Below are 67,701 nucleotides of genomic sequence, written 5' to 3'. Positions count from 1 at the left end.
AAAGATTCGTTCAAAATTCAATACAAAGGATCAAAAGTTATTGCATCACCTTACAAAGAAACTAAAAATACAAATAATGAGTTCGATCAAATTATCAGTTAAATAATTATACCAATCAAATGTTGCAATCTTTGGCAAGTCAAAATACAAGAATGGAAAATCTTATAGAAGAATGATTAGAAAATAAAACCAAAAGTATTTACGAAAAAGGAGAATCAAGTAAAATTATTAAGCAACTATCGTTAATCAAACCTTTTTCAATACCAGACTTAGATTTCAAATTTGACAATAAAGAAGAGAAAATTATGGGAAAGATTGAAGAGATGTTTAAAAAATGTAATCTGAACGTCATAAATAAAGAAGAAACTATTCATAATTTAGAAAATAATTTTAAGGAAGAAAATTATGAAGTAAACAACAGGAAATCATTAGAAGAATAGAAGCCAAAGAACTTATTATAAAAAGCCAACCTTTCCAAGTTTATTATTTGAAGATGAACCTATAAAAGAAGAAAGAAGTTTTAGTGGAGGATCTCTTTATGAATGGAATCTGGATGGTTTTATAGAATATCAAGTTATTAAAATTGTCCAACAAATGACATTAATAGCAGCAGCGTATAAATACAGTGATAAGAAAACCTCAGACAATTCTAGATTTATTAGTTCAAGGATTTAATGGATCTTTAAGATCATGGTGGGATAATTATCTTACTCATTATGAGAAAGCAACATTTATGGAGCAATCAAGATTAAAGAAGAAAATGGTCAACAAACTCCAGTTAGTGATGTTGTTTTAGCATTACTATGGACAATATTAAAAGCTTTCGTAGGAGAACCAAATGAAGTAATTGAAAAGAATAGTGTTATTCTTGTCAATCTTACTTGTCCAAAATTATCAGATTTCTCTTGGTACAAAGATATCTTTTTAGCAAAAGTTCTAGATAGACCAGATGGAAGAAGTGGTTTTTTGAAAGAAAAGTTTATACGAGGATTACCAAAATTATTCGCTTAAAGGGTTCGAGATAGAATGAAAGATACTTTAGGCACAGATTATGAAAGAATCACTTATGGACAAATTATAAGTGTTATTAATCATGAAGGTCTAAAGCTTTGTAATGAATTAAAAATACAATCTCAAATGAAAAGTGAGTTTAAAAGAAATAAGGGAGAATTAGGAGATTTTTGTACCCAATACGGATATTAGAAAATTCAAGCTCCTTCAAAAGGACATAAGTATCATAAAAAATATTATAGAAAATTAGCTAAAAGAAACCATAAGAATTACGAGAAGGAATATTATAAAAAGAGAAAAAAGAAATATTCAAACCCCTCTAAACATTATAAAGGAAAGCAAAAACCTAGAGATAAAAAAGATGTGACTTGTTTCAAATGTGGAAAGAAAGGTCATTATTCAAAAGATTGTAAAGTTAAACAAGAAATAAAAGAATTAAATTGTGGAGAAGATCTTAAAAAGAAAATGATTTCTTTAATTAAAAGTAGTTCATCAGAATCTGAATCATTTGAATCTTCATCTGATTCAGAAGAAATTATTTTTAATATTCAAGAAACCTCAACAGACTATTCACAATCCTCATCAAAATAAGAAATTTGCAATGAAGAAGTTGGATTTTGTTACTGCGATAAATGTACAAATAAAATAAATGTTATTTCAAAAGAAAGTGAAGATATGCTTGAAATGATCGAGCATATAGAAGATCCAAAAATAAGAAGTAAATATATAACAAGATTAAAAGAAAGGTTAACAAAATCTAAATTACCAAAAATTGAAGAAGGTTATAACTTAGCAAAAATAATCAAAAGGTATAGTGAAAAGGAAGTAAAAGAAAATAAAAATAATCAACCCACAATACAAGACTTACAAAGAGAGGTAAATTTTACCAAAGATGAAATTAACAAAATTCAAACAGAAATGCAGTCACAGTTTAAAGTTAGATCCTTAGAAAAAGGAAAAGCAAAAATTGAAGTAGTTGAATCTGAAGATGAAGAAGATTATACGCAGGTAGATAAAGATAGAGAAATCTACTTGGGATACTTGTCAAAAGTCAATATACATAAATGGTATACAGAAGTTAAAATTGTTATCAATAAGACATTTGTATTAGTTGCCCATGCACTCTTAGACACTAGAGCTGATATGAATTGTATTCAAGAAGATTTAATACCAACAACATATTACGAAAAGACTAATACTCAATTATATGGTGCTAATAACTCAAAATTACGGATAGACTACAAAATTACAAATGTTCATATATGTAATAAAGAAATATGTCTCAAGACGACTTTTATGCTTGTCAAAAATATCGAACAAGAAATTATTTTAGGAACACCATTCTTTACGTTAATATACCCATTTCAAGTAGATGAAAAGGGAATTCATACATAAATAGGAGGTCAAGAGATTACGTTTGAATTTTCAGGAAAAATGCAGGAAAAAAAAGTCAATACTTTAAAAGACTTAGCAAACCAATGAGTTAATTTAATCAAACGAAAGAGAAAACATATTAAGCAATTATCAAAAGAAATATATCATAAAAAAATTGAAGAAAGAATTCTAACTCCTAAAGTCAAAAGCAAAATTGAACAATTTAAAGAAAAGCTAGAAAAGGAAGTTTGTTCAAATTTACCAAATGCTTTTTGGTCAAGAAAGAAACATATGGTACGATTACCATATGTAAAGGATTTTACTGAAGATAAAATACCTACAAAAGCAAGACCAATACAAATGAATCGTGAGTTGTTGGAATATTGTAAGAAAGAAATCAAAGATTTATTAGACAAAAAATTGATAAGAAAGAGTAAATCTCCTTGGAGTTGCTCTGCATTTTACGTACAAAATCAAGCTGAAATCGAGAGAGGAGCCCCTCGTCTCGTCATAAATTACAAGCCACTTAACAAAGCTCTACAATGGATTAGGTACCCAATACCTAATAAGAAAGATTTGTTCAATAGACTTTGTACGACAGTAATTTACTCAAAATTTGACATGAAGTCAGGATTTTGGCAAATACAAATAGCTAAAGAAGATAAATACAAGACAACCTTTACGGTTCCGTTTGGACATTACGAATGGAATGTAATGCCCTTCGAATTAAAAAATGCCCCGTCAGAATTTCAAAATATTATGAATGAAATTTTCAATCCTTATACAAAATTCACAATAGTATACATTGACGATGTCCTTATATACTTAGAATCCTTAGAGCAACATTTCAAACATTTGAACATATTTTATGAAGTCATTAAGAAAAATGGATTGGTTGTATCAAAACCAAAAATCAATCTATTCCAAGTTAACGTAAGATTTCTTGGTCATAACATTTATCAAAATACCATCACTCCAATACAAAGATCATTAGAATTTGCTAATAAGTTCCCAAATGAGATTAAAGACAAAAATCAGTTACAAAGATTTCTAGGATGTTTAAATTACGTAGCAGACTTTATTCCTAATATAAGAATTTTATTAGAACCTTTATTTAAGAGATTAAAAAAGGATCCACCTGCGTGGACTGAAGAACACACCCAAATAGTTATCAAGGTAAAAAATTTAGTCAAAAGTCTTCCTTGCCTTAGCCTACCCGATCCAAAAGCCTTTATGATTGTAGAAACCGACGCCTCTGATGTTGGATTTGGAGGTATCCTTAAGCAAAGAATTTAGTCAAAAGAAACCCTGGCTAGGTTTCACTAAGGCGTCTGGTCAGGTCCACAGACCAATTATTCAATGGTTAAAAAATAAATTTCATCCATTGTTTTATGCATACAAAAATTTCAAGATGATTTGTTTAACAAATAATTTTTATTAAGAATTGACTACAAAATTGCAAAAGATATTTTAGAAAAAGATGTTAAGAATTTAGTTTCAAAACAAATCTTTGCTCGGTGGCAAGCTATTCTTTCTGTTTTTGATTTTGAAATAGAATTTATCAAATGATCAACAAACTCAATACCAGATTTTTTAACAAGAGATTTTATTCAGGGAAAAGATGACTAGATGACAGAAAGCCAGCGACTATTACTTAAAAGAAGCCACCTCCTCAAAAGCCACCAAACCCTCAAAAGTTATTCCTTCTTACAATAGGTACTCGCCACTCATAAGGCCACCTGTAACTCAAGCTCCATCTTATAGAGAAATTATGGAAAGACAAATTCCTTCACCACAACAGTCACCCTCTCAAAAATTTTCAAAAAGGTTACTTTATTAAGAATTCCTTCGAAGATCTTTTTCCTATTGAACTTGAGTGGGAAGCACCTTCTCCCTTCGAAGTTATTAAAAGGAGATTCGTTCAAGATTGTCATTTTGGTACTCCTGACACCTTGAATGATAGATTTTTTTATGAATTAATTTTAGTATAAAAAAATTCTATTATCATAGATCACACCTATGATATTCAGGATGCTTCAAAAATAAATTTTTCAAAAATCAAAATTTTAAAGATCATTTCTCCTTTTGAGTGGGATCAACACCCACGAGTTTCAAAAAATTTTAAAGGAGTTTTCGTTCCTCAAAAGTATGATTATCAAGATTACATGAGAGCATGGTTCTTCGCCATGTATGTTAGGAACTATACTCATTCCTGGTTTGTTCACTTTGACCAGAAAATTATCAAAAGTTTTCCGAGATGGTTCTTCACCTGGTTCGGTTTCTTTGGACTAGATCCAGAAATCTTCCCAGAAGCCATTCAAAAGGATTTTGAATTATTTCAAAAGAATTTCAAGTTCCCACCTAGTTATTCAAAAGATTCTTCAAGCCTTTTATTTTTATGTTCAATTTTCATGATTACATGGATTTCTTGTTGGGACTATATTGTAGTTCCTCCAGAAGAAAGTTCATTCCTTTACTAAAAAACTTTACAAAGAATTTTCAAAGTTAGATGGTGGGACAAGTTCACCATGCCTGAAGGAAAAGTAAGGGCTTGGTTGGCTTAGTCTCTTACTCCAGAAGCTCCAACATCAAAAGATAAAAAGAAGGTTTACGAAGAAGATGACACTATGTCCACAGTATTATCCAGGAAGTCAAAATCCTCTACAAAAGAAAAATTACTCAAGATGACTGCACAACTTGAATCAGATGACTCTGATTCATCAAAAGATCAAGATTCGCCAAAGGCCGTTGATTTCAATTACCTTGGGTCAGACATTGATGCTTGGTATAGATTTATTGAAAAAGATAAAGAGAAAACTTCCTCGAAGAAGCCTGTTTCAAGAAAGTGACTTCTCGCCAAACTTATCAAAAGAAGACAAACCACTTTACTCATTTGTCAAAAGTTTCGGCCACTTTATCAAAAGACTTGTTCTAGCTATCCTTTTTATTCAAAAGTGTTTGAAGACTTTTTCGTCTACCCACCATTTGGGGTCAAGATTGTATATTTTATTATTTTCTGTTGAGTCTTTCCTTTGTGTCTAAGTTAAAGATGGTAAGTCCCCACACAAATGCAGCCATGTGCTGTCACCTTTGCAAGTGGTGGGTCCTTGCACAAATGCAGCCGTCCATGTGCTATCACCTTTATTTAAAATCTTTTATTTTTTATGTTGACTCACTTGTCCTGTAAGAATCCCGTGATGACTTTAGTGGTCGATGGGGCCCAAAGAACACCCGCACTAACTCACCCCGGATTCCAAATTGTTTGAAGTCCGAGCCATTAAGTCTATAAATAAGAAGTTCCATTTCAGTTGTAAGGCGCACCAAGTTGAGGGTTTAATTTCCTTAGGAAAGCTTGAGCTCCGAGCTCCACCCAACTCTCTCTTCTCCCTCTCCTCTCTCTAATCTTTCGTCCTTAGGTTTCTGTCTTGTAAAGAAATTATTCAAGTTAATCAAAAGTAAGCTTTAAATTTTATTCAAGCAATTTTGTTTTAATCTTATTTTATAAGTATGCTATGCAGTTGCATCCTTGAGCCGATCTTCTGCATCAGAAATTTCTGTCAAATATTTGTTTTATATTTTGTCAATTGAATGATTGTTTCGTTTGAAAATTATTAAATTGTTCTATATTTTATCTTTTGAAATAGACGATCAAGGGAAATTGGTATCAGAGCCAGTCTTATTCAAAATCTTTTCAATTTTTTCTAAAATTGCATGTTTTGGTTTCACTAAGCATTGGTCAGCCAATGAAAATCCGATGGTCACCCCGCCAAGCTAGGAAAGCATTTAGGGTGGTCCCGGTGGTGGTTCCGATTAGGAAAACATAACCTACTACAATAAGAAAAATTTAAAAGATAATGGATAAGCTAGTTTAAAATATCAGAAGAACCGGAAAGTTTTTGAAAGAAGGAAAAATAGAACAAATATTAAAACATAAACATTCAAATTTATCTACAAAAATTATTAATTTATTTAAAAATCATAAAATACAAACGTGGACATGAGATACTATTATATACTATATAAATAAAATTTAAAAAATATAAGATATGATTTGAAAAAAAATACTTTAATTAAAAATATGAAAAACATTTATTTTTAATATTTACATAATTTTATAGATAAAATTAATAATCATATTTTAATTATTTTGTATTCTATAAAAATCTTAGCATATGACTTCTTCTTGTAAAAATATCAATAACTTTATTACAACTTCTAACTTATAATTCACTACCTAAAATCTTAATTATTATTATTATACTTTTGGCAACCTATTACCAAAATACTTTATAGTCAAAATTAGTAGTTGTGGATTAAGGGATAGTTTGGACCACCTATAGAAAATTATTATTTTTTAAAAAGAAGTATTTATATGAAAAAATACTTATTTAAAAATAGTTTGAAATTACTTATTATAAATATCTTTTCAGATAAAATCATTTTTCAGAAAATTTTTTTTTAGAAAATACTTATTTTATTTAAAAAATAAATAATTTGAAAAAATATTATTTAAAATAAGTTATTATTGACATTGCTTCTTGATAGAAGTACTTACAAAAAATATTTTTTAAAAAAGTACTTATTTAAAAAATAGTTTAACTATCTTTAAATTGTTGTACAATAATTTTTTTTGTACTCTTGAAGAGTGAGTTTTGAAGTATAATAATGAAGTAAAATAACTATAATATTTTTAAATATTTTTTAATAGTTTAAAAATAATTATTTGATTAAAGACAAAAATAAGCATTTATTGAATAAAAAATTTAATTTATTTAATTTTTAAAAATTTAAGGAAGCTGTTATTTTCTTTTTCGATTTTTAATTTTTATTTATGATATTTATTTTCATAAGCTGTTGGCGCTTGACAGTACACATAAATTTTTGACACACAGCGGCCAAAACATTCGTCTGTGTATTTAAGGATATTTGATCCCGCGGCCGTAGCTGTTAAAGTTGATCCCGTCGCCGGAGCTTTCTGGCCGACGGTGAGAAAATCCCCGAACGAATCTAGTACGCATGGGTTTCAACTTCGTGGTTGGCGTTCTTGGAGTGTTGATTCTCGCTCATGCCGCCTATTCAACCATCCAACGTAATTTCATCATCTACGAACACCTTAGGGTTTGAAATCTTGAATTAGATTCTAGATTTTAGTTGGGATTCGGATATTGACTTTGATCGTATTGCAGATAGAGGTTTGTTGAAGATCATGGAAGAAGAGTTTTCAGGACTTCCAATGAATGCAAGTATTACAGTTTTTCTATTGATATTGGTCTGGTGTGTTGTGTGGGCTTGTCGTGTTTATGCATATGGGATTTTACGCAGGTGGTGGCTGAGTTGCTTCTGGGTTTAGCTTTTTGTATGTGGGCAGCGTTGACTGTGCCGGGGAAGTTTCTTTCGATACATCCTGACTCTGAGGAGAACAGGTACGTTTTTTCTCAGTTAATTTGTGAATTTCATTTTTCTTGTGAAGTAAAATAGATGTGGAAGAAATGAGAAGTCTCTATTAAGGAGGCAAAGTAAATTTGGGCCGAAGTGTGGTACAATTTGTTGTTTATGACTGCAGCATGCAGTTCACATTGATATGCCCTTAGTTCGGGATGCCTTGCCCACATAGGTTGTCGCATGTCATATCATTGATAACAAATTGCTGATTAACTTGCATATGAATGTGTAAATTATGAACTTTTACACTATGTGCTTTGCAACATTGTTCCTGTGAAAGGGTGATTTAGTTGATGTTAAGATTGTAGGAGTTGGAGGCACAGACCTAGAATAACTTAGGTTGAGTTAGCAACAAAGGATTTGGAAGCTCTCTTAACTGCTTGAGGATATTCGTGCTGAATGGCAAAAAAACATTCATATAGATTATAGATGATGCCACTTTGTGAGACTCGAGGCTTGGTTCTCATTGTGTGTGAACTCTGCAAAAAGGTTTTGGTGTAAGGATTGAAAATTTCAATTAGAAACTTCAATCACTCCTACCGAACTCATTTGCATCATGCCAATTTTCTACTGCCACAGCCTTTCTGTCACAGATTTGTTAGTGTGTGTGTGTGAGAGGGAGAGAGAGAGAGAGAGAGAGAGAGAGAGAGAGAGAGAGATAATTGATACTAAACTCAGTTGTTTATGTTTACAATATGGTATACTTGATGAATGACCAGAGGATGATTTATACTACTTATGTGTTCATGTTTACATGGTAAACTTGATGAATGACCAAAGAGATGATTTATACTGCTTTGGTGCTCATGTTTATGATATGCTAAACTTGATTTATCGGGCTTTGGATCAATAATGAGGTTTCTCCTTTATGACTGATTAGTCATGGGTTCGAGGCCAAGGAAACAACTTCTTTGCACAAAAGTAGGGGTAAGGTTCCATACATTGCGACGATCCTCTCCCTACCCTCGCAACGCATGGAGCCTTGTAGTCCAAGGACGCCCCCCTCCCCCCCCTTTTTTTTTAAAAAAAACTTGATGAATTACCAAGAAGTTATAAAGTTGATATATTTGTTAAACTTGATCAACCAGAGTGTGAATTAAATTTGATTTTAGTTTCTTTGTTTGTACCTACAATTGCCCATTGTAGCGAGATCGACTCAAATTTTCTATCCCCCAACATATAGTTTTTGTATACCCAAAGTTATCATTTTCCAAGTTGGGAGATGGTTTATGACATTTTTTAGGGTCTAAATTTAATCAAACAAACGTTTACACGAGTCTAAATTATGCCACACAAGAAGCTGGCCTATATTATTACTTAAATGGTTTACAAGACTCATGGTGAGATGCCTATCTCCACTCTAGGATTTAAAGCAAAATTGAGCACCATAGTACCAATTTCGAGTTGGACACCTTTATCAATAAGGGTAATAGGGTATTGACACTGTAAATGATCCCTCAAAGTTCACCGTCATGATAAAGAGTCCACGTGCTTGTCAATTATCCATTGGCGTATGCTTGTATGTAGTTATATTCACCCCATTTGATAGGTTTTCTTAGGGGGGAAATTATTAATATCTTTTTATTTATTTATTTATTGAACTTTACTAATTGAGATAAAAGCCTTCATACTTAGTCAAAATGTTCTTCCTAGAGTCTAACAAAATCTTTAGAAAAGCATACACTATTCTACTGACTAGGTATGCTTGCATTCGTCATTCTTTCCTACTATAGATATTCTTCGGTATGTATTTGTTTTAGTTTGTTTTTCCTTTTACTTTTGTAAAGTGAAGATTTCTCATCCTCTTTGTACACTCCTCTTCTCTTTTAATAATTTTTTTCTTTTTTCTAAATAAAAAAGGTTCGCCTGTCCATTTGTAGCTTACACTAAGATAGAAAATCTTGGAAGTTAGAAGAAGGTGACGTTGCAAGATATTTATTGTCAAAGGTGATTTTCCCTCCCTTTGAGAGCCATCTATTCTTCAAGAAGATGGACAATCCTTCGCAACATTCCGCCATTGGATCCTATGGTGAAAATGGCTTTTGCTTTACTGAGTGCAGGCGTGGCATAGGGCCCAACAAAGAAGAAAGTAAATATTAGGGTTAATATAGCCACCATTCCTAAGTTAAACAATTCAAGTGATAATAACCTTAAAATCGTTCATTGCCTCTAACTTATCTAATTTAAATGATTGGAACTTAATTGAACTGCTATATAACTATTTCTAGTTAACATATGCCAAAATGATAGGAATCCTAATCACTTTGATATTGGAAGTCTTAGGATCCTGGGAGGGATGGGAAGGGGTAAGGGATGAGAGATGGGATAACTTCCATCTAGGAAGCACTGATATTGACACCAGACACAAATAGGACATGATACCAACACAGTGAGGCTAGAGGCCGAGGTTAATGCTGTTCGGGCATGGATGAGCTATTAATCTGTGCTCATTGCCCAATACTGTAATGCTGCTTAGGAAAAGATGGCGAAGTGATTGGAGATCTAGAATCACATTGTGGATTCGAGATGTAATAGCTTTGGGGTGAAGATGACAATGGTCAATCATGAGGAGTCCGCTCAATAGCCACAAGATTCGTCTACCCTCGCCCAACTGCTAGTAGAATGAGATTAGGTTTCCGTTTTTTTTTTTTATGTTGTAATTCTCTGGCTAAGTCTCAAACATTGGCCGAATTCGAATAGTTTGATAAAATATTGGTCATACTTTTTTTTGTAACCTCATTTGACCGACTAAGTCGATTGGCCTTGCCTTATTAAACGGTTGGCTTAGGCGATGCTCATCATGCGTTTTGCTGGGACGATCATGGTGTAACCCTCCAGGTGAGTACTGAGATTGGGCAATTATGACTTCATTCCAAGAGAGCTACTCTATTTAATAACACTTATCATTTGTAAATTAGTAACCATAATGCTTATTTATTTATTTATTTTTAAATTTTCGGCCCAAAGTATGTGTTACCTTTATTGTCTTCCAAGGCCAAATGGTTTCATGATCGGTCAACTTATTTATAAACAATGCCCCCTCAAGGATGTTGGACTCAAAAGTATTTTGACTAATCAAAAGTGGGGATTTGTAGTTGATTACTTGATACTAGACTTAGGCTAGGCTAGGCTAAAGGATGTTCCTCGCCTGACTCGAGGAGATGGTAATTGACTTGCTGATGCCAATCAGACTTACTAATGCTGATTTTGCGACAATTTGGTAACAATTTGCCGAAGCAAGTTTTCATGCAATAGTTCACACCTCTCATGAGGTAACAATCACAATGAAGACAATTGTGAGCAATTTGAATTGTGAGATGAGATCTTGGATGGAGAACATGTGGAAAGACATGTTTGGTTGTTTAGAACTCACAACAGAAACACCCATGAAAACATCCACGACAGCTTGTCCGCAATCCTTCTATGGGAGTGGTTGAACCATCGCCTATAATTATTGTGATGGACTTAGCCAACTTACTCGTTTGTAGGTGGATGCTGGGGGGGCAAGTGTCATTTGGCCCACCATCTCGTCTTGGCTGAGCCATCACTTCTGATGATTTCAGCCAAGCTCAATAGCATTGGAGGCAAATAACTCTTGTTATAGAGAGCATCAACTATAAAGATCATGAGAATAGTCCAGAGGTCAATTATATAGAAAAGGATGAAGAGGCCAAGCTCCAAAATTATGAGAACTTCTCCTTAGTAGCCGAACATAATATGGAGAATGAGGATTTTGACTCGAAGAATGCAAAATCTTTTTTTCAATCAAACTCTAAATTTATGAATACTCTTTGGTGACCAATTACATTGAGGACAAAGATTTTGACTCGACTGGACATGAAGAGTACAAGAAGCCGTCTCTGGCCGAAGATTTAAAACTTGCCGATCACAAAGGCCAAAGCGATCTTGAGAATGAAAATTGTTAGATTGCTACTTTACCTAAAAACTTAAGTTATTAGGTTGTGGGCCAACAATGTATAGCAAGCTTTAATAGTCCCCCGCATGTGCAAGCTGACAACGCGTGGAGAGATAAAAACATGATAGGTGACTCCTATTACAGGGAATACAATAATTTTTTTAAACACGACACAAAATAAACACGAGCAATTAGACTAGAACCTAGGACCTCCAAGTAACTTGCTCTGATACTACTCTACCTAAAAGCTTAACCGTTGTGGGCCAACAATGCATATCAAACTTTAACAAAAATAATTTTAAGACTGATCTAGAAGTTGGCTATCGACAATGATCTTGAGTCAAGCGAGGAACATCTTTAGCCTGGCCTAAGTCTAGAGGCGGGTGATCAACTACTATTTTGCACTCTTGATTGGACAAATTGATAAGAATCCAACATGCTTGGGGGGCATTGTTTATAAATAAGTTGACCGATCATGAAACCATTCAACCTTGGAAACAACGAAGGTAACACATACTTTAGGTCGAAATTTTTTTAAAAAAGTATTATGGCTACTCATTTACAAATAATAAGAGCCATTAAATGGAGCAACTCTCTTGGAATGAAGTCATAATTGCCCAATATCAGTATTCGCTTGGAGGGTTTCATGATGATAGTCCAAGCGAAGCATTTGATGAGCATCACCTACGCTAACCTTGCCTGGGCATGAGACAGATTATTTTGAGGCAACGTGAATCATTCGCAGAAAGGTCATTGAAGATAAAGCACTCAGGGTGACGATCTAGTTAAGGTGGAGAATGATTTGAGGTGAAAACTGCTTTAACAAAGCTGATCGACTTAGTTGGCTAGATGAGGTTATGAAGAGAAGTATAACCAAGATTTAATTTTATTTAGTCTATTCGAAATTGTCCGACACTTGGGACTCGGGCAAAGAATTACAACATGAAAGAAAAATTCTCCCAACATTTGGGTGAGGGTAGATGGATCTTGTAGCCATTGAGTAGAGTCCTCATGATCAGCCATTGTCATCTTCGCCCCAAAACTATTGCGACTTGAAGCCTTGAGGTGATTTTGGATCACCAATCGCTTAGCCGTCATTGCCTGTGTAGCATTATAGTATTGGGCGATGGCATTAACCTTAGCCTCCAACCTTGCTAGATCCAGAAGGAATTCCAAATTGTATCTTAAAGATGCATCTTTGGTGAGATTTCACTCCTTTGGCTAGGATCTCATGGCAAGCATCATGCTCCCAAGGAACCTTACGAAGGAATGTTAGGAGTTTGCCGATCCACTTGCTAATCAAAGGAAATTTGGTGGACATTGCTTCAATACCAACAACCTTAGTGAGGAGGGATTCTACTCTTGCCTCATCAAACATAATTGAAACCCCATTGGAGAGCGATGAAGATAATCCTCATATTGCCTATACCAATGTTGCCTTTGGAGAAGTAGCCGGTGGTGGAGGAAGACCTTTTCCCTTTGAATGAGGGAATAAAAAAATGCTTATAGAGAATTCCTAGCTTACATGTTGGCGATCGTGAATGAATCTGGATAAAAGACTGAGAATAAAGGAAAATTGTTTCCCTACTAGGGAAGTGAGGAGTAGAGCTTCAGAATGGAAGCAGAAAAGAGACTAAAGCTATGAAAAGATAAAAGAAGAGGGAGTCTTAAATAAAGCACAGCCAAATGGAAAATCCTAGGAAATTAACCTTCGTATTGTGAAGAATTCATCATGCAATCATGCTAGATAGTAGGCAGTTAAAGGGAAGGGATGGCGGCCAAGGGACAATGCTCGTGTAAGCGATTAAGTGACAAAGATCGCCTTGTTACTTGAGAAATCACCTAGTCGTTCTAGTTATTAATTAAGTGGAAGGTCGCCCAAGTGAGACACGAATCTAACATCGCCTTGGTTGGGAGAGACTAAATTCAAGCTTTGGATGGTTAAAAGGAAATCGCCATAATGGGGTGTGGTATTCACCTAGGCGAATACCACCTCTTTAGGCTACTAAGGACTAAACATTTTTAGGCCTTTTTAAGCGCATGATGCATTGCCTCACAATGGATGACACTGAGAATTGACCAAGAATATTCCAAGTAAGGATTACTCGAGAAAGGAAAGACGCAATGATTTGTGAGGGCCAAAACATAGGTCGTGATTTATGACTGCTCATTTATAAGCATTATAACTAGCCAAATGGAGCAACGTGGGGGGCACTGTTTGTGCCATCTTTATGCCCCTCCTTGGGATATCCTTATAATCACCTTGCTATGACAATCACTTAGGCACGTGGCAAATAAGGTGGATAAGTTACTGCGACATCCATTTAAGAATTACAATTGCGTAGAGTTTAACTAACTCAAATATAGCCTTATCATACGGGAGGTCGCTTAGTCACTAGGCGTGGTGATAACTCATTGCCAAGCCCAAAGGAGTTATAAATAGAGGTTGCTCAGTCACCAAGAAACAAGACAAGCAATCATCGGGCTTGGCATGTGAGAGTCAACTATAATAATTGGACTATTAATGCTTAGAAACGGTCCCAATTTATAATTATGCATTTAATGATTTGAACTTATGATTTGTAGTCGTAGCTATGTTTTGGGCACTATTTGGGGTAAATTGTAACTCCAAGTCGCCATCACCCATCTCATCGTCATCAATCCATGTCACCATCAACACAAGATATCCCCTATTTTCCAATCACCCTCTTAAATCATTTTATCTTTAAATTTTAGTATACTTCCTCTTTTAGACTCCACCACCTAATTCTCTTGCATCGATTTATGTTTCTCTTTTTCTTCCACGTACAAATTTCTAATACTATGTTGTAAAGTCAAACTAGTTATTGTTAATGGTACTAGAAGAGGGAGGGATAGACCTAAAGTAATTTGGAATGAGGAGTAAGGAAGGATTTAACAGCTCTTAAGTTAGAAGAAAATGCGCTTGATCTAGTGAATATGGGAAAAAAGATTCCTATAGCTGATCCCATACCGGGACATAAGGCTTGTTATTGTTGGCATGTTGCATTTTAAAAAAACTGAGGACATGTATGGAATAGAAAAAAATTGTTGGAAAAAAGGCTGTTTTTTAAAGCTTTGAAAAGCTTCAAATCCGTAAATTTTAGAAATTGCCCAAAGCTAATGGCTAGCTTTTTAAAAAATGATTCTGTTTATCAAACATGTCATACCTTGCTTTTACTTTTTAAAAGAAGTTCAGCGGGAAAAAGGGGAACCAAACTGGCCCTCAGTTGAGCAAATTGGAGGATTACAATCCATGATAATCCAAAATTTTAACAAAACCACAACATTAACATAAAATATGCAAAGGTGTTTTGGACATGAGCCTGCACTTGGAATGAAGCTCAAGCTGCTTTCTCATCCCTTTCTCCAATGGGTAATTAAATGAGTAGTAGTTCCCTTAGAGGAGCAAGCCAAAAACACGCAAAAAACACAACCAAAAAAGCCTGCCATGCATTCACATATTCAATTCAAGCAATCAACTTATTATAAGTGAATGGCAAAGAGTTTGTACCCAGCTTACAATCAATAAAAATATTCCTATTTATGCTTCTTAACAATACAAACAAAAATTCCTCAATACTGTTCCCAATTATGTAAAAGAGAATTGATGGGGAAACAAGGGTTGCACTCTGCTAGTTTTTTGTGTTTACCATAGGCATGGACATAATTTAGGGCTTTGTTTCCTTATTAGTTTTTAGAAATGAAGGAAAAGCCTTATAGTTCATCCTGAAGAGAAGCATATATAAAGGGTCCATCAACATTTGATGTGGCATACATTAGAATTAAGAACCTTGATTGTCTTTTTGCCTAGTTTTCCCTTTTTCATTAATTTTCTCATTATTTTCCATTTAATTTCACTCTATTTTCCATTTAATTTTCTCATTATTGTCTATTTTCCATTTACTATGTTCTCCTAAGCCACTTGATCCTGTATCAATGGTATCAGAGCTTCAATTCGATCCTCACTACTGCGTCATCAAACCAATATCACTTGTGCCCTGGCCATCATCACGCATACCCTTTCCCTACCCAAGCATCACCACCATCACATTGATCTCCAACCATGATGGTCTGTACACTGTTCTTCCCATACCAGTTGAACCCTATTCATACAGCCTATAATCACGTGACCTATCAGCAATCGACTTCAGCTAACCATACCTTCTCATTCACCTCAACTGTAACCTGATACACCATCCAAACCCTAGCCTTTTCTCACATCTCATCCATTAACGAAACAAAACCCTAATCCATTTTCTCCCTTTCAGCCAATCCACAAGCTACAGAGCCCCCTTTGATTTGGATCAAAAAGTGCAGCTGTCAGTTATAGAGAGAAGGAAACTGCTGAAAAAAAGGAGAAATTTAGGGCCATTTAGTTGTGGAAAACATTTTCCATTTTTCCTAAAAATTATAAAAATTTCAAGTTATTTTTTAAATTTCCAGTATTTGTATTAAAGAGACACAAGATAAAGAGTTTGTTTAGTTGTGCAAAGTAATTTTTTATTTGTAGACTTCGAAATAATTACAAAAATCACCACTTGTTTTCCAATTTTCCCAAAAAATTATACAAAGATAGCATGTGGAATCATGGATTTTGGGGCTTGCATTTGAATTTTTTTGTGGATTTGGAAGAAACTCAATACATAAACCATACAAATCAAAGTCCAAGATCTAAATTACTTGCTCCCATACGCATAAGAGTTAGAAATCAAGAAAATTATATAAATATTGAAAATTGGAAAATAAGGTGGCGTTTTCATTATGATTTGCAAAATTAGGAATGGAAACTAAAACTATTTCCACAAGCAAATGATGCCAAAACCTTTTATTATTGTTCATTTATTTCATACAAATGCTGAAAATTAAATAAGTAGCTAACTTTTTTCTTTTTGTAATTCTTTTGGAAAACTAAAATAGAAAATGAAAATTGTTTTCCACAGCTAAACAGACCCTAGTGTTGCTGCAAAGAGAAGTGAAGAAAAAAATAATGGAGGGCCACTGCTGCTGCATGTGATATAAAGAACACATAGCTGGAGTGCTGGAGGCAGTTGATTCTTTTTCTTCTTCTTCTTCTTCTTATATATATATATATATTAATATTAAAAGGAAAGAATGGATGCTGCTGCCAATTGAAGGAGATACTAACACTGCAGTTCTCATTGTTGGGTAAGGTGGTCGACTCAGATCTTCACTTCTACAGACAGAGGCATCCCAGTTTTTTCTCTGAAATCTGATCAGCTTGGCACCCTTTCTTCCAATTGCAGGCCATTTCCAGTCAACTTTCTGGACCAAGTTGCTGCTGTGTTGGCTCTTTGATTGACAGCCATTGCTTCCCGCCCCTATTGTAGTCTTCTGCCCTTTTTTTCCCCTTTCCAATGTACAACTATCTTGAGAGTTGAGACTCTAAACCCTCCTTTTCCCTTTTAGCTCAATTCATTCCTCTAATTAAACAATAGCCCTAGCTCCAAAACCCAAACTCAGACACATAACCAACATCCTAGAACCAGACCCAACCTCCTTTATTCGTAATCCAGTTCCCTTTTATGAACCCAAGCCCAACCTCTTGTCTTGGCCCCAGTCAGGATCATCCTATGTTTGCAGTAACTAGAGTCCTTGGTCCCGGTCAGTTTCCAATGCAAAAAGAAAGAGCTAAAACTGTGGAAAAAATAGTAAAAAATATCTGAACTTTCTTTGTTCAGAAACTGTTATCTCATATTGCCAATTTATTGGTTTGTGTACTTTGCTATCTTCTTGGCGAGCTTATCTGCAACTTTGTATCATAGCTGTCAACTTGAGATTTGAATTGTGCATTGAAATCTCATTTTCAGGAATGTTGAACATAATTGAATCATAAGATTCAGTACAAATTTCCAAAATTGATTCAAAATAACATGCCTGCACTAAAATGTGAGTTACATACAAAATAGTAGAACAAATTTAAATTTTGACAATAAAAAAAATCATATTTCATGTGTTTGCTTTCCTTAAACAATAAAAAGGGAAGGAGTCAAGAAAAATTAATAAAAAAAAAATAAACTTTGAGGGAAGGAATCAAGAAAAAACAATAAAAAGTGAACTTTTGGTAAAAAATCATATTTCGTGCATATGCTTTCTCTAGTTAAAAAGCAAAAGAAGAAGAAGAAGAAGAAGAAGAAGGGAAAAGTTGATCAATAATTGAACGAACTACCCAAAAAAAAAGAACACACCCTTGAATCTGAAACAAAACAATGGAATGTGAATACCACCTTAGCGGATGAGTGTTCTGTCCTCCCTTCCCAATAGCGGAACATTATAATCCTCAAGAGTGAAGAATGGTAGCCAGTGAATTAATGGACTCTAATCAATTCATTAGATTCAGGGGGTTGAGTGATAGATTTGGTAAAAGTTAAGTTGTTTTTGATTCTTTAGTAAGATTTGAATTGATTTGGTATGGAATTGATATGAAGTGAATTGTGATCTCGACTCAGTGCTCAAATTCAATTTCAAGAAAAGGGTATGTCCTTGCTTGAGAAATTGGGCAATTATGCCTCCTCTTCAAGTTGGTAAATTTTGCAAAAGGTCCGTCTGATCATTTTGCATGCTTATGTTGACCTTTTCATTAGTTATTCCACAATATATGCACTTACATTTAGTTGACCATGGACATTATAGAGAATGTGCACACCTCCCTGATGATACTCATAATCTTGCTAATTGCATCTTACCCAATTCAAATGGATATTTCTTGGAAGAAAACTGATAATTTTCATACATTGCATGGTGTGCGGATGAAACTTGTAAAAATATCACTCATGTTTGGAGCGCAATAAATGCCATCTCTAACATTCCCTTTATGGGTCAAAATTACAACCTAAATCTCATTTGAATCCCTATAAGAGTGTTTGGGTAGGCAATACTATATTACTACACATAACATTCTTTGATTACTATCCAAAGGAGTAATTATTCGAGTTGCTTTGATGGAGCCTGCTGTGATGAAAAGGGAAGGGGAAGAAGAAGAGACAGGGATAGGGAAAAATGCACACTCTATTCAATTCATTAATCTCCAGCCTGCCTAAACCTAGTTACATCATGATTATTTATAGAAAAGTAAGAAATACAAAAATTATGGCTAAACCCTTGCAATTAAAATCCCTAAAGTATTGTTTGGGAGCATGGATTTTTAGGCCTTGGATTTGTATTTGTGCGGACTTGGAAGAAACACAATATGATTTTATACTACGTTTTGCCCAAACCCACACAAATCCAAATCCAAAGTCGACCTCCATTGTCCAAATATAGGCTATGTCTACGATTAAAAGCTCAAGTTTGATTGGGTGTGCGCCACGTTAAAAGAAAAATAAGTTGAAATATGGTACTAAGAAGTGTTCGGGAATATCAAGAGTAAAAAAAATAATATTATTTTTGAGTTTGCTAGGTTGGATAGGTTGGAGGAGTGCGAGCTATTGTGTGAGGAGGATAGAGCTTGGAGGGTCCACTTTTGTAATGTTTTGGAGGTGCTTTTGTTGGGGGAAGAGTGGAGTTGTCAACAAAAATTGAGGTTAAAATGGTTGAAGGAAGGGGATTGTAACTATGGCTTTTTTAAGTTTTACTCAAATGATTGTAAGCATAAATTGGTGTTGGAGGGACTTGATTGGAGTCCCATAGGGGTGGCTAATGCTAGTTGGTTAGAGCAGCTCTTTGAAGTAGAGGTAGTTAAGAGGGCAGTGTTTTAAGTGGATAAGGATAAAGCTCCCTCATGGCTTTATTGTGTCATTTTTTCTAGATAATTGAGAGGTGTTGCAAGAAGACATCATGAGTTTTTTGGGGAGTTTCATGGTAATGGGTTGGTGAGAAATAGTGATTGAACCTTATTACCCTTATTCTTTGGATGGAGAGGTTGAGGAGGGTGAAGGATTTTAGGCCTATAAGTTGATAAGTATTTACAAGGTTTTAACTAAGGTCTTGCTCAAGAGACTCAGAGAGGTTGTGTGGGATACTGTGGCTTCTATTAAAGATAGGCAAATTTTAGATGTAGTTATGGTGGCAAATGAGGTGGTTGAGGATGTGAGGAGTGGGGTGAGAAGGTTGTGGTTTTTAAATCTTATGACATGGTGCATTGGGGCTTCCTAGATAATGTGATGTGTAAGACGGGGTTCTGGGGTGGAGTGGAGGAATTGAATAAAAGGGTGACTTCATTCAACAAATATGTCAATGATTGTACATGGACATCCTAGGGATTTGTTTCGTAAGGTGCATATTTTTTTGGAATATTTTAGAAGATTTCAGGGTTAAAGATTAACTTGTCTAAAAATGAGTGGCTGGAATTGATTTGGATAATATTACCGAAGAGGGTTTGAAGACTCTAGTTGGTAGCAGTTCATTGGCTTGGCCTTTATTGCATTTAGTTCTTCCTTTAGGGGGTAAGAATATTTCTGATGCTTTTTGGGATTGAGTTGTTGAGAGAGTGGGGAGGAAACTAGAAGGCTCTTTTGAGATAGAGGGGAGGAGACCAGAAGGGTGGTCTGAGAGTTTATTTGTTGTTAGGGGATTGTATTACTCTTATATCTCTTTCTAACATCCCCATTTACTTTTTATCCCTTTTTAGAGTTCCTGAGAGTGTGGCAGGGGTTTTGGAGAGGATTTTGAGAGACTTTCATTGGACAGGAAGGAGAATGAGAGGGATCATCTAGTTATTGGGATGTTGTTTGGTAGCTTGTGTCCGAGGGGTGTCTGGTGCTTTGGATTCAGTTTTGGGAGGATATTTGGGTGGCAGAGGTTTTGTTGGAGCTGTTGGTGCCTATTCTTTTTAAAGTATCTATTGTTCATAATGTGTCAATTCAACTTTTTTCTCTTCAGAAATGGTGCTCTTTCATGAGCTTGCCTCTTTACTGAGTGTGTTGGACCCCTTTTTTTTTTCAACTAGAAAGGGGGATGCTCAGATTTTTCTAGAGTTTTCTTCAGGGTCCTTGTCTCCCAAGTTCTTTTTCATTCATCCTTTGAAACCTTCAGTCAAGTTGTTTTCAAGGCAAAGGTTTCTTTTAAGATTCAGGCTTTCATTTGGACTCGTAACTCTTAACAGGATTGACATGAATGGCCCTTTTTTTTTTCCAGATAATAAAAGAAAATCTATTAGATTGAGAAAGAGAAGTTACAATGTAATGGGACAAGAAATCTGCCCCAAGAAAATAAAACAGAAAATACAAAAAAGAAAGAAACAATAAAACAAATAAAACAATAAAGCAAAAAGTGCATTTAACTGAGAAAACCCCTTTTCAATCCATTTCCATCATAATTCACAAGCAGTTAAGATTTGCTAGCTCCCTCTGACCCTTCTTCACTTTGTACTTACCCCCAACAAGACACACTTCTGTTTCTCCAGCATCACACATTTTTAAATCCATTCTATTCAATATCTCTTGGGCTTCTAAAATTCTTCCTTGGAATCATCTCTGGTGTAGGAAAACTTCCATCATTGCACTGCAAGTTATTACCCAATCCATTGTTTTCAAAAATAGAAACCCTCTCCAATCCTTCTAGCAGGGCTGGATGAACATGTGATTGGTCCCCAAGATCATCGCAGAAAATCAGAAGCATTACCATATTGTTCTTGAATCTCATCCAACAACAAACCCCCATCACACTTAAAACTCACTTGAGTCATCACTATCATTATTAGAAAAATTTCGCCATTTCTTAACCTCCTTTCCTTTACAAACTCCTTTACTTCCTGTATGCTTCCTTTTATCTAGTACATATTCCACAATACTCAACTCCCTGCAGAATCTCTCCTAATACACTTTGGCTTTGTTTCACCAATTTGCTCCCTCTTCTCTTCATATAATTTCTTCATTTCTTCACCCATCAGAGCAGCCTGCCAATGAATGTAAACCTTAGGGCCCTTAGATTTTTCAGAATTAAAATCTGAAACATCAGATTTTGTACCCAATCCATCGTTTGTTTTTCTACTTCTCCTGGATATACCCTAAGGCCCTTAGCCTAATATCTGTATGTTGTATCGTGAGTCCAATGAGACTAATGTGCAGGTTTTTTTTTCCCCATTACTGGGTAACAAGACATCTTTGGATGCTCTTTTCTCATATTTGGGTAAAGCTTGGGTGGCTCTGCAAAATGTGCATGACATCTTGCTTGTGAGATTTGAAGTTTTTGGGAAGTAGAAGAGGGACAGCTTTATGGATTTGTGTAGTATATGCCATTTTCCGGACTCTGCCTTGAGAGAATGCAAAAATCTTCCAAGGCGACTGCTACTCTTTGCTTTGGGAGAGTTAATGTTCTTGCTTCTTTTTGGGCAATCTTTTGGGATTTTTGGTGCAATGCCTCTGTCCAATTTTTGAAGGGATTGGAAGGCAGCATTATTGTAGTTAGTTGATTTATGGAAGGTTTCTGATCCTTCATCTTTTCTACATTTATTTAGTCTTTAATGGATTTTTTTGTTATCTAAAGCAAATTTAAACATCCCATAAACTAAGAATTAAAATTCTAATTAAAATCCAATGGGCTTAGCTCAAGTCTGCTTCTTTGAATTAGGCCTCTAAATAGGCTCAAATGTCTCTAACCAAATAGTTGCCATTTGTCCTACACCAATTCCCACCTGCTGGTAGAAAATTTAGCCTTGGCTTTTGATCACAGAAGTATAAAAACTGCAAATGCCAGATGCCTGCTGAGACCACGAAACATGTCCTTGTGGCAGGGAAAGAAACAAGCAAGCTTATAGTGTTGGTGGCAATAGGAATGTTTGCAGAAAGTACTCTGATCAAGTCAGATGTATCAGCACTGTGAACCATTGTGTCAGTATAGTCTTTAAGCCATTCTTCTTTCATATCATCCACATGGTCTGTCTGGACCCCTACAAATAAGCAGAGAAGGGAAAAGGAAGGAGGCCCTGGCAAACCATCAAGAAATTGCATGCCCCCACTTTCATTCCTTATTGCGTCTTTTGACTTCATGGCCCAAATGCTTTTGCTCTCAACTTGCTACTCCTTACCAAGGCGTATTTGAGCCGCCCTATGGACATGTAGATGTCCCTCATGTACAATTCCCCCTTCCCATTCCCATTCCCATTCTTCTGTCTCTCATACCACCATCCACAAATTGTGCAAGTATCTTAGAGGACGAACATGTTGCATATATCGTGGTGTCATGGAAGGAGCCTCTACATTTGATTTCATGCGGGCTGTGGAAGTTGAGATTATTGCCTTAATGCATATATCTTGGGGTAGTACATCTATCGTTCCTTTATAGAGGCAAGCTTCCCCTCTCATGGTGGTTAAAATTGCAATCAGAGATCATTCAATCATACAATTCTGCCGTCCTACTTCATTATTAAAATGATCTTGATACTATGTATAATTGCGATTGGGGCAAAATTGTTAGGATTGTGGTGGGATCGTAAATTCCTGCAATTCATTACTTTTAATTTTTTACCAAATTACTTGCACTATAGGTTTGGTTTTTTTTTTTTCCCCGTATAATGTTAATTGTGGACTCAACATTTGTTTTAGATCAACATTCATTAAGTGGTTAAAACTTCAAACGTCAATATATAGGTTCAGGATATTAATTAATATCTAATTCACTAATGCATTTGATGATAATAATGATGATGGTGGTGATGATTTTAATGATGAGCTGGATGAAGTCTCCAATAATGATATTGGTGATACTAATGTACCAAATAGTGGTTTGAATGTTAACACAAATGTTTATGATCTAGCTTGATCTTTTGGATTTTTTTGTTTGCTTGCTTTTTTAAATAAAGTAATAAATAATGTATATTTTATGTTCATCTTGTATAGGTTTTTATTGCCTAATTTTGCTAAAATTATGTTTTCTTTCCCCCTTTGTCCTGCAAGTATGTGTTCCTTTTTCATTATAAACTGCTTTGATTTAGGAATGCAACAATTTAAATGCTTGATCTCATTGCTTGTTATTTTCCTTGTCTTGAACATTTACTAGTTGAATACTCACTAGACAATTTTTTAGATTTATAATATTTCATAAAATATTAGTAGAATGTTGCGATCCGTAATCTGATGCTACAATCCAAACCATCCAGCAAATTTCATGTAGGATCCAAATTTAACAAAATTTTCCCTACTCGGGATAAAAGATGGGGATTGCACTCAATCAACAGGATTTTATTGAATGGATTTTATTCTATATTTTTTAGTTTTTGGAGATTTGATATTGTTGGATTTCTTTATTTAATTTTTAGAATAGAATCCTATATAAATGCTGCCCATATTTGGGATAGCTTGTATTATTGAAATTGACAGCCCTAATTGTGTTTTTGCTTAGTTTTCCCTTTCCCTTTGCTCTTTCCTTTGTTTTCCATTAATTTCTCTTTCTTTTATTTTCTTTCTTTTTACCTCCACTATTTTCTATCAAGCCAACTGGTCCTGCATCAAGAATCCTTGAAATAATAGAGAAAGCTTCAACCAAATAGAACTCCATGAGTTTGTAGGGCTGTCCTTGCAGTGATTTTGACAGATTGGTTTACTAATATGCTCTTCCACACACACTCATGCCCCCAAAAGAAGCACCATAGGATATAGTGCCTTGGGGTTGGCTTTTTCCTTGGTGGGCAATGAGGCCATCCATGGGTCTAGAACTGCCCAAAAACTCATCTGTTGTTGAAAACTGGGACATCTTCAACATCAGGTGTCGTTCTAGACACAAGGAGTGAAAAGACACAAAAAAAATGTTTGGTGGGGGGGGGGGGGGGTTGGAATTTGGATCCGGTGGCAATTTTCTGGGTATTTTTTAAATTTATTTTTATTTTAAAATTTTATTATTATTTTTTTTGGTTTCCAATTTTGCTATAGGATTTCCAAAAATTTTCACCTTTCCTATGCAGGGCAACCCAAAATATAGGTTTTTACTTGCCCGTTTATTTGTTCAATGTCCGAAATACCCTTGTAAAGATCAATTCAATTGAAAAAACAAGCTTTTTAATGGATTTGTTTTCAACAATGGGCAACTTGAGTAGTGGACTTGCAATTTTGAATGTTCATGGGCTTGATGGGTTCCATGAAAATAGGATTGATAAAGTGAGGGCCAGAAGGAGGTGTCTACAATAAGTGGTAGAGTACAATGATAAGAATGGCAACCTAACTCCAAGGCCAAATTGTGCACATTAGACACCCTCTGTTAGAGCACCTCAATGTTACCTAGATTGTAGAATGTTCCGATTCCTAGAATGGGAATGGGATGGTGGTAGGGGAACCTAAGATGTTCCTATAATGGGAATTGGATGATGGTAGGGCATATACTCTGAAATGCAGTATTTTTATGAAAGAAATGGAACTTTAAAAAGAGATGGAAGAATATACAAGGAAGACAAGAAATCACAAAAAGAAAACTTGATAAAGTACAAAAAATAATACTAACACAGCCAACTAAAGATGCTGAAAATCAGAAACCAAAATCAGTAAATAACCAAAAGGGAATACTGCACTGATGCAAGAAATTTAATTTCCGTTAAGGGCAGAAGGAACTTGCCAAAACAATTCTCTTTAAGTTGGATCAGCAAAGACTTCTTCAATCTCCAGTGTCGAAGCCGAGAGGAAGGCCTAACACTGAGTGAGCTCCAGAAAGCATCTAGGGCAGCCAGGTGCCATTCAGTTTCACCCATGCCAGGAAAGATGGAGAATCGCCTACCTTTGAGATTTTCAGTAACCTTGAGTAGGCTGACATTCTCCCATCCAGAGCAAGGTCGAAAGACTTCCTTTCAATGAAGATGGCCTACTTGCCATCGTGTTGCCTGTTGGAGAGAAAGGAGCTGAAGGAGGCTATGAGACAAGGAGAGAAGTTCAAGGTTGTGCTCTGATTGCCAATGAGGTTGTTGATGCCAGCATGAAGGGTGGGAAAAGAGGAGTGGCGTGCAAGCTGGATATGGAGAAGGCTTTTGACCATGTTAACTGGAGCTTTCTGCTGTACATTCTCAAAAGAATTGGTTTTGGGGAATTGTGGTGCAGATGGATCTGTTAGTGTATCTCAACTTCATCTTTTTCAATTCTGGTAATGGCTGCCCTTCTAGTTTCTTCAGATTGTCTCGTGGTCTAAGACAAGGGGACCCCCTTTCCCTCTTATCTATCATGGTCATGGAAGTGCTGAGTCTTGTGATAACTAATGCAAATGAAGGTGGTCTTCTTAAGGGACTTAGCATTGGAAGGCCCAATGACTCTGGAAATCACCCACCTGTTTTTGCAGATGATACTATAATCTTTTGTGAGGATGAGTCGGAGAAAATTCTTAACTTAAGATGCATACTCGTTGGTTTTGAAGTGGATTGAGGCTTAAAAGTCATTTGGGCAGAAGTGAAATAATTCAAATGGGTACTTGTGATAGTGTTCTTTTACTTGCGTGTATCCTTGGCTGTAAGCTCAGAGCCTTCCCCATTTCCTATCTTGGTCTCCCTTAGGAACCAAGTTTAAGGATAAGGGCATTTGGGAAGCTACTTACCATGGACAATCTTCATAAAAAAGGTTTCTCTCGTCATTAGATGCTTTTTATGCTTGCAGCAGGAAGAATCAGTTGGTCACATCCTTCTGCATTGTTCATGGACAAAGAGATTATGGAACTTAGCCATCTCCATCGTAAATCAGAAGTTGGTCACTACCAGCTAGAGTGGAAGATGAGTGGGGGCTTGGAAAAAGACCAGATCAAATAAGGAAGGAAGATCTCTTCCCCTCACCCTCCTTACTATATTTTTTGGTGGTGTGGAGGGAAAGGAACAGAAGAGCCTTTGAAGGAACTACTTCTCTTATTCAGTCCGTCATGGACTAGTGGATCGCTATGATCTCTAGCTGGCATTATGGCCTGGTTGGAAGGGACCCCTTTGTAATCGTTGATTTTCTTGACACCTTTCAGTGAGGAATGCTTCTCTTTGTTGTTTCCCTTTGTACATAGGTGCCTGACATTACTTTTTAATATAATTTCTTTTTGCTGATAAAAAAAAAGAAGAGGTAATCTTGTGCCAAATCAAGTAGTGATCATGAAAAATGCTGCATTTTTCTCTACCGTACCCCAACCTTCCAACACACACCCCCCCCCCCCCAAAACCAAAAAAAACTATATTCTCCTCACTTTGTGTGCCACCAAAACCTTTCATCAACAAAAAGGCCTTCGAGAAGGCAAGGAATGCTTGCCCTCATTGAATTGAATTCTGTAAACTTTAGGCTCCGTTTGGAACTCATAAAATATTGAGGGAAGGAAAGGAAATGAAAGGAAAATATCAAGGAATCAACATTTTCATATTTGGTTATCGAGTAAAGTGAGAAAAAAAAAAAATATAACAAATCTATAAACAAAATTTTGATGTTGTACATTATTAATGTTCAGTTTTTCTTAATTTTTAATCATATTAAAAAAAACTTTCATTTTTGATAATATTTAATAGAGAAGGAAAATACAAGGGAAAATGAGTTTCTCTTTTATTTTCCTTTCCTTTTCTTTCCTCAAGCAAAATCCTTGATCCAAATGGACCCTTAAACTATTGGTAGTTTTGAAGTGGATGAATCTGAGGCTCACTAGTAGCAACAAATTATATGTACATTTTAGGAGTCATTTATAGAAGATCTTCTAATCTGCAAAAGATTGTTGGTGTTAACTCAGTTACGAATGGCCATCCACTCAAAAATCCTTATGGAATCTTAGGGTTTGTTTAGTTTTAAAAAATAATTTTCATTTTCTACTCTGTAATTACATAAAATGCCACCTTATCATGTGGTTTTCCAACATTTGTATAAGAAAGTTGTAAAACATTTTTTTTTTTTTTCATCCTTTTCAAAGTTTTCCACTTGTGTTTTAGAAGGCAATTGAGTATGGCAAAGGAAGGTGTAAGCCTCAAGGCATTGGGGCATAAGGTTTTTTGAGTTGAATTTAATTTAAATATATAAAAAAAACAAATTTTATATATTATGAATAATATTAAATAAATCATGAAACAAGCTATGAAAAATTCCAACACTTCAAATTCACCTTACTCCAGCTGTCTTTGCCCATGATTTGTAAAGCTACAGTCACGTGTCTATTCAAGGAAAGAGTTGCCTGTCCAGCCAGTAGAAATAGAATAAAACACACGTGGGTTGAGGAATTTTGAAGGGTTCCCCACACACGGTTCCTGAAAGTCATAATCCAGACTACAGTTTTCTTGCCAACTTGACTCTCTCCTGCTATTATATGCACATCATCTTAGTGAATTGATGCGAAATTGCAAAGGGTTCATTGAGATCTGTGGTAAGCCGTCGTCTCTCTCAGTTGTTTTTTCAAATCAAATACCATCTTATGTTGGGGATTGAAGAAGTTGGCTGAAGAAAAAGGAAGGCTGAGATAGTTCGTGGGGGAGCTGCTTGCATGCGGCCATCAAGAGTGAAAGTGGTGGGCGAGGCATCTCATTTCTTTAATTCTCTTCCCTTTTTGAGTCTCTCCTTTGGAATTTATGAACAAAAGGGGGCTTCAAGCACTAACGTAATTTTTTTTTTAATTATTTATTTTTGGTTTCTGTTGAGAAATTATGTTCCCATTATGTGTGGAAACAAAAAAGGTGTGCGCCTTTTGCACGATAGCAAGCATGCATTGAAAACGCTTTCTAAACCACTGATCCTCATAAAGTTGGAAAATTGAAAATTAAGGTGTTTTTTTTTTATAATTCTTTTGAAAAAACTAAAAATAGGAAGTCAAAATTGTTTTCCCACAACAAAATAAGGCCCTAGGATTTATTTATTTATTTATTTTTCTAAATTTATAATGCAAATAGTTTGCAAGAGGAGAGAAATTAAAGAAATAGGTCACACATAAAAAAGATCTAAAAACACAAAAAACGTGCATAGTTAAATCATCTACTTCCCCTCTTCAGGAAGTTTGATAACATGGCATGTTACAAATATGCTTATGCATGCAAGTTTAAGTGGCACTTGCATATTTTAGAGAAGATGGTGATATGTTTCTGGATCTGAAAAATATTTTATTTAAGTGAAGTAGATTAATCTTAATACTTAAGAAAAGCATAACACAATATTGTTCCTCATTTTATAATAAAACTAAATATGAAAAATATGGAATTAAAACTTTGGGTAATTTTTTAGGGGTTTGGTATCATTTTCAAGTAATATGAAAATATGAAATTTACAACTAGGAACAAAAAATAAAAATGGAAAACCGTGGTTAATATTTTTAAAACTAAAACAAATTAAAAGGTTGATTGAATCAATAATCATTTGTCTTTGAATCAAATAATAATTAAATTTTAATAAAATAATAAAATTAAAAAAGTAAAAAATTAAAAATATTGTAATTAAACAGAATTTTTATGATTGTTTTACTTTAGTGTTAAAAGAATAATCTTATCATACATTATAATTAATAAATATTTTATTTTAAAAACAGCCATTATTTTTTAAAAAAAGTTGTGCATATTTTTAATTTAATTGTATTTTAAACTATAGTTTTTTATTTTTATTTTAATAAAAATGAAGTATAAAAGAATGATTTATCTAGACATTAAAGTATTCTGGCAATGGCAAAACGATTAAAAATCATAAAATGTGATTTTCAGTAAACAAAAACAGTAAGAAAACAAACAGTACAAACAGAAAACTATCAATGCAAACACACTTGTCATAATTTATTCTTTTTCACTGTATATAAAAGTAAAAAAGAAAAGCAAAAAACAAAATGATATGAAAAAATCATTAAGTTCCTTATTGAAGATCTGCCATGTTTTAGAAAATTTAAACCAATTCATGGTTTTTGCTTGTCCAGTTTTTTCTCCCTTAGCATGTCTTGAAATTAATTTTCTTTTTTTATTTACCTTAGGCCTAAGGTGGCAATGCACTTAATCTATTATGTAAACATGAATATTTATCGACTCAGGACCAGATCATAATGGCATGTTTGGTGGATTCACCCCTTCACTCTGCCATCTCCACTGACAATCAGCTTCATATTCTCATTAAGACACTATCAACTAGGTATTCAAGTTAATCTATTTTTTTCCCCATGTGCATACTTGTGTGCTTGCGGGCGTGTTTTATATATGAGAAATGACTTGACTCGATTTGAAAATGAAAGTAAAGACTGGTGCTTCTGAAAGTTACAATGTTCCCATGCATGGTGCATTTTTCTGCCCCCTTATTTTACAATGATGGTTGATAGATTGCATCAGCATTGCTGTTTGTTGTGGGTGGCTTTTGGATTATTAATGCGAGGATTTGTATTCTCTGGATTGCAGGATTGTTTCTTTGCCAGCCAATCTTGACTTCATTACTTTCAACCATCGGGGCAAAGTATTTCCTTCAGAAATTAATATGAAGTTGAAGTATTAGGTTTCCATTTTTTATCATGAGAAAGGATCTTCCTAGGACCGATTGAGATAACAAGATGCATGAATTCTCCTACAAGCTTGCAAAAGCATGATGGCATTTTTGTGAATTTGGATACTGCTAATAACTTTGGACTGCTTATGGTTATGCTTGCTTATTCTTTCCTGGCATTTGTCTATTTGGTCGCACAAGAAAATCTGAATCAAGTAGTTTTTAATCTGAATTTTGTCTTATGTCGTTGAATGGAAATTTGCATCAGTTGCAATATGGAGAGAAGCTAAAGCCATTTCATCAGATGATGGTGGCGCAAGAGAACTTGCCCCCTGCCTAGTATGTTATTTCGCCCATGGTAAATGTGTATTGGGTGGGATGCCAGATTCAGCATTGGTCGTGAGTGACCCATGATGCAAAATTTATATTTCTATTCCATTTTATGAATTGGACGACTTATATTTCTATTCCACTCCATTTTATGTTTTACAATATAATTTTTCATTTTATTCCACTCTTGTCCTAACCTCTTTTAATAAGATGCTGCAAATGGAGAAAAAAAAAAAAAAACCAAATTCATTATAGCTGAGAGCCTCACAGTATTTTTTGAGTTACAATTTTACTTAAGAGCAAAGAAGAGCGGCATCATTTCGTACTGGGAACAAATTAACAAATAAATTGAGTTCAAACAGCATAAAGCATGTCGAAATGGATGACAAACACCTGAATAACACAGGTTCTATTTGCGCCTTTTACCGGCTACAGCTACGCACAGGTTTTGGGAATGAAACACTATTATGCTTCCAGATCAGCTTAACCGCAACAGGTTATTACAAGAGGCACGGAAGAATGGTACAAGTCAGTCCCTGTTTTATAGTTTTAATACTTTGGGGGGAATACATTTGATTGAAAATGCTCATATAATTATGCATTCTGTCAACCTTCTGGTAGAATCATACCATGTACAGTCTTCAAGAAATAAAGGAAAAATATGGGCACAAGCATGCAGCTAAGTTGCTCACTGCATCAGTAGGACCATAATTAATTTTCCTAATGAAAAATATACAAGTCTCTCCTGGAAGAACCATTACCATTTTTGGCATTCATCGATGGGGTAGGGAAAAGTCAGTTTTAGTTGATTTTCGGCTATCACGACATTGATTTTTCTTGTCATGGATGACAAAACTGGAAATTCTGATGGCCATTCTTCAGGAGCTAGAACCCTTGAATCCTGACAATGATGAAGCTGCCAGAAGTAATTTTGTATCACCACTTAAAGCACATCAGCCCAAACCTGCATCTTGTAATTTTGCAACAAGAAACAGGGAACATGATTCCAGCTTTTTAGTAAAAATGTTCCACACAACAAGGGTGATACAGAACTTCATTTTTCCATTCTATTGTCTCGTCCATTTCACACTAAGGGCAAAGGTAAAATATATTTGTCCCGAATAGCACTTCTTTAACTCACAAAGAAATCCTTTGTAACCTTGCCGTGCATGCTGTAGTCCTGTATCCCTTGCTTTCCAGATGACATGCCCTCATGACAAGTTCATGCAGACGATAACTAGAGCTCACTGCATAATCCAAGGGTCAGAAGGAAAAAATAAAATGTTGAGACCAAGGCACATCAGTTCAACTTCTAGCATGCATGGGTGAATTAGTGCAACAAGTACCAGTCAAAAACCAGAACATCTCTTGTTTGTCATCCATTTCATCAAATTTAAAAAAACTTCTACTTTTTTGGGGGTTTGTGCCCGCCCGGAGGGGGGGTGGTGTGGTTGGCTGGTTCGTAAGCAAACACATCAATAACAGACTTTGCATTAAATAATTGCTAACTTGATATGAAAATATCCAGCTATACTTTTTTGGGGAGGCAGAAATGTTTAAGGTTAAGAGGCAAAAGTCCTAAAAAGAGCTTTAGCATACAGGTGGTAAATTAACAACAATAACCCAAAGCAGAAATTCCACTCTTGGAAATGAAATCGTCTCATTCGATAAAATTGTATCTAGGATCCATATGAAAGACAGGAATTAGATAAAAAGGAGATGAAAGTTCTGTTGAAATGAATTGAGCAGGTGCCAGACCATGTCACAAGAGGCAAAGGTCTCAAGTTTGATATTCTGGAAGGGTCTATCTGACCTGGTTTCCCCCAGCTTCACAATGTGTGAGCCCAGGGCATCTCCGTATGCCATGCGAATCATAGCACTCTAAAATATTCTAGTGCTATGCTCCAACCGATGTACCACACCAAAGCAGAAAGCACACGTCCACAGAATTTTCCTCTGGTATTGTCTAAGCCCCAAAACCATAGAAAATAGAAGTCCTCTGAGGATGGACAACAAAAACATTCCAAAAATTCCAATTTCCAAACATGTTCCAGATTGTCGAGAAAATACACAGAACGGATGCAGTATGAAGGTTATAAGGATGCTATCTAAGGTATAGAGAAAAACAGAAATCCACAAATCCTCCCAAAGCCAACTTTCTCCCCATGATAAATTTTTATAATTCATTAAGATGAATATAAACTTCCAATGACGTATGATGAAGTCCAATAAATAGTCCATATTACCTGATGCCAGAGGGTCCAGACAGATGCGCAAATCATTTTTCCACCAAAGAGATGTTCTTAAACACCAAATTGCTCAGGCCAACAACAGCCTCAATCTTAGGCTTACTCCCACCCAACCAGATTGATATCTTCTATTTGCCCACAACATACCAGAGAAAATTTCTCATCAACTACTCCAGCTAATTAGCTGGATGGGGTACTTTTTTTTGCTTTAGGCATTTGCATTACCTTGATTTAGGGGTGCCCATCCCCTTTTTCAACTACTGGATGTCAAAAATCAGCATCTAAGAGAGAATACCGGAATCTATAAATTTAATCTTTAGCTTGACACTTTCAAGTTTCAAAGACATGCAAAATAATTAGAGAACTGAAAAAGCTCACCATATCATCATACAATATCAACGAGACATAGAAAACCCCCTCTGAACCCAATCCACCCCTCTACTTACCATGATACTGAAAGCATCAATATAACATATAAAAGGAACCTGGATAAAGGATCACCCTGCCTCTTGCCTCTTGACGTTGGAAACCAAGATTTAGGTTCTCCATACAGTAAAAAGAGCACGTGACAAAACCCCACCAATCCAACTTCTCCATCTAATCCTGAAACCCTTCTGCTCTGGCAATCTATGAAGAAAACTTCAATATACCTGATCATGGGTGCTTTTTAAATCCAATTTAAAGCAAAACACCCCAACTCTCCTAAATACCATGCAAAGCTTCACCAGTCACTGAAACAACGTCCAGGATTTGATGACCTCCATGAATGCATTTTTAAGAGTAAGAAATCATAACTTTCCACAATAACCCAAGAAACAACATCCTTAGCTAAGTCCTTATGACAATGTGTAATCTCATGTGTCATCAATCCAAGATGTTAGTCTCCAACTTCTTAATAAAACTCCTACTCAAGCACCTCCTTAAAAAAATAAGTACTGTAATCTTCCTCCCTCACTTCAAATCCCAAGTTTTTTAATAGAATTCTTACACGCAACGCATAAAAAGACCTAGTACTGCCATCTTCCTCCCGTACTTCAATCTAGTTACTTGCCTCTAAGAGTCCAACTAATCTCCTCTCTGAAGTGAATCATCAAAATCATTCATCATTGGAACTCCTTTAGGCACCTGATCCTCAAAGAGAAACAACCCCCCCCCCCCCCCCCCCCCCCCCCCACAAAACCAAAAAAAAAAACACCCTCCCACCCATCCAACAATCCAATTTCCTATGAAGTTATCTTTCTCCTTGATTTTCAAATATGCAAACATCCTGTCCCATAGGGGCCAACCAACTGGTTTAATCACGAGTGATGGAGCATCCAGCCATCCATGTTCAATGTCTCAACTTTAACCCTTAGGAATCAGTGGCCAAGGTTTGGGATTGGGGGCTGGACTTTTTACTACTATGTAGCTCAAGCCCAATGGACCTCCCAGTCGAATATAAAAGAATCCCCAAATACCTCAACAGTTCCATACTTTTATAATCCTCAACAAATATCAATTTCTTCCAAATTTAAAACCCTCCCAACCTTCAGCTTCTCGACAAAATTGAAAATTTTTCGCCGCCTATCTATCCTAATCGAGCTCAAAGCTCTATTGGCACTAAACTGAAACTGAATTTGGTTAGTCAGTTTAGTTGACTATAGTTTGCACTCTCTCTGCATGTTGTGAACAAGAGAAACAGCAGGTCGCTTGTTTCTTGTGCAAGCTCCTGGAAGTTTGTTTTACAGGTTGCCTTTATGTTCTTCTATCTCACTAGTTCAAATGGGTAATGGGGTTCGGTTTTGGGAGGATGTTTTGGCTGGTGAGACATCATTGGAGATGATGGTGCCTCATTTTTTAAGATTACCATTCTTCACAACGCACCTATCAGCTCTTTCTTTTCTTCAGATAAAGGTTGTCTTTCTTGGGATTCACATTTTTATTAGGAACCTCAATGACAAAGAGGTCGATGAGCTCCCCATCATGCTTAGCATCCCAAAGCCTTTTGGTCCTTCAAATAGTCGTGATGAGAGAGCATGGGATGCGGATTCTTCAGATCTCTTTTCCAAAAATTCCTTTTTACTTTACCTCCTTAAAAACCCTATCCCCAATCTTCTTCCAAGCCATTTCCTTTGGAACCACATTATTTGGTAGGCCAACGTTTCTTTTAAGATCAAGACATTCATTTGGATTGTCTCTCTCAGCAGGCTTCATATCCACAACCTACTAAAAAAATGAAGATCCAATAAAGCCCTTAATCCTGATGACTGTCATTAGTCCAATGAAACAAACCCTCACCTTTTCCTTTGTTGTCAGATGTCCATCTTCAGTGTGCTCTCTTCTTGTGCTTCAGTGAAGCTCAGGTGGCTCTGCTGGCCATGGGGGATTTCTTGCAGGTGAACTATTGGGGTTTCAGCAAATCCAGAAAGGGTTGTGCACGGTTGTTGCTGCCTTGTGGACCTTTTGGATTGAGATAAATTTGAGAATCTTCAACAGCTGCTCAACTTCTCCTAGTTCGCTATGGGACAGAGTGATTCATTTGGGTTTTTCAGGCGGATGTTGCTGCCCAACCTGCAAAGGGATTGAACAGAAGTTCTTTTGAAATTGTTTATAACTTATCTTTTGTTTATTTGGAGGACATCTTGTTCCCCTCTCTTTGCATTTTGTTATTCTGTTAATATAATTTCCCTTATCGCAAAAAAGAGACTTCTCATGAAGCAAACAGGAAGACAAAAATGTGATTTTAGTTCACACTTCGCAGATCAACCATACCTTAGTGAAAGTACCAAATCCACGGGCATAAAGGGCATAGATCTGATTGCCATTGAAATTTAATTGCCATAGCCAGATGAAATATGATTGGCAATGTCATATCTTGGTGGGACAGTCTTATACCTTTGACCTTCGTCTTAGATTGAGAAACTAAGTGCAGCTCCATAACAGATTTGATCGCCATTGCAATGGACTTTCACCATTACGGATCTCATCATCATAGCCATGGCCTTCGTGATTTTGTGCTTTCCTTCCCATTCAGCGTCCATGCTTTCCATCCCATTTGGTTTGACCACCAACTAAATCCGATGTCTCAGCATCTTAGCTTAGAGAATAGATGGGATCATAGGAAAGGAAGAAGGGCAAGAAAGGTGAGGGGTTTTTTTGATTTTTTTTAATAAATAAATTTTGGGGGCAGAGGGAGGAGGGGGGTGATGTTGGAAGGGGACTGGATGTGCCGTATGAAACAATGAGAGAAAAGGAAAAATTGAAGGATCACTACATTAGTTTATTTGGTTTGTTTACCCCGTTTTTATTAACCAAAACTGACACTAACCCAAAAATTGATATTTCTTAAACCCTTCTCTGAACCAAATATATATTAAATGCACAACTGAACCAGTCAGACTAAAGGCAATTCAGTTCAGTTAGTTAATTCAATTTGGACTGATTTCTATACACCCCTTCACGAGACAACCACATATTTAGGACCTCATCTACCTAATTCAACTCTAAAACAGTAGGACAATTATCATAAACACTTATGGGAAGCACATTCTAAATTAAACTTGAGTAAATATCCTCGGATCATTTGTGAAGCAAAATCTTTCAATACGATCAGCAACCATCTCTTCCGCAAAAACAGGCATCCAACAAGGAAACATCCCACATATTACACTTCTCAAAGAAGTTCTTGTTAGAAAAACTAAGACAACAATTAAATCCTCAATTTTTAAAATAATAATGAAGAACTGACAGTAACATCCAATTCATCGAGAATAAAATGATGATAACATCCTTAATCCTTGTGTCTGAGCATCCAAATTCCAGTATCAAGATTCCCAAGGATCTAGAAGCTAGAGGGGATACAAGATGTCACAAACCAAACACCACGTAAACTCATCTATAAAACAACGTATGGCACCTTAGTCATCATCGTAGAACAACTAAAAAATAATTAAACTAAAAAAATTAACCTACATAAAAAAAGATTTAAAACAAGGGGAAAAAAATCCCCAAGTAGGGGTGATAAGAAACAATCCAAGCTTTTCTCTCATGATATCATAAATTTTAGCAAGAGCATTGAATTCAATTTTTGTATTAGGACTTGCATGGATGTGGTAAAATGCAATAAAAACTGCATTGAATCTTGTTTGATCCTACAGAGTTCGAAAATTGCATTTTGCGTAGAGTTAAACAAATTCAGTACAACTTCCATAGTCCACACAAATCCAAATCCAAGCCTCCAACTACTTCCTCCCAAAAACCCAAAGATTTTTTATTAGTGTACTTTGTACTAAATGCAAAGATATTTTTTCCTTCATTTATTTTTCTGAGCAGTATCTATTATTACAAGGACAACATACAAGAAAATGTCGTGAAGCCCGCTTCCATGCAAACATTATTGTTGTTTGCCAAAGCTAAGAAAAATAGCAATCATAAAAGGCCATCCATCAGTGTTTCTAAAGCATATCTAGCTTACTATTTTACCAATTACTCACTGAATACATGCATTAACTCACATGACAGCACATAATATACACTTACAAAATTAAAATTACATCATAGAAAACCTAAACTTCATATGATAGGGGGGACGGAAATTAGAAGAAAGAATCAACCAAGCATTAACAAAGAGTAGTAGCATCCTCCCCTTTGTAGTCACCCATACAGGACCCCACACAGAGTTAATGATGTCATACACTCGTACCCATTATTGACAGTATGTCCATATCATGAACTGACAGTGATTTAGATGTTGTGTTCATAATTTGGTATTATTACAAATTGAAGTTGAATAATTGGCATTTGCATCAGTATTATATGTTGCATAATGGATTTCCAAATGCTACTTACTCAATCCTCCAGATAAAATCACATTATTTAGTGCCTGACTGAAGAAATTAAAAATTTACTTCTCAATATTTTGCTTGCACTTATTCCATTGGTAACTTTCACAAGGAATAGCTCTATTTAGGGGGAAAAACTTGACCTCAGTCAGCATTCATACGAGTGCATAGTTTTTCTATGGTGCAAATATCATATGTATGCAGTCATTATGAAATTGTGCATTGGTTAATCCTTATAGCCTTTTAAAAAGAGAATAAGGTTTATGAACACAAAAGGCAGAGGATTGCATCTATTGATTCTATCTGTTGGTAAAAAGTTTCATCTAAAAAATTCTGCATGGCCTAAAGCAAAGAGCAAGATGGAAATGAACATCTTCATACCTTCAAAAATTGATATGGAGGGACTATGAGGAACTCCCAGCTGGATATTGATAAAATCCATACCAGAATAAAAGTATGTCCATAACTTTAGACAACCCATAGTCCACTGCTACAACCAATTTCTGAACAGAACTACAAGGATTTCCATCAAGCAAGCCAATCAATGAATTAAGTTACAACTGGGCAAGTTCCTGCGGCTTCTCCATTGATTGTCTAAGAATCAGCTCTGCTCTCCTCTTCTTGTCATCTTTTTCATCACTCCGCCCAATCAATGCTGTTTTTTTCCCAGGGCTTAAATCCCGAGATTCGCCCAAGAATTTCTTGCTAGTTCTGAACTTGAAATGGACGCCAGGTCTTTTGTCTGGAAGAAACTTTCTATCGCCATTTCCTGAATCGCAACACCCACCCTTCATTGCTTCAATGGCTGGAGCAAATGCCTCGAACACAGAAACATGGTTTTCCACAACTGCTTCATTTGCAAGCTTCACAGGCAGAACAACCGGAGAAACATCTTTCTCCTCTGGCTGTAGGGGCAAGGCAAGAAATGGATTACCTTCAGCCATTGATGGTGCCTTGGAATCGTTAGCAGGTGCCACTGAGGCTGAGCGTGCTGCAGCAAGAAATGGGTTGCTTTCAGCAACTTGTAATGCCTTTGCAGCATCCCCCTGTTCCACAGAGGCCAAATTTGCTGTCGGACCATTGTGCACCAAACGCTGCTGCAAGCTCAACAAAGACCTCTCCGCCTTTCTCCTCTGCCTTGCCTGCTCAATTTTATCTGCACGAGGATCCGTTGTCCTTTCATTCCACATTGGAGTATGAATATACGTGTGTGGGTCAGGGAGAGCTGGCAACCAAGCTGGTATATGCTTGCTCATTGGAGTTTCACCCATTCGTATAAAACTTGGTATGGCTCTCCGATTTCTAATGACTGGAAACTGTGGAATGGGCCGAGCAAATGGAACCTCTTCGGCGGACTCCACATATTCTGTGATCTCGGTCACTGAGCCCGAACCCACCAGGCACCTGTTAGCTTCTGATGCGCCCAAAAACCCTTGTGACGACCCCAGATCTTCCAACCCTCGAATAACATCAAATATATTGCACTGTGTTCTACCAGCTAAATTTGCATAGTAAGTTGAAGTCTTTCCTAAGTCACAGAGGTATCTGATCGCAATATCAGCAAGACCCTCCAGGGCAGACTCTCGAAAGCTCTGAAACCCCACACCTTCGCATATCTGAGCCACTGCAATTTTTGACACAGCCCGGCCAAAATCATCAGCTCCAGGCCTTTTCGATGCCTCCCGCGAACTCTCTCTTCTACTCTCCTCACCTCCATCGCTCATATTCAAACCCTAATATCATTGCTTTCCAGAATTCACCAGTAATCGCGGCACCATTCACCCCATGAATCTCCTCTCGCACACTTGAATTTCGCGCAAGAACAAAACACGACCATAGAATACGAAGCAGTGCAAGACTCGTATAAGATTCAAACAAACCCTAGCACGGCATTGCATTTCAAACGAAACCCCGAATCAAATCTCACACCCTCAAAACCTGCTCAGACGGATTTTGAACTCGTACCAGCGAATGCGAAGGCTTCAAAACAACTCAAAGCGCTGATGTAGAATAGGTAAAGCTCAGAGACCAATTAATTAAGCAATAAACAAACGGAAGAACAAACCCTAGAAAAAAATTTCTAGGGTTTTTGGATCCGGAAACTCTACAATTCACTGGATTATTTAGTCAACGACAGGGTTTGGAAATGAACGATAAACCCTAGTACAACCTTGCAACGGATCGAGCTCCGAAGAGAGGGAGAGAGAGAGAAAGATAGAGCTAGGGAGAGGGACAAGAGACATGCGAAGAGAGGTTGATAATGTGGGGTTTATTTATAGACACTGAACTGCGGTGAGAAAGAAAAATAGTTAGCTGTACTCGCTCGAGTATAATAACTTACATACTCGCCAACTGTGAGAAGTTTGGTGAAAAAAATTTGAATCATTATTATGTACTCCTTTTGTGGACCGCAAAAGTGGGCGAATATCATGATAAAAAAATTAGGTCCTAAAAATTAGAGTTTTGTTAAAATGATAAAAGAATTAATAATAAAATAAATAGGATAGCTCCCACGATGCGGTGGAAAGACATCAGAATGTAAGAAAGAGTATCAGGGGTTCAATTTCAGGTAGATACACTTACGGAGTCAGTGATACCTGTGGATGATGAGAGTTTACTCTATGAGCCAGCGATGTCCGTAGATGGTGAGAGTTCGTTCTATGAGCCAACGAGAACCGTGGATGGTGAGAGTTCTCTGTGAGCCAACGAGGACCATGGAGGATAATGGAGATGTGTCCCGAGAGTCGGGTTGACCAAATGTCCAACTGATGTACAGAAGCCATGTTCGCATCCGGACTTTACCTTGATCAGCGAGACTTGAGGGCAAAGGACGTTGATCCGTAGGTTTGGTACCACACCAGGGGGACCGAAGGGCTCATTGGTAGCTGGAGTTTCTATGTAATCAAAAATAAAAAGTAAAAAATAAAAAATAAAAAGGATGAATAGAAAAATAAATGAAGACGAGATTGAAATTTTACGTAGTTCGGCTATGCCTACTCCACGGGCGGATGAAATCAAAACTTCACTATCATAGGCAAAATTATAAAATGATTTGGAACTGACCTTATACAAAATATCGAAATTGACATTCTACAAGATATTTCTCTTCTTTTTATCTCCTTTTATTTCTATATACCATACTTACTTCAAACATGCAAGTGAGTATTCAAACATGTAATAATTATACAAGCATGCAAAGATCAATGTATCACAAATGAGAGGGAGAGGGTGCTCCTTTATAGGGCAAGGGGTGGAAGATGAAGTGGTAGGTTCATAAAGATATGAATTAGTGATGACATTTAGGGTAGGTTCATAGGGATATGAATTAGTATATATATATATATGGGGCGTGTTCATAAGGACGTGGGGGGACATCCACCTATATTTCATAACACTCCCCCTAGAATGTCACCTATATATTAATTACTTTTGTTAAGATCTTTAAGATGTCTCATTCCAATAAGATAAATTAATTTCTTGAAATGTTGTAGTAGGCAAAGATTTGTGAACGAATCTACTAGATTGTCACTTGATCTGATGTACTGAACATCTATATCACCAATCTTCTGGAGTTTATGCGTATAGAAGAATTTTGGAAAGATAGACTTCGATCTATTACCCTTTATGTATCTTCCTCTTAATTAAACTATACATGCTACATTATCTTCATATAAAATTGTTGGAATATCATTGATTGTTTGAAGACCACAATTTACTTAGATATGAGAAATAATTGATCTGAGCCACATGCATTCTCAACTAGCTTCATGGATAGTTAATATTTTAAAATGATTGAAGGATGTTACTGTAATCGTCTGCTTTATTGACTTCCAAAATATAACAGTTTTTTCGTAAAGAAATACATATCCAGTTTGAAATTTAGCATTGCGAGGATCAGATAGATATCACGCATATTTTAAATAGCGTAGAATGTGTTTAATTTCATTCCAGTGCCGCCAAGTAGGAGTAGCATTGTATCTTACTAGTAAATTTACAACAAATGCAATGTCAGATCATATACAATTTGTCAAATGCATCAAAGAGCTGACAATACTTAAATATGGTACTTCAAGACTAAATAATTCCTCCCCCTCATCGTGAGACTTAAATATGGTACTTCAGGACCAAGTAATTCTTCCTCCTCATCATGAGGTCAAAATTGATCTTTCTTAACATAATCACACCATTATTGGAGATCCCAAAGGATGAATTTTATCCATATAGAATTACCTCAATACCTTTTTCAGTATATTTAGATTTACGAACAAGAATTCAGACATTTACATGTTTAATCTGTAGGCTAAACAATATTTTGTCTTTCATCTCAAATTCTGCCATTAGCAATTTTAGTGAGCTCTTCAGGAGTCCCAACTAAATTCAAATCATCAACATAAACAACAATTATAGCAAATCTGGATTCTGATAAAAATGTATGGACAAATTAAATCTTTTATAAATCCTTCTTTCATAAGGTACTCAATCGATTATACCACATGCATTCAGATTGCTTTAATCCATATAAAGAACGTTGGAGTTTAATTGGATATAAATATCTGGATTTTGCTTCAGGCAATTCAAATCTTTTAGGGATTTTTCATATAAATTTCACTATCTAACATTCCATGCTGTTACTACGTGCATCTGACGCATGCTCAGTCACTCAGCGACTGCTAGCCCAATTAAGAATCTGAAAGTGATTCCATCCATTATGGGAGAATATGTCTCCTTATAATCAATTATGGGTTTCTATGAGAAACCTTGTACCACAAACCATACTGTATATTGATTAATTTCGTTATTTTCATTTCGCTTGCGCACAAATACCCATTTGCATCCAACGGGTTGGGCATCTTTTGGTGTCTGAACTACATCTCCAAAAACTCCACTTTTTTGATAAAGTGTTTAATTATGATGTGATTGCCTCTTTCCATTTTGGCTAATCACTTCTATATCGACATTCATTAATAGATTTAGGTTCATAATCCTCATTACTTCTAATAATGTCATCATTACTTCTAGTAATGTCAGTAGCCATTGCATATGCAAATGTGTTGTTGACAACAACTTTATTTCTATCTCACATTTCTCTTGTGTAATGAATTGAGATCTCATTCTTATTTTCAGGTACCTATCCCTTTTCAAGGGATGTCTCTTCACGAGTTCTCTTTTTAGGAGATTCCTCTTAAGGAGGAGCTTTCTCTTTAGGAGGTTTCATAATAGGAATTTCATTATCAGGAGAAATGGGTTTGTGAATGTCGAATGGATTATCCACCTCTATAACCTCTTCTGGAGTATTTACAGATTTCAAATTTTCCCTTTTGGGAGTTTTATCTTTTGCACCAACATGCCTGAACGCTTAATTTGCTGTTTAGGCATTAGTCAGCTGTTGTCCTTCAGGGACATCAATACATGCTGGAATATTTGTATTAGGTATATAAAATTTTAATATGGCATTGGTATTTGCAAGAGAATCTGGTAACTGATTTACAATCCCTTGCAAATGCATAACTTATGAACTTCAAGTTCACTTTGATTTGTGCGAGAATCTAAATGAGATAAATTCATGGCATTCCATGTGATTTCATGTCATGCTTCAGGCATTGATTTTTCTCCCCATAATGTAGGGAATATTGCTTTATTAAAATAACAATTAATTTTATTTAAGAGCAAGTAATACAAATGAAATCATTTGATAAAAAATTCTTGTTCTTTTAGTGGATGACCATGTAAATTTTCAATGATTCTTCGCATCGTTACATCTCCAGGATGTCCAAGGCGATTAGGCCAAAGTGTAAATAACTTTGGGTCATTACACTTTTGGTGCAAGACATTATATAATTTTACTTCTGCTTTAATCTTTGGATAATATAGTTCAAAAGATAAAGTTGTCAATTTTTCTAAAATTTGTTTCTTCCCATAAATAATATAAGTAATATAAAGAAATTCTTTATTACTTTCATTTGTAGTTTCAATGTGATATCATTGATTATCCCATTGGGTCATCCCTTTTTTGCGGGTTATTCCTCTTCTGGGGGATTGTAACCTCACGTCTCGATGCTAGTGATTATTTCAATCACTGCCACAACCATGCCCACGATCATACCTTTGTCCTCGTCTTTAATCACAAAATGTGTTCATATTCACTTCAGGGAATAGGGCCGAACCAGTTGGACGAGTTTGGTAATATTTTACTAAAAACTCGTTATTTTTCTTAGCAACAAGAAGATATGATATGAATTTAGAAAATTTACTAAATTTCCTATCCATGTATTGCGGCTGCAGGAGCATACTAGTGGGATGGAAAATAGTAAAATTCTTTTCAAGTATGTCTTCGTCAGTAATATTTTCATCACATGCTTCGAGCTAATTTTATGTAGAGTTGAATTATAATTACTGATTTGTTTTTTAAAATCTTACAACTTTAGGTGCAACCATTCATATCAAGCTTTTGATAAAATGTGATTATAAATTATATTCTTTAAAAATTTTCCGTAGGACAAGTGGGTCTTTAACAGTGAGGTATTCGGTCTTTAATTCTTCCTCTATAATATAGTGATAATAAAAATATATGAGAGAGAAAGCAAGTAGAGAGAGATAACAATTATGAGAGAGAATAATTATTAATTAGATGTGGAATTGGATATAAAATTAAAGAGGCAAATACGTTTGAGTCCATGCATGATTATAAATATAATAATATATAATATTATCTTAGTAAGTTGCTCACTCCATGCATCTTCCACACACCATCATACATATATGCGTAAGGAAGATCATGACTTTTATGCGATCCTGTAGGGATGCAATATTTTCATCTAAAATAATATTTTTCAAATTCATTGTATTTAGATGGATTTTGACATCAAGAATATACGATATACAATTATTGTCTTTTGATGTCAAGTAAAACAAATTTAATTTTACGTATGTTTGACATGTAACTATTTAACAATAATAATAAGACAATTTGTAAAAATAGAATGTAAAAACTGAAATAAAACTGAAATGATAATATAATATTATTTTCACCCTTTCGGGGTTACTTAAATATGTTTCTTCAGGAAAATTATTTTATTTTTCTCAATTTGTACTCTTCAGGAGTATGATTCCAATTTATAATATTAAATTGGGTAAGAATTTACCACCTCTTCAGGAGGTTAAATATATTATTTCATATGGAGAATAAATGTTTCACCTCTTCAGGAGGTCGATTTGAACATCTTTTCGAGATGTTAAAAATATACCCTCTTCAGGAGGTAAATATTTAATATTTCTTATAGAGATTAAATATATAGACAAGAATTTTAAATATATAGCATCTCTTCTGGAGATTAGGTACAAAGCCTCTCCAGGAGGTCTATATGAGATTAGATACATAGCCTCTTTAGGAGGTCTATCTCTTCGGGAGATTATATATATATATATATATATATATATATATATATATATATATATATCTATATATGGAAGATTTAAATATATAGTCTCTTCATAAGGACTATCTCTTCGGGAGATTTAAATATGTAGACGAGAAATTTAAATATATTGTCTCTTTAGGAGCATTATCTCTTTGGGAGATTTAAATATATATAACCACTTTAGGAGGACTATTTTACCATCTCTTCTGGAGATTGATACTTTAAATATATATATATATAGGACGTACAAAAATAAAATCGGCCATTAAGGTGGTATTAATAAATAGATATAAAACCGTCCATTAAGGCGGTATAAATATATAGAAATATGTCAGTCAGTTAAAGTCTCGTAAATTAAATAAGAATTAAAAAATATGTCAATTGGTTAGTGTTATTTTATGGCTTTTATACTTCTGTTTTGATAAGCAAATAAGGAAGGAGGAAAAACATGAAGGGAGCAGCATAGCAGGACTCGTCGACGAGGAGCCTATGCTCATTGACGAGGGAACAATAGAGGTTTGTTGACGAAGGATCTGAAGCTCATCGACGAACAATTATTGAGAGCAGGAAATTTTCAGACTTCTAGCATTGTCGACGAGAGCCCTGTATTTTTCGACGAAGGTTCGCCTTGGTCTCGTCGACGAGGTCCTGTATTCGTCGACGAGAGGGGCCTGGGCTGCGGTAGTTTTTCTGAATTTTGAATTTTTGAAGGTTGGGTGGTTGGACAAATTGGGGGAAACCTTCGAGGAACTTCTATATATGTCATCTGGGAATATTTTGAGAGAAGGGATGATCATTATTGAAGTGTATTGTGTACATTTTGATTTCCTTAGTAAAATTTGTGTGCCATTGCTTTTGTGGATGTAGGCTTTGCTGAACCACGTAAATATTTTTGTTGATTTTGTTATGGTTGTGTGTGTTATTTACATTCTCTTGTTGTTGTTTATTCCGTTGTGCATCTTCATTATTCGATTCATTTCACAACAAATTGGTATAAGAGCGATTGTTGTTATGGCATCGGAATCGTCTTCTGTAAGATTTGACATTGTCAAATTCGATGGAATTGGAAACTTCGGTTTATGACAGAGGAGAGTGAAAGATATTCCAGTGCAATAAGGAATGGCTAAAGCATTGCTTGATACTCAACTGGAAGGAATGGATGAGGCAACATGGTTAGATTTGAAAGCAAAGGCAGTGTCGACAATACGCTTGTGTTTGGCTGACGAAATTCTCTATCGGGTGATGGAGGAGGATTCTCCAGCGGCTATCTAGCGAAAGTTAGAAAGTCGGTACATGTAATACCCCAAACCCCGAAGGATCTAGGTTGTTTACTTTTTATCATTAATTTACAGTGGAAGTAAATAAACTCATTATTATTAAACCAGAGCGCTAATTAACCATATTACAATCATTTATTCCAAAAGAAGAAAAATTATGAAAAGTAAGGTGTAGTCCCAAGAGGGGGGGTAAATTGGATTATAAAAATTTCTTTTAATTCCTTTTAAGAATCCTTAACCTTCTTTTATTTCTTTGAACTAATTCTCGACTTGTTTGTTTAACTCTTTAATTACAAAAGAACTTCGATTCTTTTATCTAATCAACAACACTATTGCTTAACCAAACAAGTAATCAATCATTCAACCAAACCAATCAAGCACTGTATGAATGGATTTGTCTCTTTAATATGATGTGTAATATAGAATTCAATCAACACAATATTCACACTCTTCCCAATACTTAGAACTCAACTAAACTCTTAGTTAATTTATCTTTGAGGTGTTATCCAAATAACGTACTCCCGTATGGTTTCTGCAAGATATGGTATAACCAACGTACTCCCTTTCGGTTTTCGCAACCTAAATCAAAATTAGACTTTAAGTTTACTTGATTTTTAAATTACGTAGTTTGTATGATTTAGATACTCAAAACATCCACGCAGTTGTATATGTACTGAAAATAAAGAGTAAGAGAAAGAGAGAGTGAGGCAGGGATTTTTACGAGGTTCAGCTTATACCCAGCCTACGTCCTCGCCTTTGGCAAACCACCAAAGGATTCACTAAACCTGTTCCTTTAACGGGTGGAACAAACCTTTACTACACTCCTTGGTTAAGGCTAGAGCCTGCCTTCTCCAAACGATGTCCCCTCGTTTGGTCACTCCTTAACTAGGCTAGAGCCCGCCTCTCTAAGCAATATCCCCTTGCTTAGCCAATGATCCAAACAATCCTTGGAACGTCAAAGAACTACAAGAAACAAGATATAATCTACGTACAAATGTACTCTCACAAAGAGCAAGTTAGTACAATTTCAGCACTATATACTTTAATAATTTAAATACCACAAAGAAATAAAATTGAAGCTTAAGAGTAGAATTCACCAACGGTTCCTTTGTGCTTTTTAGAAAATTCAGTATGAGAACCTTGGGTTGGTATTTCAGCAACAATTCAGATGATCTCTCTTCAGCAAGAGTTTGAGCAATTCAAAGCTTTGAAAGAGGTTGAGAGATTTGATACAAGTGTACTGTGTGATTGCTTGTCTATGTATAATCTTGAGATTAAGGAGATATTTATAGGCATTCTAGGCTTAGTTTCCTTGTTCCACAAGTGACTTGGAGTGTCCTCCAAGTTTTTACAACGTTCTTATTTGAAAAAACAAAATTTTAAATTTTCCTGTTGGAGTTTAAAAATTCAAAAACTCATAGAGTTTGTCGGTTAGATAGGCAACTGGGTAGTACAAATTCACAGAGTCAGTAGGCTGGACAGGCGGCTGACACCTTACTGTCTCTCAGAAATTAATTCAAGAAATGGTTAGTCGGCTGGAGAGACACAGTTCATTTTTGGTTAGTCGGTTGGGTGATTTTACCTTTGCAAAGTTAGTCGGTTGGACAAACCATTACTGATTTTTCCTTTTTAGTTTTTCAAATTTAGTTTCGCTTATATGTTTTGATCTTTCATAAAACATTTTCCGGGGTATTTAAAAGGTCTCTAAGTCCATATAATATCCCCTAAAGACCTCCAATAATATTTTAAAAGATATTTAAAAATTAAAGCACTTACATAAAGACTTCTAAACTTTTTGTTATTCTTGAAAACTTTGAGTCTTCATGCTTTGTTCTTTTCATCTTCAAGGTTTAAGATACTTCAAACTTTTTATTGAGTTCTTTTTTATCTTCAAGCTTTAATCTTTTGATGCTTGATATCTTGAAGAAACTTTCCCTTGACTTGTCTTTAATTTCTAAGCTTATATTCATGACAAATGTGAGTGATGAGATATATATACCTGAAATAGAATCACTCAACAACACATGTTAAACTATCTACATTTGCTATCATCAAAACAAGATTGAAAAACCTAGTTAGGCCAACAAATTACACAAACATAATCATCTGACATCATACTAATATTATTAATCAAACTTTTTTTCTTTTTCTATTCTCACCCGCATGCTTGCTATGCCTGATTTTCGATGTCCTTCAGAGTTATTTGAAATGTAAAATATGATTGGGGTTAAATGACACTCAGTAAGTAAAGAAGATTATTATTAGTGTGTGGCCAAAATGACCTTTCATAATTTTGTAAAATAATATTAAATTTTGTAACTTAAAAAAAAAAGCTTTTAAAATAAATGTAAATTTAAAAATTTTTGCATAAAAACTTTTACTATCAACTACAACAGTAAAATTTTATAACCATATACTGTAACTGTTAAATTAAACTTTTAACTTTAAAAATTGTAACTAGAATATTTAATTATATACATATATATACTTTTCCTTATACGTTTTCTTTATATCATCATTCAGGCACAAGAATGACCCTGTTCATATAAACGTATACTTTACCTTCAAATCATCAATAATTCTATGCACGTAATTAAATATGTATATACATATACTGTAAAAATCACCCTTAGGCTTGTTGATCGTAAGTCATGTTTACCCCCATAACTAGGTTGTGCGGTCCGAAGACTGGACTTAACTGGTTGGCTGGCCAAACTAAATCAATGTATATCATCGTTAAGTGAGATTTTCCTTATTAAGTCTTGGTCCGGAACCAAGTGTGCACTTGAGAGAAATCCACTACCATATATAACCATTCTATTAATAGTGTGGCTCCACTCTGATCCGTTTAAACTTTAAATTACGGTACCGAACATTCGTAATTTTTTTATATCGTCTGAGCCATAAGGGGTTTTGAAAACCTATTATTGTACAATTAAAATAATATTAGGAAAATCTCATTTTTACTCATATTTTCGTGAAATATGTAATTTAGAAATAAACTCATGCCACACAATTTTCATGTTAAAAATATTTTTTTAAAATAAAAATTAATACTGTAAAATACCCGAGGGGTTTAGAATATTTCTTAACTCAAAAATAAAGGCAAGTATATTAAAGATAAAATTGGTATAATTAAACATGAGTAAAAATAAATTTGGGAGAATTTTATGAAAATAACTTGCATAATCAAAATTTTACTTACAAATAAACTTGGGTATAAATAAAAATCTATCATAAACAAATTTACTTACCAATAAACTCGAGTTTAAATTTTAATAAAAATCTAACATAATCAAAATTTACTTACAAATAAACTTGGGTAAAAATTTTAAATAAAAATCTAACATAATCGAATTTACTTATTTCTTACTTAACCTTGTGTTACAATCACAATGAATATCTTTAAAAAATGAGATCGGAAAGAGTGAGTGAGTGAGAATTTTAATTATAATAAAAATTCTCTCTTTACCACTAATTCTTTCACTCACTAATCCTTCTTTTCCTTTGGAAATTTTTTATGAAAAATGAAGGTTGAGAGCTTCCTATTTATAAAAAAAATTTGGGGAAGAATATGAAATTTGTAAAAGTGTAGGGAGAGGGGTGAAATTATAATTCTTTTAAAATTAAGGAATGAGCATGAGATGAGCTAGACATAAGCTAAGTATGGGATGGGGATGGGGATCAGGTAGGGGAAATGTGAGTGCTTACTGACACTTCCATTTAATTAATTTTTAATTAACTTACTTAATTAATTTTTTATTTTTTTAAAATCATTATTATTATCATTGTTATTATTTTTAAGTTATATTTTAGTATTTTTTAAGTTTTTTGAAAAAAAAATTAAGTTCAAATTTCGAAAACTCATGTTGGCCCCACATGGTCTTGTGGGTCTCACACAACTTTGAGACCCAAGTGGGTTCTACGTAATTCCAATAGTCCTCATACGATTTTATGAATCTTATACAACTTCGAGAGTCATGTGGACCCCCACATAGCTTCGGGATTCATGTAAGCCCCACACGATCTTGTGGGCCCCGCATAGGATACCTATATTATTATTATTTTATCATATATTTTTACAAATTATGTAAGTCAAAACATTATTTTATGTATATGTACTTATTTACGTATACAAACAATGTTTACTCTGTTTATCCTATGAAATTCCATTTTGATTAGGTCGACCTCTAAAGAGCGATTGAGCCGCAATGGTCTCTGAGCACTTGCTTAAACAAGGTCCTTTTTAGGCATCAAATATGGAATCAAGGATCCTAATAGAGAAACACTTTCGTTTTGATACTGACTAAATGACCATTATTATTATTTTATATATTTTTTTTTTGGGTTATTATATTCTCCTATCCTTATAAAAATTTTGTCCTCGAAATTTACTAAAATTAAAATGAGTATCTTGTATAATGTTGTGCTTTTATCCAATCCTACTATCATCGAAAAGATGTGGGTATTTTTGACATATTTCCGCTTCTAGTTCCCATGATATTTCCTCAATGTCATGGTTGTGCTAGAGCACTTTTACCAATGAAGTCTTCTTTGTGCGTAACTCTTGATCCTTTTTGTCTAAAATCTGGATTGGTACTTCTTCATATGATAGAGTGTCACTAACTTTTAACGACTTATAACTTATCACATGAGAAGGGTCTGAAACGCACTTCTTTAACATTGAGACATGGAATACATCATGAATTCTCGATAGTGCAGATCTTCTCCAATACCTCGAATGGTCCAATATACCTGGTGCTTAGTTTGCTTTTTTCCCCAAACCTTATGATTCTTTTCATTGGAGCGACTTTTAAAAATATATTATCCCCCACTTCAAACTCCAACTCACGCCGACGGGTATTCGCATAGTTCCTTTGCCAACTTCGAGCGGTTTTTATTTTGTCCTAGATGAGCTTAATTTTCTCAGAGGTCCTTTGTATAATCTTGAGACCTAAAAGTCGTTGCTCACCAACCTCATCCCAATATAATGGGGATCGACACTTTCGACCATATAACACTTCATACGGTGCCATCTCTATGCTGGACTGATAACTGTTGTTATAGGCGAACTCAACTAACGGCAGATACTGAATCCAACTTCCTTTGAAATCCAGTACACAAGCTCTCAACATATCCTCTAATATCTAAATGGTTCTCTCCAATTGTCCATCAGTTTGAGGATGAAATGTTGTGCTGAAAGTAAGTCGGGATCCCAAGGCTCTTTGCAAACTCTTATAGAATTGTGATGTGAATCATGGATCTTGATTTGATACGATAGACATGTGCACGCCATGTAGTCTGACTATCTCTTGAACATACAACTCTGCAAGCTTGGTCATAGAGTAGTTAACTTTGATTGGAATAAATTGAGCGGTCTTCGTTAGACGATCAACAACCACCCAGATGGCATTTTGTCCATAGAGTGCTGGAGGTAGCCCAATTAAAAAATCCATGGAGATGTGCTCCCATTTCCACTTAGGAATGTGGAGTGGTTGCAGTGGTCCTGTTGGTCTTTGATGTTCAGACTTTACTTGCTGACAAATAAGACACTATTCCACGAATTGTGCAATCTCCCTTTTCATGTTATTTCACCAAAAAGACTCTCTCAAGTCCCGATACATCTTCGTGCTTCCTGGATGCACTATATAAAGAGATCGATGAGCTTTTTCCAAGATTGTTCTTTTGATATCTTTGCCATTGGGCACACACAATCTAGTTTGGAATCTCAAAACTCCATCATCAGAGATGTTAAAGTCTCCCTTCAGTCCACTCTGTACCTTACTCATAATCTTCACTAGCTCTGCATCTTCCATCTGTGCAACCTTAATCTTTTCCAGTAAGGTCTGTTGGATTACCAGTTTAGCAATGAGATCTTGATGATTTCCCTCCACTATTTCCACACCAAATCTTTCCAGGTCCATTATGATTTGGTGTTGGGTCACCATTGCCGAGACTGATGCATTCATTGACTTTCGACTTAATCCATCTACTACCATGTTGGCTTTCTTGGGTGATAGTTGATGGTGCAATCATAATATTTGATTAATTCTAACCATCTTCTCTGTCTCATGTTTAATTCCTTTTGCGTGAAGAAGTATTTGAGGTTTTTATGATCTATGAAAATCTCACACCTTTCACCATACAAATAGTGTCTCTAGATCTTTAGTGCGAATACCACAACTGCTCGTTCCAAATCATGTGTTGGAATAATTCTTCTCGTACTTTTTGAGTTGTCAAAAAGCATATGCAATGACCTTCCCCTGTTGCATTAATACACACCCGAGCCCTTTCCGAGATGCATCACTGTAAATCACAAAACCATCTTCTCCTAATGGAATTGTCAGCACTGGGGCAGTGATGAGTAGTTGCTTTAATTTTTGAAAGCTTTGCTCACATTCATCAGTCCACTCATACTTCACATTCTTTCTTGTCAACCTCGTTAGAGGACCGGATATTTTAGAAAACCCTTCCACAAATTAGCGATAATATCTTGCTAGACCTAAGAAACTCCTGATCTCATGAATATTCTTTGGTCTCACCTAATCCACTACCGCCTCTATTTTACTTGGGTCCACAGAAATACCATCCTTAGATATCACGTGCCCTAAGAATGCAACTCTTTCTAGCCAGAACTCACATTTTTTAATTTTGGCATAGATTTTTTTTTTCTCTCTTAGCACTTTGAGTACTAGCCTCAAATGGTTCTCATGTTCCTAGGGGATTTTTGAATAAATCAAAATATCATCAATGAAGACCACCACAAATTAATCTAGATATTCATGAAAGACCTTGTTCATAAGGTCCATAAATGCAGTAGAAGCATTGGTCAGTCTAAATGGTATGACTAAGAATTCATAGTGACCATATCTCGTTCAGAATGCAGTCTTTGGAACGTCTTCTGACTTGATTTTTACTTGATAGTACCTTGATCGGAGGTCAATTTAGAGAAAACTTGTGTTCCTTGGAGTTGATCAAACAAGTCATCTATGCGAGGTATTGGGTACTTGTTCTTAATTGTTACTTTATTTATTTCTTGATAATCAATACACATTCTCATCGATCTGTCTTTCTTTTTAACAAATAGTACCGGTGCTCCCCATGGTGACACACTAGGTCTGATGAATCCTTTGTCCAGCAACTCTTGTACTTGTTCCTTCAATTCTTTCAATTCTACTGGTGCCATTCTGTATGGAACTTTGGATACCAGTGTCGTCCCTGGTAGTAGGTCGATAACAAACTCGATTTCACGGTCAGGAGGTAGCCCAGGTAAATCCTCAGGGAATACATCTGAGAATTCCCTTACTATTGGGATATCCTCAAGCTTTAATTCTTCCCTTGGTGCCTCCACCACGTATGCTAGGTACCCCTGACATCCACTCAAGATTAATCTCTTTGCCTGGATAGCCGACAATATTTGTGGTGAAGGGCATACATGAGTTCTATTGAACTTGTATTCTTACTCTCTAGGAGGTCTAAACACCACCTCCTTATTATAGCAATTTATACTAGCATAGCTAGAAGCTAGCCAGTCCATCCCAAGAATTACGTTAAACCCGTGCATACTAAATACTACCAACTTAGCCGATAGTATTCTTTCCTCAACAAAAATTGGGTAACCTTTAAGTATTTTTCTACATACTACCAAGGTTCCCGTTGGTGTAACCACAGATAACTCAGTTTCTAATGGCTGAGTCTCTACCCCACATATTTTAACATAAGCTGTAGATATAAAGGACTGTGTGGCTCCAAAATCAAATAATACTACTGCTTTCTTTGAGAATATGGGACTAATACCTATCACCACATCATTAGTATTTTCCGCATCTCCTAGAGTGAGGGCATTGACACGCGCCTGAGCGGTGTTTAGTTGATTATTGTTTTGAGGTGCCTAGTTGCCTCCTCTTTGTTGATTTGGGTTGTAGGAGTTGTTTTGTGGGAATTCTCGTTGCATATGACCATGTTTACCGCATCGATAACAGACCCCCAGTTTGGCCTGACACTCACCCCCATGTATTTTGTTGCATTTTGGATAAGGGGTGCTTTGTGCACTATTTGGATTTCTCGTTGTTTTCCCTTGTCCCACATTATTGTTGTTGTTGTTGTTGCTCATTTTCTAAGGTCCCTGATTTCTACCAGAGTGAAACCCTTGTGGCATTGACCTCTTTCTCTGGTCGGATATTTCCGCACTCCTTTGTAGACTTTCTTCTGCATTCGTTGCTTTGTTTACCAATTTGGAGAAGTCTTCAACCTTGAATACTGCTACCAGTTTATAAATGTAATAACCCGAAAAAAAAAATTAAAAAAATTAATTAAAATTATTAATCAATTAGTTGGTTAAACACTATTAAATTAATGTGTTAAATAAACAAATAAAAAAATAGAATGAAAAAAAAAGGTAAGAGTAATTATTAATTAATTAATTAAACATTATTAAATTTAATAAATAAATAAATAAATAAATTTTTTAAAAAATTATTATGAATTAATTAATTAAGTATTATTAAATATGATATATTAAATAAATAATATGATATATATATATATATATATGTGTGTGTGTGTGTGTGTGTGTGTGTCTACAATATATAATATTATTATATGATAAGTAAGTAAAGAAAAGAAGAAGAAGAAGAAGAAGAAGTTGGAAGCTCTGGATAGCGCAGAGAGAGAGACCACACTGAAAGCTCCGCGTTTCCGTCTCCGCCTCTCTCTCTCTCTCTCTCCTCAATTTCGTCGACCTAACGAGCGCCGATCGAGAAACAGAAGGTGCCGTTGAATTTCTAGTTTCGCCATCGACATCTTTATTGGAGCGAATTTGTCGTGGGAGCGGTGTAAGCACCATTCCTAGGGTAAGACAACTTTTTCCTAATTTCTTAATTTTTTTGTTAAATCTTCCATTAAATCGACGATCAGGCACCACCACGGGGTCCTAGTCGTGATCGTCGTCATTTTGACATAAGTAAAGTTTCAATTGGGGCTTTCTAAGCCCCACTCCAAAGCGAGAGTCAGATTTGAAAAATTTGGTAATTTGACTAAATTTAAAGGTATATTTATTTATTTAGAATTTATGAGTTTAGGAAATATTAAAATAATATTTTATTCAGGATTAATTACATGGAATTAGGATTTTTAATTCAGGGTCTGGGTGAGCTCCGCAGGTATTTTTTGAGGTCCCTTTTGGTATAATTCAAGAAATTAGGTAAGGGGAAAAAATATATATTAAACCAGAATTTTTATGAATTTAATGAAAAAATAAATTGTGTTATATATTTGTATATATGTTTCGGTATGGGTAAAATGCCAACTGTTTCAATTACATTTTTTTGAGTTTAGGGTTGTTTATTAGATATGTATATGCAAAAATAAACTGATGAAAGTAGAAAAATATTTTTAGGATAATTATGTAAGAAGTGAAAGATATTTTCAGTATATAAACGTTAAATGTTGGTTGACTTATTTTACAGGCAATGTATGAATTTTACTGCTAAACTGTGTGGCATTAGATTCTGTGCAAATATATGTTAAATGTATGAGATGCAGGCTAAGTAAGTAAGACATTATGAATAAAATGTGATATGAACAATGTTGCCTCCGTATGTTAAATGCAATCATGTAAACGTAAGATAGCTGAAAGACAGCTATGTTAGCAGATTCTAGCGCATTTCTATGTGGACTAACAAATAATGGTTAAAGAGCAGCTGTAATACGAAAGAATGAAATGAAAATGTTATGTAATGAAATGACAATGCAATGAAATGAAATGTGAAACGTGAATGATATAAATGGGAAATAGTCACTTGAAGTGAAACACAATGAAATGTTAAGTTATGAACATGAAAGGATGTGAATAAATGAATAATGATAGAAAGAATGGTGTATTATTATATTAGAAATATGTATGTACGTAGAACATGTTATGATTGGGCGAGGCGTACCTTTCGCCTGAGGGCTTGCTGAGTAAGGCAGTGTACTAGTAGCTACAGATGTGGCAGTAGCCGCATAACGTACTAGGACAGAGGGAACCTACTTGTATGAGTGGGTAGATTTCCCTATCCTTAGGGCCTTTTCCGGTAAACTATTGTTGAACTGTATGAGTATGAGATTAATCTTACACTTGAGGGCTTACTGAGTAAGGTGAGTCCTTTGGTATGTTTTAATTGTGACCTTAGGGTTACCTAAGTATCGGAGCAGAGGGGTGCTACTTGTATGGGCGGGTAATCACCCCTATCCTTGGGTAATCTCGTGGGTAAATCTCTGCATGTGATTGTTTAGGTTCAGAAAATGGTTTAATGTTATGATAATGATTTGCAAATGTATTTAAAATGATATCTATATACCTCATGTTAGTCACACGCTGTGTTTAATACATTATTTCTTTCCTTACTGAGATGTGTCTTACCCGAATATGAATTTATCTTTTTCAAGATTTCCTCGAGATCGAGCTTTGAGAGCTCGAGGTTTTTATAGCATTATGGGGAAATAGAAAAATAAATGGGTATATTTCTATGTCAATTTTGGGATGTATAAAATTTATGTTTTATGTTTTAAGTCTTCTAGATATTATGAATGGTTGTGAAACATACTGGTATTGTGAATACTAAATAATTTTGGGAGATATGTGTATATATGGGAATACAGGTGGATGCATGATTTATTATGATGTGTAGATGGATGTAGAAAACTCATATATTATATTTGTTGAAAGATTGTAGTTATGTTTTCCGCTGCGTGTATTATGAATTATGAGTTATTAAGATTTTATCAGGTATAACGCACCGGACCTGAGTGTAAGGGTTTGGGGCGTTACATTATGGTATCAGAGCAATGTCTAGTCGAAAGTGTGAGTAATTTCACATCGCCTGGATATGAAAATTTTAGAGTATTAGGTTAGTGATGATTTATACCAGAGTATAGAATTGAGTTGCGATAAGGATAGAGATGGGTAGATTAAGATACCGTTAGAAATTTTGAGTTATGTTTCGTAAACTTGGGGATAGAAATCCCTTGATGGTCTTTTGTGTTTTTCTGAAGAAGTTGTTAGCTTCAGAAAATCATGGTAAATCCATCGATGGTAATGTTTCTGAGCAGAGAAATAAGAACTTGGAATTTGAACTCGAAGGTTAGGTTTATTGATTTGTAAAGGAAAATCTTTGAAGGAAAATAATTTAAGTGTTGTGGTTTAAATGGTTTGTGGTCAGTTAGGTGTTTGGTATTTAAATTGGAGTATATGGAAATGTGTGGTATGAGGTTGGTTAGTTGATTTCAAAGATTATGGTATCGGGGGAAACCAGTAAGTACCTCTAGGTAGAGGTGGACCACGATGAGTGTACTTGTTGATCCCGACTGAGGTAGATATTGCTAAGGGGCAGGTATAGGTTTATGATTAAGATAACAATGATTTAATTTGACTATGGATGATTGATTGGTAAAAAAATTTCAAGGACGAAATTCTTTAAAGGAGGGAAGAATGTAATAACCCGAAATTTTTTAAAAAAAATTAAATTAATTAATTAAAATTATTAATCAATTAATTGGTTAAACACTATTAAATTAATGTGTCAAATAAACATATATAAAAATAGTATGAAAAAAAAGTTAAGAGTAATTATTAATTAATTAATTAAACATTATTAAATTTAATAAATAAATAAATAAATAAATAATTTTAAAAAATTATTATGAATTAATTAATTAATTAAGTATTATTAAATTTGATATATTAAATAAATAATATGATATATATATATATAAATATATATATGTGTGTGTGTGTTTGTGTGTGTATATAATATATAATATTATTATATGATAAGTTAGTAAATAAAAGAAGAAGAAGAAGAAGAAGAAGAAGAAGAAGAAGTAGTTGGAAGCTCTAGATAGCGCAGAGAGAGAGACCACACTGAAAGCTTCGCGTTTCCGTCTCCGCCTCTCTCTCTCTCTCCTCAATTTTGTTGGCCTAACGAGCGTCGATCGAGAAATGGAAGATGCCGTTGGATTCCTAACTCCGTCATCGACATTTTTACTGGAGTGAATTTGTAGTGGGAGCGGCATAGGCATCACTCCTGGGGTAAGACAACTTTTCCCTAATTTCTCAATTTCTTGTTAAATCTGCCATTAAATCGATGATCAGGCACCACCACGGGGTCGTAGTTGCGATCGTCGTCATTTTGCCATAAGTAAAGTTTCAATTGGGGCTTTCTAGGCCCCACTCCAAAGCGAGAGTGGGATTTGGAAAATTCAGTAATCTGATTAAATTTAAGGGTATCTTTATTTATTTAGAATTTATGGGTTTAGGAAATATTAAAATAATATTTTATTCAGGATTAATTATATGAAATTAGGATTTTTGATTCAGGGTCTGGGTGAGCGCCGTATGTATTTTTCGAGGTCTCTATTGGCGTAGTTCAAGAAACCAGATAAGGGGAAAAAATATATATCAAACCAGAATTTTTATGAATTTAATGAAAAAATAAATCGTGTTATATATACGTATATATGTTTCGGTATGGGTAAAATGCCAATTGTTTAAATTATATTTTTTTCGAGTTTAGAGTTGTTTATTAGGTATGTATATGCGAAAATGAACTGATGAAAGTGGAAAAATATTTTCAGGATAGTTATGTAAGAAGTGAAAGGTATTTTCAGTATAAAAACATTAAATGTTGGTTGGCGTATTTTACAGGCAATGTATGAATTTTACTGCTAAACTGTGTGGCATGAGATTCTGTGCAAATATATGTTAAATGTATGAGATGCAAGTTAAGTAAGTAAGACGTTATGAATAAAATGTAATATGGACAATGTTGCCTCTGTATGTTAAATGCAATCATGTAAACGTAAGATAGCTGAAAGATAGCCATGTTAGTAGATTCTAGCGCATTTCTACGTGGACTAACTGTAACAGATTCTAGCGCATTGTTATGTGGACTAACAAATGATGGTTAAAGAGCAACTGTAGTACGAAAGAATGAAATGAAAATGTTATGCAATGAAATGACAATGCAATGAAATGAATGTAAAACGTGAATGATATAAATGGGAAAGAGTCACTTGAAGTGAAACACAATGAAATGTTAAGTTATGAACATGAAAGGGTGTGAATAAATGAATAATGATAGAAAGAATGGTGTATTATGATATTAGAAATATGTATGTACGTAGAACATGTTATGATTGGGTGAGGCGTACCTTTCGCTTGAGGGCTTGCTGAGTAAGACGAGTGTACTAGTAGCTACAGATGTGGCAGTAGCCGCATAACGTACTAGGACAGAGGGAACTTATTTGTATGGGCGGGTAGATTTTCCTATCCTTAGGGCCTTTGCCGGTAAACTATTGTTGAACTGGGTGAGTACGAGATTAATCTTACACTTGAGGGCTTACTGAGTAAGGTGAGTGCTCTTGTATGTTTTAATTGTGACCTTAGGGTTACCTAAGTATCGGAGCAGAGGGGTGCTACTTGTATGGGCGGGTAATCACCCCTATCCTTGGGTAATCTCGTGGGTAAATCTCTGCATGTGATTGTTTAGGTTCAGAAAATGGTTTTAATGTTATGATAATGATTTGCAAATGTATTTAAAATGATATTTATATACCTCATGTTAGTCGTACGCTGTGTTTAATATATTGTTTCTTCCCTTACTGAGATGTGTCTCATCCGAATATGAATTTATCTTTTTCAGGATTTCCTCGAGATTGAGCTTTGAGAGCTCGTGATTTTTATAGCATTATGGGTAAATAGAAAAATAAATGGGTATATTTCTATGTCAATTTTGGGATGTATAAAATTTATGTTTTATGTTTTAAGTCTTCTAGATATTATGAATGGTTGTGAAACATACTAGTATTATGAATACTAAATAATTTTGGGAGATATGTGTATATATGGGAATACAGGTGGATGCATGATTTATTATGGTGTGTAGATGGTAGAAAACTCTAGTATTATATTTGTTGAAAGATTGTAGTTATGTTTTTCGTTGCGTGTATTATGAATTATGGATTATCAGGTATAATGCACCGGACCTGGGTTTAAGGGTTCCGGGTGTTACAATAAATCCTCGAGTTCAAGCCGTCTTCAAATTTTCGAGCTTTCTTTGATTCGTCCGAAACCAAATATGATGCAAACCGGGATAATTCTATGAATTTTGTCGCATATTGTTGTACGTTCATATTTCCCTATTTTAACTCCAAAAACTTATTGGCCTTAGCATCTCTAGTGGTTTTGGGGAAAAATTGTTCAAAGAAGATTTCCTCAAAATGCTCTCACGTAAGGATTGTTGGATTTGGTTCTTCTTCTAGGAGTAACTTTTTTGAGTTCCACTAGCGTTTGGCCTCACCAGTCATTTTATAGGCAGAATATAACACCTTTTGTTTGTGCGTGCAATGAAGGACTCGTAGTATTTCTTCCATTGCTTGCATCCAATCTTCTGCAGCAATTGGATAAGCTTTTCCCTCAAAAGTCGAAAGGTGCATTCGATTGAACTGTTTAACCGTACAACCTTCATGGGTTGGTGGACTATTTTGTTCCTTGGAGTTCCGTAGAAATTCCGCCATGACTTGTGCCATATCACACAACACCGTAGTAGCATTGATGTCTTCTCCATTGCAAGTCCCCATATTATTCTCATTTCCTTCAACACTCACATTGTTGTTCTTCGGGTCCATTCGGAGGGAAAGAACTAGAGTTATTTTAAAATCATAACCTTATATTTAAAGTTTAATCAAGATTATAGGCAAAATAAAAATATCCTAGTTTACCCGATCTTACCCACATCATGGTTTATGTCTATGCTCTGGTAAAATTATTTCCTAAAGTCTACAGAACTTATAACCTATTCTCTGATACCAAATGTAATACCCCAAACCTCGAAGGATTTAGGATGTTTACTTTTTACCATTAATTTACAGCGGAAGTAAATAAACTCGATTATTATTAAACTAGAGCACTAATTTTAATTAACCGTATTACAATCATTCATTCCAAAAGAAGAAAAATTACACAAACATAATCATCTGACATCATACTAAAATTACTAATCAAGTTTTTTTTTTTTTTATTTCCACCCGCATGTTTGCTATGCCTGATTTCCAATATGTCCTTCAGAATTATCTGAAAAGTAAAATATGATTGAGGTGAGATGATGCTTAGTAAGTATATAAGATTATTATTAGTGTGTGGCCAAAATGAGCTTTCATAATTTTTTAAAATAATATTAATATTATAACTTAAAAAAAATGCTTTTAAAATAAATATAAATTTAAAAATTTCTGCATAAAAACTTTTACTATCAACCACAACAGTAAAATTTTATAATCATATACTGTAACTATTAAATTAAACTTTTAGCTTTAAAAATTATAACTATAATATTTAATTATATACATATATATACTTTTCTTTATATATTTCCTTTAAATCATCATTTGGGCACAAGAATGACCCTGTTCATATAAACGTATACTTTACCTTCAAATCATCAATAACTTTGTGCACGTAATTAAATATGTATATATATATATATATATATATATATATATATATATATATATATATATATATATACTGTAAAAATCTCCCTTAGGCCTGTTGATCGTAAGTCATGTTTACCCTCATGACTAGGTTGTGCGGTTTGAAGACTGGACTTAGCTGATTGGCCGGCCAAACTAAATCAACGTGCATCATCACTAAGTGAGATTTTCCTTATTAAGTCTTGGTCCGGAACCAAGTGTGTACTCAGGAGAAATCCATTACCATATATAACCACTCTATAAATAGTGTGGATGCACTTTGATCCATTTAGACTTTAAATTACGGTACCAAACATTCGTAATTTTTCTATATCGTCTGAGTAATAAGAGGTTTTGAGAACATATTATTGTACAGTTAAAATAATACCATGAAAATCTCATTTTTACTCATATTTTTGTGAAATATGTAATTTAGAAATAAACTCATGACACACAATTTTTATGTTAAAAATATTTTTTTAAATAAAAATTAATACTGTAAAATACTCAAGGGGTTTAGAACATTTTTTAACTAAAAAATAAATGCAAGTATATTAAAGATAAAATTGGTATAATTAAACAAGCGTAAAAATAAATTTGGGAGAATTTTATGAAAATAACTAGCATAGTCAAAATTTTAGTTACAAATAAACTTGGGTATAAATAAAAATCTAACATAAATAAATTTCCTTACCAATAAATTCGGGTATAAATTTTAATAAAAATTTAACATAATCAAAATTTACTTACAAATAAACTCGGGTAAAAATTTTAAATAAAAATCTAACATAATCAAATTTACTTACCTTTTACTTAACCTTGTCCTCCAATCACAAAGAATATCTTTAAAAAATGAGATCGGAAAGAGTGGGTGAGTGAGAATTTTAATTCTCACAAAAATTCTTCCTCCATCACTAATTCTTTCACTCACTAATCTTTCTCTTCCTTTGAAATTTTTTTGTGAAAAATGAAGGTTGAGAGCTTCCTATTTATAGGAAAATTTTGGGGAAGAAAATGAAATTTATAAAAGTGTGGGGAGATGGGTGAAATTATATTTTTTTAAAAATTAAGGAATGTGCATAGGATGAGCTAAGTATGGGATGGGGATGGGGATCATGTGGGGGGAATGGGAGTACTTGCCAACATTCCCATTTAATTAATTTACTTAATTAATTAAATAATTTATTTTTTTATTTTCTTATTTTTTAAAATCATTATTATTATCATTATTATTATTTTTAAGTTATGTTTTAGTATTTTTTTATTTTTTATTTGAAAAAGAATTAAGTCGAATTTTGAAAACTTATATGAGCCCCACACAACTTTGAGACCCAAGTGGGTCCTACATAACTCCAATAGTCCTCATACTGTTTTATGAGTCCTACACAGCTTTGAGACTCATATGGACCCTCACACGACTTTGGGGCTTATGTGGACCCCACACGGTCTTATGGGCCCCACATAGAATACCTATATTATTATTATTTTATTATATATTTTTACAAATTATGTCAGCCAAAACATTATTTTATGTATATGTACTTATTTATATATACAAACAGTGTCTATCCTATTTATCCTATGAAATTCCATTTTAACTAGGCCGACCTCTAGGGAGCGACTAAGCCATAATGGTCTCTGAGCACTTGCTTAGACAAGGTCTTTCTTAGGTATCAAACATGGAATCAATGATCTTAACAGAGAAACACTTTCGTTTTGATACTAACTAAATGACTATTATTATTATTCTACATTTTTTTTGGAATTATTACAGTATATGTCTAAATCTCTCAATAACAAACTTTTTCTTAAGCAGCGTTTATATTGGCTTAAGATGGTAGAAGGATCTAGTCTAGATCAATACATCAATGCGTTAATCAAATCATAAGTGATCTTATGAGAGTTGATGTGAAGTTTGATGAGGATGATAAGACTTTGATGCTGTTATATTCTTTGTCCTCGACTCATACCTACGAAAATCTTGTGACCACTCTTATGTGGGGAAAAGAAACACTTGATTTGGAAGAAGTAATGAGTGCTTTATTAAATTTTCATTAAAGGTTGAAAATATGTGATGAAGGAGAAGGACTTGTGGTAAAGGGTAGTAATGAGCGAGGCAAAGGAAAGTATAAAATTGGGTTTAATCAGAAATCACAGAATCAATCTAAGAAGAAGAAGAAGGAAATCAGGTGTTATAAATGTAGTAAAAAGGGGCATGTGAAACCAGAGTGTCCGGATTGGAAGAAGGGAAATGCTAATAAGCATGAGAGGATTTATAAATCTGTGAATGTTGTTCAAGAAGAAGATTCAGCGGACGGTGATGTTCCATAAGTTTCAGTGGAGTCGGATAATTTAATAGACTCTTGGATACTTGACTCAACATGTTCTTATCACATGACTCCAAATAAGGAGTGGTTCAGCACTTACAAGTTAGTAAATTCTGGATCAGTTCTCATGGGTAATTATGCTTCTTGCAAGATTGTTGGCATAGAAAATGTAAAGATAATGATGTTTGATGATGCTGTAAGAACATTGTGTAATGTAAGACATATACCTGAGTTGAGAAAGAGTCTCATATCTTTTGGTACTTTGGATTTTAATGACTTTAATTACAAGTCCAAAGGCGGAGTCTTGATGGTATAGAAAGGTAATCTGACTGTGACGAAAGCGCAAAAACTGGATGAGAATATTTACACGTTGCAGGGAACTACCGTTGTAGGTGGAGTTGCAGCTGTGGATGCTGAGTCAGATGAGACCATCTTGTGGCATATGCGTCTTGGGCATATAGGAGAGCATGGCACGAAAGAACTACACAAGAGAAAATTTTTGAAAGGTTTAAAATCATGTTAGTTGGAATTCTGCAGATTTTGTGTTCTTGGAAAATTAAACAGGGCAAAATTCAGATCAGCTACTCATAAGACAAAAGGATTCTTAACTATGTACATTCAGATGTTTGGGGCCCAGTTAGAGTTGCTTCAAAGGGTGGACATGTGTACTATGTGAGTTTCATTGATGATTACTCATAGAAGATTTGGGTTTACTTCATGCGTCACAAATCTAGTATGTTTGCCAAGTTTAAGATTTGGAAGGCTGAAGTGGAAAACTTGATAGCGAGGAGAATCAAATATTTAAGGTCAGATAATGGGACTAAGTATGCTGATTCTCAATTTATGGAGTTTGTGTGGAGCAAGGCATTAAGAGACATTTTATAGTTCGCCGGACACTTCAGCAAAATGGTGTGGCAGAACGGATGAATCTGACTCTTGCTGATAGAGCTCGATGTCTCAGATTGAATGCAGGGCTACCGAAGAATTTTTGCTCTGAGGAAGTTATTATGGCTTGTTTTCTGGTTAACTGATCACTAAGGGCATCACTAGCGGGTAAAGTGACGGAAGAGGTTTGGATGGGAAATGCAGTAGACAACTCCGAATTGAAGGTATTCGGGTGTCCAGCCTATGTCCATGTGTCTAGTGAGAAGAGATCTAAACTTGACCCGAAGTCTCGTTGTTGCGTCTTCTTGGGATATACAAAGGGTGTGAAGGGTATAAGCTATGGGACCCAGTGGCAAATAAGGTGGTGATCAGTAGAGATGTAGTTTTTGATGAGAAGGCTATGGTGAAGCGTACTCAAGAGTTTGATGAATAGAAACAGGAGCTAGAAAGCTGGGCCAGTGATGAACATGTTGTGTAGGTGGAGTTGGAAGCTCAGGGTAATGAAAATGATCATGGTCTCGTGGTGCTAGGGAGTTCTAGCTCGGGAAACCAACAAGTTGACGATACTCCTATATGAAAATCCGGACGCACTATCAGGCTTCCATCAAGGTATGACTTTGATGAGTTAGTATCTTATGCTTTCCGTACTTGTTGTGATGATCCAACTTCTTTTCAAGAGGCAGTGCATGGCCAGGAGAAAGATAGGTGGATGGGAGCGATGATTGAGGAGATGAAATCATTACATAAGAACCTAAATTGGGATTTGGTGGAGCTTCTAGATGGGAAGAGACCGATAGGTTGCAAATGGGCGTATAAGAAGAAGGAGGTAATTTCAGAAAAGGAGGTAGAGAAATTGAAGGCATGGTTCGTGGCAAAAGATACTCATAAAAGAAGGGGATAGATTATGATGAAATCTTTTCTCTAGTGGTCCGACATACTTTTATCAGAGTTGTGTTGGGGTTGGTAGCTTATTACAATCTTCATTTTTAACAAACGGATGTGAGACGACGTTTCTTCATGGTGACTTGGAGGAACAAATCTACATGGTATAGCCGGAGGGATTCATTGAACTAGGAAAAGAAAATTTTGTTTGCAGATTGAAGAAATCTCTTTATGGGTTGAAACAGTCTACAAGGCAATGGTATAAACGGTTTGATTCGTAAATGATGAAGATTGGCTACAAACGGTGTGAGTATGATTGCTGCGTTTATGTGAATAAACTTGAGGATGATTCTTTTGTTTTCTTGTTATTGTACGTCGATGACATGTTGATAGTTGCAAAGGATTTAACTGAGGTGAATCAGTTAAAGGACCTGTTGCACAAGGAATTTGACATGAAGGATCTTGGTTCAGCCAAGAAAATACTTGGGGATGGAGATTCGCTATGACAGGATTGCAAGGATATTATGGTTATCTCAAGGCGGTTATGTTCAGAAGGTGTTGGAGAGGTTTAGCATGGCTAATTCAAGACCGATGTGTACACCTCTAGCAAATCATTTTAAGTTGTCTACTGCAGATTGCCCAAGTTTGGATGAGGAAATCCGGGACATGTCAAAGGTCCCCTATGCTAGTGTTGTGGAGAGTTTAATGTATGCCATGGTATGTACGAGGCCAGATTTAGCTCATGCAGTGAGCATGGTGAGCAAGTTCCTCTCTAATTCAGGAAGGCAGCATTGGGAAGCCGTCAAATGGATACTTAGATACTTGCGGGGTACATCGGGATATGGCATCATGTTCGGCAAGCAACAAGGTTGTCCTTCAGTTATGGGATTTGTTGATGCATATTATGTTGGATGATAGAAGGTACACAATCGGATATGTGTTTACCCTTGTAGGAGGACCGGTATGTTGGAGATCCATGGTACAGTCTCTGACTGCATTGTCCACGACTAAGGTGGAATATATTGCAGTTGCCGAAGCTGCAAAGGAAGCCTTATGGCTTACTAGTTTAGTTAGAGAGCTGGGGTTACAGTAAGATGGTGTGGTGCTGCATTGTGATAGTCAGAGTGCCATTTATTTGGTGAAGAATCAGGTATACCATGCTAGGACCAAGCACATTGATGTGAGGTTTCACAGAGTACAGGAATTGATTGCTTCAAGTGAACTTATGTTGGAGAAAGTTCAAAAATTTGATAATGCAGCATATATTCTGACCAAATCAGTTACTTTAGTGAAGTTCAAGCATTGCTTGAACTTACTTAGTGTCTCTAAGTGTTAGAAGGGAGACATACCCAACCAAGCGTTTTCAAGTTCAAAGTGAAGCAGTTCATGTTTTTGAGATTATCCTAAGGGGTGTATAATCGCTAAGGTGGAGATTGTTATTTATGACTCTTATACTTATGTTTTGATAAGTAAAGAAAGAAGGAGGAAAAACATGAAGGGAGTAGCTAGCATCGTCGACGAGAGCCCTGTATTCGTCGACGAAGGTTCACCTTGGTCTCATCGACGAGGCTCTGTATTCGTCGACGAGAGGTGCCTAGGCTGTGGCAGTTTTTCTAAATTTTGAATTTTTGAATGTTGGGTGGTTGGGAAAACGGAGGGAAACCTCTGAGAAACTTCTATATATGTCATCTGGGCATATTTTGAGACCAGGGATGATCATTATTGAAGTGTATTGTGTACATTTTGATAGTGAAATTAGTGTGCCATTGCTTTTGTGGATGTAAGCTTTGCCAAACCACGTAAATCTTTATGTTGATCTTGTTCTGGTTGTGTGTGTTATTTACATTTACTTGTTGTTGTTTATTCTATTGTGCATCTTCATTATACGATCCATTTCACAAAAGTTAGAATCTCGTGATGATAAC

The 67,701-nt window shown here is 35.1% G+C and overlaps 2 protein-coding genes across 2 annotated transcripts; one reads left to right on the top strand and one right to left on the bottom strand.

The window, feature by feature from the left end:
* Window positions 1–7,216: 7,216 nt before the first annotated feature.
* LOC131168688 (membrane magnesium transporter) lies at window positions 7,217–30,310 on the top strand. Its single transcript, XM_058128315.1, has 4 exons — window positions 7,217–7,474; window positions 7,572–7,624; window positions 7,708–7,808; window positions 29,997–30,310. The coding sequence occupies exons 1-4, from the start codon at window positions 7,402–7,404 to the stop codon at window positions 30,088–30,090; spliced, it is 321 nt and encodes a 106-aa protein (XP_057984298.1). The 5' UTR covers window positions 7,217–7,401; the 3' UTR covers window positions 30,091–30,310.
* Window positions 30,311–30,726: 416 nt separating this feature from the next.
* LOC131168687 (transcription initiation factor TFIID subunit 8) lies at window positions 30,727–39,725 on the bottom strand. The gene is made up of 2 exons (XM_058128314.1): window positions 37,859–39,725; window positions 30,727–31,655 (listed from the first exon to the last, which is right to left on the bottom strand). Exon 1 carries the CDS (start codon window positions 39,199–39,201, stop codon window positions 38,032–38,034), a length of 1,170 nt encoding a protein of 389 aa, XP_057984297.1. The 5' UTR covers window positions 39,202–39,725; the 3' UTR covers window positions 30,727–31,655; window positions 37,859–38,031.
* Window positions 39,726–67,701: the final 27,976 nt, after the last annotated feature.

Source organism: Malania oleifera, chromosome 11 (assembly GCF_029873635.1).
Source record: "Malania oleifera isolate guangnan ecotype guangnan chromosome 11, ASM2987363v1, whole genome shotgun sequence".
In the NCBI taxonomy this organism is placed as follows: Eukaryota; Viridiplantae; Streptophyta; class Magnoliopsida; order Santalales; family Ximeniaceae; genus Malania; species Malania oleifera.
This window is presented reverse-complemented; position numbering and strand designations above follow the sequence as displayed.

What these genes read in the sequence shown, in the direction of transcription:
- LOC131168688 (XM_058128315.1), top strand. Translation starts at nt 7,402, where the DNA reads ATGGGTTTCAACTTCGTGGTTGGCGTTCTTGGAGTGTTGATTCTCGCT. An exon ending in CGCCTATTCAACCATCCAAC is followed by an intron (nt 7,475 to 7,571) that starts GTAATTTCATCA and finishes ATCGTATTGCAG; the next exon opens with ATAGAGGTTTGTTGAAGATC. An exon ending in CCTGACTCTGAGGAGAACAG is followed by an intron (nt 7,809 to 29,996) that starts GTACGTTTTTTC and finishes TCTGGATTGCAG; the next exon opens with GATTGTTTCTTTGCCAGCCA.
- LOC131168687 (XM_058128314.1), bottom strand. Translation starts at nt 39,201, where the DNA reads ATGAGCGATGGAGGTGAGGAGAGTAGAAGAGAGAGTTCGCGGGAGGCA.